This window comes from Zingiber officinale, chromosome 4A (assembly GCF_018446385.1).
Source record: "Zingiber officinale cultivar Zhangliang chromosome 4A, Zo_v1.1, whole genome shotgun sequence".
NCBI lineage: Eukaryota > Viridiplantae > Streptophyta > Magnoliopsida > Zingiberales > Zingiberaceae > Zingiber > Zingiber officinale.
In genome coordinates, this window is record NC_055992.1 from 140,382,558 (window position 1) to 140,454,646 (window position 72,089).

At 35.4% G+C, this 72,089-nt stretch overlaps 2 protein-coding genes across 3 annotated transcripts in view; both read right to left on the reverse strand.

Moving 5' to 3' along the window:
- Window positions 1-2,173: 2,173 nt before the first annotated feature.
- Window positions 2,174-23,177, reverse strand: LOC121971493 (probable protein S-acyltransferase 17). 2 transcript variants are annotated; one of them, XM_042522791.1, is made up of 11 exons: window positions 22,883-23,177; window positions 21,436-21,529; window positions 5,573-5,679; window positions 5,325-5,492; window positions 5,162-5,234; window positions 4,977-5,029; window positions 3,157-3,248; window positions 3,022-3,074; window positions 2,813-2,938; window positions 2,534-2,729; window positions 2,174-2,435 (listed from the first exon to the last, which is right to left on the reverse strand). In XM_042522791.1, exons 1-11 carry the CDS (start codon window positions 23,029-23,031, stop codon window positions 2,341-2,343), a joined length of 1,206 nt encoding a protein of 401 aa, XP_042378725.1. In that variant the 5' UTR covers window positions 23,032-23,177; the 3' UTR covers window positions 2,174-2,340. The 2 variants fall into 2 exon arrangements, with proteins under 2 accessions (XP_042378725.1, XP_042378726.1); XM_042522792.1 differs by having other exon boundaries at window positions 5,573-5,667; window positions 22,883-23,176.
- A 43,670-nt stretch (window positions 23,178-66,847) lies between these two features.
- The window catches only part of LOC121971494 (calmodulin-3), an 8,257-nt gene continuing 3,015 nt past the window's right edge, over window positions 66,848-72,089 (reverse strand). Inside the window, exon 2 of the mRNA XM_042522793.1 lies at window positions 66,848-67,468. Coding sequence (XP_042378727.1) covers window positions 67,095-67,468 — 374 coding nt within the window. The 3' untranslated portion in view covers window positions 66,848-67,094. The remainder of the gene's footprint in view (window positions 67,469-72,089) is intronic.

Sequence of the window (72,089 nt, forward strand, 5' to 3'; positions counted from 1 at the left end):
GAGTTAGGCGCATGGTAGAGTAAACTCTAGGTCGTCAGTTCCTGAGAATCAACCCCTAGTTATTATACCAGAGATATCATGCACCCACCGTCTGCACTACGTCCTAGAGACTCGTAATGAATTATTATGATTCATATAAAAAGTTGATTTGGATTGGTCGTTCCGACTGACCAATAAGATATGAACTTAAAATTGAACAAACATGATAAAGAATTACAGTAAAATAACAAAGATGGTAAAATGGAATCTTAAGAATGAAAGCTCTTAGTCTAGCCATTTATCAGAGTACTTGACTGTACACATAGATTGTGGTTGTGCGTTGTAGCTCTTGGTTAGTCTTGATTTGCGCAGCGATGGTTTATTGTCGCAGTTCACCAGTGTGGGATTTTAGCCCATATGTTAGATAACGTATGACATTATTATACTGTGAGAATACTAGTTCTAGTAATTTACTTTTTAGTTGATTTATCAGAGTTGAATTATCATATTATAATATATATATGTTGATACTCACATGATATCTCCTCGATACGGATAGTTGGCTAGTAGTGGTGTTGCCACTATAAAATCTGAGGGTTAATTTTAGCCTAGTAGTCGGGTGTCTGCTCTTCTCCATGATTAAATTATTTTTTACTATCGTGTTATACTTAAATGATTTGTGATACAGGTGTTTGCTCTACCCCATGATTTGTGATATGACTACCGATTCTAAATTTTAATATAAAAATGAATTTTATATATATACATGTATAAATGAAAAACTCTAAGTAAAACTTAAAAGTTGTAATTCGATATTATAATTTATTCATATCTTTTTTTATTACCCAATTAGTCATTTTGACTTACTGGCTCCCTTTGATCTCTAGTTTTGTAGGCACAGGCCCAATGTTGATATTATAGTTAATTTCAGTTTGTATAGAGTTCCTGATCTCAACATACTGATTTATAGTTTATTTGATTTTATTTTATTGTATTTATATTTTATTTCATGTCTTTTTATCGGTATAGTTTTGTTGTCTATGAATTCCTGGTTATTCTGTCCAGGTGGTTCGTAAGGTTTTTGTTATTAAACTATCACTAAGTGGGATATCGGGAATTATAACCCGGGGCATACAATCTTTTCCAAACTTGGCATATATTTGAAGCTTCTTGGTTAGCCATGTTGCACGGAGCTACCTCCCGAGGGCACACTGTCTCAGCTCAGGTACCTCTGTATTGAAAGTGCAAGCGCCATAACAGTCATTGGGTCTCAATTTCTCGGATCGAGAAGCTCTGTATTTCCCAAACTTGAAGCACTCCGATTTGAAGACATACCCAAATGGGAGGGGTGGACATCCACTGGAACACCTCTTGCAGTGAAGTTGTTTCCAAGTCTCAGGGATTGTATTATTATCAACTGTCCAAAGCTAAGAGCTCTTGCTGACGGCCTCCACCGAGCCCCCAACCTCAACCGACTGGGCTTGAGCCAAACATATGAGGTAGGTGAAATCGACAACCTCACCTTGGCTTACAGGCTTGAGGTCAGAAATGGCAGAGGGTTGAAGAAGATGTCCAACATCCTGTCATTAAGAATTCTTGGGGTGGTTGACTGTCCCAACTTGGAGTGCATGGGGAATGTCGGCAAGCTGCAGCATTTGGACTTGATATGTTCAGAGGAAACGGAGCAGCTCCCGCAGTGGGTGCCTGGCTTGATCGAGCAGCATAACAACAACCATGAAGCTATTTTACCATTTACCACTTCTAAATGGTCGAATAGAAGCCTCATTTATCGATATTTTGTTCTTTTTAAATAGTTCCTTCACTGTATAATTCCTGAGAAACAAGTAATTCAGACTTCATTTATGTTTTTTTTTTCTTTTTAGTAACTAATTGTATAGTTGGATCTGATCATAAGGAGGCCAGATGAAAATTTGAGCAACATGCTGCTGAAGTTCTGCAATTTGGGTTATTGTGCATAACAAAAGTGATTCTAGTTAATGAGGGGTTTGCAGTGATTTAAGATTTGATCTAATTGTTTAGTTTTTAAGAGATGATTGTCATTTTAATGAGAAAAAAATTTAATTTTTGCCTTAACTAATCAAGCTTCCCTCGATCTTTCGACTCTTTCGATGGTGAAAAAGTTAATCACTACTTACTATGTCAACTAGTAGCTTTTTTCTTTTACAAAATAGGCTTCAGAACTGCTTCTAGAAAATAACACCCGATACATGAAGCTTCCAAATTACAAAACATTTGAAGGGGTATTCACTTTCAACATGGACGAACATTTTGCTTCGAGATGAATTATAAACACCTCGGACCATCTGTCGTTGCTGCCAACACGCTAAAGAATTACTCTTTCTAGATTGTGGCTCTCAGAATGAGCAGAAAGACAAGATCATAATTGAATCTCTCCATCCCTTCCTTGTCTCTTTCGGCTTTAGAACTTTTTCGAACTTCACACAATACTAATGTTAGTTCTATTCTGATTTCAAAAGAAATGACTTCCTCTCGGACAAAGGGAATATTATCTCACAGATATTACCAATTTTACCTTGATCATACAAGTTATTCTTAACAACCAATTCCTCCTGCTGCAATGGGGACTTACGTAAAAAAGCCCTCCATTTGCTTTCGCGAGGTTTTGCATCTCCGCTGACTGCCTGTATACTGTCCTTCAGCGCCGCAACACTAGCTTTAGCTTCATTTAGTTTCCTCTTCCAGCTTATGTAGTCTTCCCACTTGAAAGTCTGCTAGTTCAACCTCAATAAGTATCCATTAGCAATCAAAGTGACCATAATTCAGGCGGAGTTGAAGTAGAGAAGAGTCGCACCTCGTTTGTTGTGGTGTTAGTCAGGCAGAGATGTGCGTGGTAGCCAAAGAATCCAGCCAGCAGCAATGAAAGTATTATCAGGAATACAATCAGAAGTATTTGGGTATTATACGAACCGAGCAACCACTAGAAGATTCCGTTTATCAGATTGCAGAAATGTGAGAAATCAATTTGAAACATACGAAAAATGGAAAAGTAGTTCATCCTACCTGCACTAGATGTGGAGATAAGCTAGAAATGGAATGTTCAACGCCATAATAAACTGATAGAATAAGAGGAGAAATCACTTGACAAACAAAAAAATAGTTGCTCCAACGGAAAATGGATTAAACAATGATATTTACCAGTTAATATGTATATTATCTCGTGTTCTTTCAGTTGACCAGCAAGAATTAACACGAGGACAAATGCACCATATATACAAATAATGAAGTGCCTGCCAAGAAGATTACGGAATTCAGGAGTACAAAACCCACATATGGCATTAGATTAAATAAAATTAGCAACTTGTAATTTTAGTGCTGCATAGACTTGGCTAGTGCCACAATGGTTAAAACATTTCTATAATAATATGCTCATAATAAGAGACAACATGCAAACAAAGATTATCGTTCTGTGTTTATTCCCACTATTTCCTTCATTGAGATATATGCCACACTACATCACTAGTTATATTTAAATTAATTAAATTGTTTTTTATTATACTGATCGGTGGTTTCTTTGGTCTTGCACTACTACTTTCACTTTTCACCTTTCATTCTAATAGATTTAACTTCTTCACAAAAGAATTTATTGATCTTCATTGAATATGCTCATACCATCGCAACCTATCTTCTCTAATTGCAACTTCAACTGTAGTGGCAAATGCTCTCGAATATCAGTATTTTCTAAGTTGCTTGTTTTATCAAGAAATTGGCACCCAATAGGGCTTATAGCCAAGAATGGTCAAAATTGGTCTAGAACCTGGTCTTCATTAGCAATGATCCTTGTCTTACTCATAAAAGAAGCCTCTCGCTATCAAATAGAGCAGGCTATTCATGGAATTCTCCCCATAGAAAATCTGTCCTATACTCTGAACCTTCAACTAAGCTTTCTTCCTAATAACTCCATACATCTATCTTGATACTCTCATTTCTAATTACAGTAACTTTGTGCACATGTTGCTTTCTAACAGATCAACGCTTCAATCAACCGAATGATGGTTATCCCACAATCCTATAAATTTCCCCTTTTTATCCTATTAAAGACATCATCTTCAATTTCCTCTGAATTTCATGCATCCATTCTTTATCCTATTAATGATATTATCATCAATTTCACCCTTGCTGTCGGATACTAAGTAAATACTTCTAATGTAGAAAGGGAACTTAGAGCTTCAAACAAAAAATGAAAACCAAATTTGAAGTCATTCTAAAGTGATAAACCAGTAAAATATTAATATTATGATTCTAACACCAGGCAAAGGTTTGGAAATAAGTAAATTTAAGCTAAGGCATAAAAAGTTCAAAGTTGTTTTAAAACAAATGGAAGAATAAAGTTAACATTTTCACAAGTAAATAGCTCAGACATAAATTCAGAAAGAAGCTGGGGTACAACTAATCTTAATTATCTTTGCAGATTCACATTAAACTGATTGGGAACTCCAGTAAAAACTTTCAAGTGATGAACCAACATTGATAGAAAAACGAATCAAAGATGAATACTGCCCAGATGCCCATCTCAATCTGTCCTGTGTTAAAAAGAATAGTTTCAGATTTGACAGCTTCTACCAGTCACTTATTACCTAAAAGATGGAAGAGAGACAAGTTTCTATGAAGCATTGTCTCAGGCTCATCCATTGAACCCAGTTGGACAAGGAAAATAAAACCAAAAATTTAATTTTTCAGTTTTTCACACACACTGCCATCCAACAAATGGAATATAGACTAGAAAAAAAATAGCCTACAAAATGCAGAATTTGCCAACATCGCTACATTATGCAACATATTTCACTTGCCACAAGAACTATAATTTGCCAAGAAAAAATATCATTGGATAATGCAATAAGACAATAGAAGAAATTTAAGATGATTATCTGCAAATTTAATTTGCATAAAAGATTAGTTTGTAAAGGAAAGCATACAAAAAATCTGAAATATTTCCAATTTATCAGGTTAATACTGACCAGAGAAGGAAGGCCATGAAGTAGCGGGTGTTTTTCTCCCCAATGCAATTATTCTATATTCCAAATAAACTATGTTAGAAGATATTATTACTGCAATAAAAAATTATAGTTCAAATGATATCAAATTAGTGTATCAAGTATTAGAATACAAAGACTACAACTAGAAGATACAAAAAAAACCTAACCATCCAACCGCAATGGTGATCAAATCGGGCAACACACCTATTGCATACACTACAATGCTTAGATCTAGCAGGTCTGCATTTGGGCACAACTCAAATCAGATAAGAAAATAAAGGGTGCAAAGAAATTGCAATCACGTAATAGGAAAAAAAAACATAATCACACTTTTGGATCCTGCAAGTCCCACATTGTTTCTCCTCGTATATTATATTATCATATGGATATACAGAGACATATTTGGAAACATTATCAGCTGTCACAGTTCCTGGATCTGAAAAGCTAGTCAAGATAAAAAGAATAACTCCGACACCTACAGCAACAATGCCCATGTACCTGCAAATTATAATTTCTTCATATGAAAATATCAAATTACTCTAAGATTCAAACTAATTGCAAAATAACACAGATCTTACCAGTGCAGTTCACTGACATAGTAACCAGGAATATATCTGAAGGATGATCTTCCAAACATGAAGTATGTCACACAAACAATAGAAAGATAGAATATCTGCAGATAGCACTATGATATTCACTATAACAGAAAATTAGAAAGCAAAAGCAATAACAAAAAGAGCTAAGAAAACCCAAAATAAAACCATACAAAGATGTAAAGCTCCTTTTTTTATCAATATGACAACATATCGATAGATGCCCAGGTCGGGTTGTTCACAACAAATAACTTATATGTGCAAAATATTTTCCTAGGGAGACTTTTAATAAAATCAATTATTTTATAATGGGAAGACATTTTACCTTTCTTCCCTTCCCGTGGGGACTGTCAACTGTGACAATTCACAGTCCTCGGTCAGCCAACCAGGACAACAGACTAACCGTCATCAGCCAGAAAGGGACTCTTGGTGGCCAATTGACAAGAACTATCATCAGCCTGTTGACCATGACTATCTTTAGCAAGCCAACGGGGACAATCAGCAGTCAGTGGCCAACTAGTCAGTGAAGATGCTTGTAGTCGTTTGTCTATAGACAGGGACAATAGGCAATCACCAGTTGCTTGGCAGGGACAATCAACAATCTACAGATGGCCAATGGGTTCATTTGGGATTCAAGAAAGGGTAGAGGCAGTGGAGAGTGGATTACTTTGGTGGAGAAAATAACTTCTGCTCATTTCAAAGGAGTCATTTTCCCTTAAAATACTTTATATTTTTTGTTGACCAACAAAATGTTTTGTGTTGTTTGAATTAATAAATGCAATATGAAAACTTATTATATCACTAGACATTATATAATAATCATTACTTAGTACAATTTCCATCCCAGTATTATACAAAGTAGAGTTGGTTTGGTAGATAGAAGAAAATAAGACATTTAATTTAGTTAGTTGACAAACATCATCATAAATATAACTAAATATAGAAGGAATCATGATAAGTGATTTTTAAATTTTTAAGTTGACATCTTACATTAGTAAATCATGACGCTTGTTTTGTTTAGTTTCCTTCTTTGGTTTCTTTTGATGATATGAATGAGTTAAAATTAGAGGACTCTAAGTCATGTTCAGTATCAAGTCAATTAGCCTCTAAAGAGGTCAAGTCAACAAAAGGTTTATTTAAGATTAGGCTGTTAAGAGACTCATCTAAGGTATCTTTGAAAGACTCTTCTAGATTGTCATTAGAAAGTTGTTTTACTAAGGTGGAGTTATGAGAAGGTTTATTTAACCACAACTCTTTCATTTTAGTTAAAAGTTCATAGATTGTAAGAGAATTAATATCTTCTGGTGATGTCTGCGAGTTCAATTCACTTAAGGAAACTTGTTTTATTTTTATATTTGTTAACAATCATTAATTAATGTTTAGTGAGACATCTTTTTATTAATTACCCTTTTATTTCATGTCAATGTGTGATGGGTTCTTCTTCGTCTTGATCTCTAATGTTTTGGACACATCGCCAATAATTTTTAACAGCTCCACTAAGTGTGAATTTCATAAATCATACTCGTTTAGCTGAGGTAATGTTAAATAAAATAATTTTCAATGTCATCTAACCAATCAAGAAATACATTGGGTTTGTACTTTCTTCAAATATAGGAGCATTTGTCCTAACATGTGATTTACAAAAATAATGAGATTCTTCTGTAGATATGGGACGATGCGATTGTAATTTTGTATACATGTCATTCCTAAATTTAATAGTGTATGAAAAATTTTAGTTCACCGACGTTCCTAAAGTTTAATCTTGCATATATTGGTATGGTGATTTCTCTCACCAAGTTAATTCAAATATTGAAAAGTAATGATAACTAATAAAATAATGTGATAAATTAAATAAGATGTAAAAGAATATGACAAATTGCTAACATTCAAATGAAATATTAAACTAATGATGATATTTTTTTTACGGTTGATGACAAAACTAAATAAGAAATATATTTTTTGATGGATGATAATTAACTAAATAGGAAATATTTTTTGATGGATGATGATTAAATTAAATAAGAAATATTCTTTTATGTATAATAGCCAAACTAAAGAGGAAAAAATGATGATATTTTTTTTATGAATAAGGTAATGATATGTATGAAATTACGAGAAAAATTAAATAAATGCGAGTAATTTAAAATTATCAACTAAATAAATACAAATTAATTTTTAGGAAGAGGAATTGTGTTTGTACCAAGATGGTGCAAGATTCATTGATGTTGAAGTTGCCCGAGTTTTGAGTTGGACCAATGGAGGAAGATAGCCAATTTTCTCTTTGTTGGATCCAGAAGATAATATATTTTCTCGTAGATAAGAATGTAAAAGCTCAATTAAATCTTTTTAGAGATCTTGTTGGCTTTTGTTTGTGGATATGCACACTGTGCGAAGCATATCAAACTCATTTTCTTTTTTTTTAATTATCTTTTTAAGATTTTGAATTTAAAAAAATAAATATTTCCTTATATAAATCTCTAATACAAAAATATATCCCCTAAACATATTACAATACTCCGTAAATACTTAAATTTATTTTATTTTTAATTTTTTTTTTACTAAATACTATAACCCAATTGGGAAATCTGAACCCTAGAGGTAAAATCTTTAAAAAAAAAAATAGCTTGAAAATTATAATCCAATTGGGAAGCATGAACCTTAGAAATAAAATCATAAAAAAATATTTTAATTAATTTTTTAATTCAAAATTTTTTAAAAAATAAAAAAAATAAATAATTAATTATTTTTTTCAAATTTTGAATTAAAAAAAATCAATATTTCCTTATATAAATCCCTAATACATTAATATATCCCCTAAATACATTACAATTCTCCGTAAATACTTAAATTTATTTTATTTTTAATTTTTTTTTACTAAACACCATAATCCAATTGGAAAGCCGGAACTCTAGAGATAAAATCTTTAAAAAAAATAGCTTGAAAATTATAACCTAATTAGGAAGTATGAACCCTAGAAATAAAATTTTAAAAGAATATTTTAATTATTTTTTTAATTCAATTTTTTTTTAAAAAAAAAAAACTGATATGCTGCGCGCGCACAGTCGCGTATTGTAGCATCGCGCAGCATATCATATTCGTGTATATATATATATATATATATATATATATATAGGATTTTGTTATGTTGCACACTTTATGATATCCACCCCGTGAGAACCTAATGTAATTTTTTTTTAGAGGTTAGGGTATAGTATTTAAGCTAAAGAAACAGTGTTCGCCTAGGCGGTTGTGCGGCAGCAGGCCGCGCAGAAACCTGCGAGGCGGAAGACCTAGGCGATCCTCGGCGAGCTTCAGCGGCCATCATGGGCTTCGGCGGGCCTAGGCATATTAAGCATATTAAAAGCGTTTTTTAGGTATTTGCCGAGGCGCTTCGTTTCTTTGATTGTCGACTCTTTGTCTTCTCTGTTCGCGGCGTGCTTCCAGTAAGTTTTTATTTTTTTGTTTCTGTTAATTATGTTTTTTGTTTCTCGATTCGTCGTCGCGGCAACTCTTCGGCAACGTCTGACGCATCGCAAGGCGTCAGACGTCGCTTGAAGCGTCGCCGGACGCGCCGTACGCGTCCGGCGAAGTCCAGCGTTGCTTCGAGCAACGTTGGTAGCGTCGCGATGCTTCTAGCTGGAAGCAACGCCGGACTTCGCCAGACGCACCGGACTCGTTCGACGAAGCTTCCGGCAGCGTCAGAGGCCTCCCGCGAGGCACCGGTGGCGTCCGCGTCGTCGCGTGACAAAGACGGCGTTTTTTTTTATTTTTTTAGATTTAATAAATTAAAACAATTCCTAATGCGGATAATTTCAATAATAGGGTTGGGTTCATAAAGCCTAATAAAATTACGATTCCAATTAAATATATTTATAATTTACTTTTTTTATAATAAATATTATTAATTTACATAAAACAAATTTAAATATATAAAATTCAAATAAACATTATTAATTTATATAATCAGATTTAAATATATAAATAATATATTTAATTTTTTAAAATAAATAATATTAAATATTAATTTATATAACAGATTTAAAAAATTATAATAAATATTATCATTTATCAGATTTAAAAATATAAAAAATATTTAAAATTTTAAAAAATATAATACATATTATTAATTTATATAAATCATATTTATAAATTTTATATATTATTAATTTATATTAATCAGATTTATAAATATTAAAATTATATTAAAATTTTAAAATTTTTAATAAATATTATTAATTTATATAAATCAGTTTTAAAAATATGAAAATTAAATTAAAAATTTAAAAATTCCAATAAATAGTATTAATTTATAAATATTAAAACAGATTTAAAAATATAAAAAATATATTTAAAATTTAATTTATTTAAACAAATATCTAATAAATTTTATTAATTAGATTAAGATATAAAAAAAATATTCTTAGACTTGTTAATGACTTAATGTTATATTTCATTATTTTGTATAGTATGGTATAATTAAATTTTATTATCATGTTATATCTTGTTATATATAATTTTTCGAGTTACCAATGGCAAGCAATCCATCTTCGACAGCATCTGTCACTCAACCCAAATCCGGGATTCTTAGAAGAAAGTCAAATGACATCGAATGGGAGTTTGGGATATTGATTGATCCTAAGAACCTCGACAAAATTAAATGTAAGTTATGTGGAAAAACAATGTCAGGGGGAGTGTATAGGATAAAGGAGCACATTAGAAATATACCTGGAAATGTATCTGGTTGTCGAAAAGCATCTCAAGAAGACAAAAATAAGTGCAAACAGGCTATTTTAGAAGGGAGGAACAGAAAGAACAAAATAATGGAAGAACAAAGTTGTAGAACAGAGGTGTCTATTTCTCTAGACGAAGAAGATCTTGAAATTGAAGGGATTGATAGAATTAAAAAACCTCTTCCACTTGGCCCCATGGATAGATATGCATTTGCAATTACTCCAGAAAATGCAGGCTCCAGTGGAAGTAAAGTGCTTCGCAAAAAAAATATAAATGAGGCTCTTTTCAAAGAGAGAACTCAACAAGTTCAACAATATGTTGGGAGATGGGTTTACGAAAATATTTTCATTCAATGTTGTTGATAATGATAGCTTCAAGCAACTAATGGAGGTAATGGGTCAATTTGAACCAGGATTCAAGCCTCCAACTCAATATCAACTTAGAGAGCCACTATTGAAAGCCGAAGTTGAAAGAGCAAAACAATTGTTGAAGAAACATGAAGAAGAATGGGCAAAGAATGGATGCTCTATCATGACAGATGCATGGAGTGATAGAAAAAGAAGAAACATCTTAAATTTGTGTGTTAATTGCGAGGGTACTATATTTTTAGAGTCTAAGGAGTCTTCAGATGAGGTGCATACAGCTGAACTTATTTTTGAGTATGTTGACAAGTGTGTTGAATAAGTAGAAGCTCAGAATATTGTTCAGATTATAACAGACAATTCCACCAACAATATGGCTGCAGCTAAATTGATGAGAGAAAAGTGACCTAGGATTTTTTGGAGTTTATGTGCAACTCACATGGTTAATCTCATGCTTAAAAGTATTGACAAACTTCCACGATATAAAAAAGTTACCATTTTCATTTATGCTCACCATAAGACTTTGTCATTGATGAGAAGTTTCACGAAGAAGAGAGACATAGTTCGACGAGGAGTTACCAGATTTGCATCAAATTTCCTCACATTGCAAAGTTTGATTGAAAAAAAAGCTAGTTTAGGGGCCATGTTTACAAATGATATGCGGGAGAAATGTAAATGGTCAAAAATAAACAAAGGAAAATTGGCTTACTCTACAGTGATACATGAGTTTTTGAAATGGTGTGACACTTTGTTTGAAAATATTTGCTCCTTTGGTAAGAGTTCTTCGATTGGTAAATGGAGATAGAAAGCCATCGATAGGGTTTCTATATGGGGAGCTTCTTCAAGCTAAAGAAGATATCAAGGTGGCTCTGAACAACGTGGAATCAAATTATCAGCCTATCATAGCCATTATTGAGTCAAAAATGAAGGATAGACTTGATACATCATTGCATACCACTATTTTTTTTTGTTGAATCCTTATTTTTACTATAAAGATAGTTCCATTGCTCTTTATGAGGAGGTCGCGACGGGGATTTTTGAATGCATGGAAACTTTGCATGTCAATGAGTTAGATCTACAAGATACAATTATTAACAAAGAATTTCCAAAATATAGAGATAAGACGAGTTATTTGGAAAAACATTGACAGCAAAAGCATGTGAAAAAATTGATGATATATTTGATCCATGTGCATGGTGGAGTACATACGGTGTTCACACACCTAACTTGCTAAGGGTGGCATTGAGGATACTTTCATAAACTACAAGTTCATCTGGGTGTGAAAGAAATTGGAGTACATTTGAAGGAGTAAGTTTTAAACTTTCAGTCTTTAATTAAATTAGCTATAATTTTTAACGTCTATACTCTATATTCAGGTACTAACTATAATATTTACTTCTCTGTTTTTTTTAGATTCATACAAAGAAAATAAATAGGTTGGATGTCAACAGGTTGATCAATCTAGTATTTGTTCAATTTAATGCTAGATTGTTGAACAAACAAAAAAGAGAAAAAGAATGGAATGTAAATGTCCTTCTTAAAAAATATGCTTCAAATGCACAAGGTTGGATTGTGGATGGTGGGGAAGATGAAGAAGTTGAACTGGAGCATTTATTGGTCGTCTAAGTATATGTTCGTACCATCTTAAACGTGTTTCTCGGAATTTTTCCTCAATAGATGCAACTCCCACTTTCTCTCTAATGCTCTCATTTCTTATTTTGTCCATCTTCGTATGTCCACACATCCACCTTAACATCCTCATCTCTGCAACTCTCATCTTCTGCTCATGTGCTCGAGTCATAGCCCAACATTCAGCTCTATATAACATAGCAAGTCTAACTGCGGTTTTATAGAACTTACCTTTAAATTTAAGAGGTACTTTACGGTCACATAAAACACTCGACGCTCCCCTCCATTTCACTCATCCTGCTTGTATTCTATGTAAGACATCTCTCTCAATCCCTTCATCATTTTATAAAAATGATCCTAAATATTTAAATCTCTCGATTCCGGGCAATTCGTCCTCTCCTATCTTAACAATTGTTTCATTACTTCTAATATTGCTAAACTTAAATTCCATATATTCTGTCTTTAATCTACTAAACTTAAAACCTTTCCCTTCTAGTGTTTCCCTCCAAGATTCTAGCTTAGCATTTACTCCTTCATGTGTCTCATCTACCAAAATAATATCATCTGCAAACAACATGCACCACGGTACTGTGTCTTGAATGTGCGCAGTGAGTTCGTCCAAAAATGTTAATTATCATATTATAAAAAAATCTAATTTATTGTAGTTGTGCCAACCTTGAATATTTTCCATTCTTGAAAATTTTTCAATTTATTATATTTTTGTCCTGGATAAGCCAATCTAAAATTTATCTTCAATTTATTTTCTTTAAAATTATTTTCTATTCTCCTATCTTTGTTTCCTTATCTGCATCAGATATATCTAAATTAGTTAGCATCTTTTATATATGATGATATTTCAAAAAACATACAGATATATCTAAATTAGTTAGGAAAAGAAGGTTAGTGTATTTAAGAACCTGAGACTGTTGCTTCTTGTTAGAACTTGAAGCCTTCAGAGATCAGTTATGTGGTTGTATAATTCATATTAGTGGTTCAAGTATTAGAAAGATCAAAAATTGATGTTCTTGTCGCTAGTTGCAAACTGAACCTGAAAGGATTACTTTCTCAGCCTCATGGTACTCATGGCACTTTTGCTAATGGTTATTTAAGATCATTTCGTATGTGTCCGTATATCATTCAAACTATAATATACAAGATATCCTTTTATCCAATACCGATGAATCAATGAAATAGGAAGTGGCTAATCTAAGACACATTTGGGAAAGGGCTAAGCAAGGATTGTAATCTCAAGCCAAGTCGGATTTCTCAGTCCCTGGCCAGTTCAAAATAGTACCATCAGTGACGTATCAATGTTGGAGGTGTGCCAAAGAGAAGGGAAAAGGAGAGGAGGAAGAATTCTAATGTTGATGTTTGAGGAAGAGGAAGAAGAGGACAAGAAGACAAGAACTTACCTATAATAGCTAAGATTTTGGTGCAAGGAGTTGACATAGGAGGAGGTGATGCAAGAGGAAGAAAAGTAGGAGGCTAGAACTTGGACTAGCTAGTCTTAGTATGATTTCAGCACAGAGGAGCTGATATGGAAGGAGGAGGATTCAGTGCCCTGCCAGATCATAATGCGACAGTGATGATGCTTGCAAGACGACAAAGGTTCTAAGGTTCTTGTTAGACAAATGAGGTTGATGAAATGCCAAGGTGAGTGTTGGTCTGTTCGGCTATACTTAAAATAGTATAGCTAAGTGATCTTATTGCTATTACCCATAAACAATCAAATTTGTAATACAGCAAAGCGATCTCACTGCTATAACCAACAGAGGGCTTAATGACAGACAAATTTCCTAGGACTTGGTGTATTTGCATGAGAATAACTCCACGAGGTTTATTTAAAAAATGTATTAATCATAATTGTGTTGTTTATAGTTTCTTTAAGTGTTTATTTCAACAAAGAAAAATCATACCAAGGGAGGAGCTAAAGAAAATTTTGGCAGAAATTAGCTTAAGAGCTAGAGGTTAGCAATAAAAAGGTTCCATGTTGGTTTATAATTGAGGCTTAATAAAAAAGTAATAATACAATGCATGACACTGAAGCTAAATTGGTATTTGAAAATGAAAATGAATTTGTAGGTATGCTTTGTTGATGACTTTTTTATGTCAATACTTTCAAATGTTTACCCAACATGATGTTCATACTCAAGGGCGAGAGATATAGGACTGTCTGCTTAGACAGAGCACAAGCTATTTAAACAAATAATATAATAAACGCTATAAAATCTATGAGTTTTGATGAATACTGGAACCTTGGCACATATCTCAACACATATCTCGATTGGATAGCTAACACTTAAAAATTATTTTGATTTATAAAATAACCTCTAGTGAGATTTGTCGATCACAAATTTATTGGAACCGCAAGAAATTTTAGCAAAGTGTTCAAGATCACTATTATATATAGCACAAAAAAAACATCACATTATGACATGAGATAAAATGAGAACCGACTCAAAAATATGTTCCACCATATTTTAAAAATTAACACATTATAAATTTTTAAAAGAGAAACACTCATCCTTAAGTGAATCAAATTCAAAGACAATATCTAAAGCCTTTACTTAACCTACAATCATTGAGTTTTTAATTAAACCTAAAGAGTTTAAAAATCCTCTAATAACTTAACCATACAAACTCCTTTAATGAGCCCATCTATGAGCCCCTTGATGATACAATCTTAAACAAACCTGTAACATTGTTGTGGTTGACGATAGGACCGTATAGAGAGTGAATAGACAATGACATAAAAACAAAACTATTACAAAATAAAAAAATTAGAACTCGAAGAACATTCATGTGTGGATGTTGTCTCACTTGAGTATTTAATCGCATGAATTTCACATGGGTATTTGTGCACCCATACCATGCAAGCAGACTCAAAAGCTTTTATAGAAAAGGCTCCAGCAGCAAGTTTTCTAGCACCTCCAATGAATTGAAACAACCTTTAGTCAACAAATCAGGCAGTTCTAATCGTTGCGTAGCCAACAATCTTCTTTTGGCTAGTTGACTAGAGAATCATTCCAATTGACCCATCAACGCAGTCCAATTGACTGGAATGCACTCCAATCAGTTGGAACTCAAATAAAAATATTATGTTCTCCAAACAGAATTTCCAATTGACTCCTGAGTCGATTAAGCACTCTAGTTGTTTAAGACTTACCACGAGTCTACTAAATGAGATGCTAACTTCACTCGGCTTGACCCCTCCTGAGCCTAGACAAAGCACGGAATTGAGATTAACCACCAACTACAACCTGGAATCTATTGTTCCTTAGTTGAAGGCTCCCTACAAGCAACCAAGTAGTCACTATTCAATTTACCCACATCATCTCATGATAATGTTGCTTAAAAGCATAGACTGCAATATTATTTCACTTGTAGTCTCTCATAGCTCGCATGCCATGTCTTCAACGTTAATGATATTTTTTTCACTTGAGTTCACCTAATGTTCAATCCTCAGTACCTCATGTACACCAATCATTTAAGTGTGCTCCAATGTGAAATCCTTTGTTGCTCACCTACAGAGTTTAGCTTTGTCACACTACCCTACATTATGCCTTGATCAAAATTTTCAATCCCTTAAATGTTCCACACTATCCTTTGTGATCACTTACAAGCTCACCTTTTTATAGGTCATCAAAACTATTGAATCAATCGCATTTTTAAGAGGTAGAGAAAATCTCATAAAAGTATATCTTATCAAGATACAAATGTCAATTAAAGCAAAGGAGAGAAGAATACCAAGAGCTTATAGAGAAAACTTACATAACCCTTTAAATGTTGTTTTCCTTGAGCACTTGAACACAAAAATGTTACCAGAGAAATTGTGCACCGATACCAAGCCAACCACCAATTGATCATTTCTAGTCCTTTCATAGATCTTTTAGCCGCTCAAATGGAGAAATCTTCCAATCTAATGCTCGTCAGTGTTGTTCGCTGGTAGAATTTATAGTTGACTCCTGAGTCCATTGACCACTCCAATTGACTAAGGTTCACCTCCAGTTGAGAGAATTTATACAAAGATCCCGACTTTACTTGGATTATACGCTTGTAAGCCTACACAAAACTTAGAGAGCTTGATCACCAACTACAATCTAAAACTATTATTCCTTGGTTGAAGCCTCTCTAGAAGCCACCAAGTAGTCCCTTCCTAATTTATACGTCATCTCTCGACGACGATACCAAAAACCAAAAAGCATAAAGCCCGAGATTATATTTACTCATAATTTGTGACAATCCATATTACTCTCAGGTCTTCAACCTTTTAGATGATTTATGTTGACCTTGAGTTCACATTGTATTGAACGCAACAAACCTTGTAAGCTTGCTCCAACTTGTCAATTAAGTTGCTTTGGAGTATGCCTCGTAGAAATTTATCAAACAAGCAGTCCATGCATTTTGTCCTATAGTCCACCCTGCCAAGAACTTTCAATCTCTTGAATGTTTTATATCAACCTTCATTGATCACCTCAGTCAACCTCATTACGGACTTTGAAGCCATCGAACATCAATTCAACTGACTTAACTACATCAACTCACAAGCTCTACAAGATCCATGTGCACTCTACCAAATCCCTAAAAATTCGATACACACATCAACACCATAGACAAAACTAACTTAAACCCTTTGTCAAATACACCAAAACAACTCAATAAAACCTAACCAATTGGAAACATCATTAAACCAACAAAACCAATTAACTTAACCCCTTAAATTATACCGTGTTCATGTTATCCAAAGAAACTAAAAGAAAAAAACAAACAAAACAAGCACAATGACACAAAACAGAATGCAAGACAATCATTTGATAATCAATAATACAATTAAAACTTTCATTGGTATGTGTCATTTTATAGTTGTTCATGACTCAAAAACTTATCACGCACACTAATGAGTTAGTGTCCTTAGCTACTACTTATCATCACACTGAAATTTCTTCTGTGTTAATACAAGAGGCACATGGCGAGACTAGGAGCAAAATTGTACTAAAAAAAATTATTATAAACTATTTAATGAGATGATAGATTATCATTCTTGCATTCGCAAATTCAAATTGATCCTGATCATTTACTTTACGAGCATTCACATCGAAGCTCTTTAGTTATATTGTGAGAAAAAATTATGTTATTTTCCCAACTTATTTAACACTAATTTAATTTTCAACTATGGGGATAAGTTGACTTATTAGGAGAATTTTGAGCCTCCATCCTAGATGCTGACTTTATCATAGGTTATACTTGCATAGGATCATATTTAGCATTATCACTTTTATACCCGGTGACTACTATGCACGTGTGGTCATCCTAAATAGACTGAGGCATTTTCTAATTTGATAGAAAGGCAATCAAACCTGATGGAAATAAAGGGAAAGGCCCAAGGAGAAATAAAATGCATTAATTTCTTACTCATTAAAAGGATCATCTAAGATGATAAATATTTTAACGTACTTAAAGCACAAGAGTCGTGTAATACTATTGTTGCTCCTTAGACATTTAAAAGGACAACCTAATTGAAGACACTCATAACTAGTCTAGAGTTAAGTTTTCTTGGGTTAAGGAGAATGATAAAACAAGGAAATTTAAATTTAAATTTTATTTTGAATTAATTGGGAATTGAATAATTTTAAGTATCGTGTAGTTTCATATCTTTTACTTTAGTAAAAGTTTAATGGATATTTTTTAATTTATTAGAAGTTTAATTGAGTTATTGTACTCCCAAATTATGGACATTTATTTCCTAGCGTGTTTAGAGTCAAGTCTATACAAGTAGTGTTGTTTCAATATATTTTTCACCTTCAAAGTAATACTTTTTGTCTCAATTCTGTGTCAATTTAGGGTTTCATCTTGGTGCTACATCAAAAATGAGTTTCAATCATGATAACATGTTTATGTTGGTGCAATCATGCTCCAAGTGGTCGTATTCAACCAACATGTTTTGATGTGTTTCGCAGAGTTTTAAGTTAGGTTTTTGCCAATGTTATTGATGTGTGCATGGAGTTTGCAGGAACTTGATAATATGCACATTAAGCTTGTGGAACTTTTGGCTCAAAGTGGTCAATGCGATGTTGACTTGGCGTGACTAAGTTGGTTTAGCTCAAGGTTCAAGAGGTCTACTGGAGTTCAGAGTGGATCATATGAGACATTCAAGGGACCGTAGGACGAGGAGATTAAAGTTAGTCCGATAGTTTTAACAGAAGTTGCAAGAGGCGGACTTTATTGGTGAAAGTGAAGGATGACAAGTGGAGCAGTTTTTAGGCTTTGTGCATCAGAGACTAAATGAAGACAAGGTTATTCGTCAATGACTTTTATCTTTATTCGACTCTATAAGAATCCAGTCGACTCATTATGTTCATACCCATGCAATCAACTCAATTTGCCTATATAGCAGACATATTTTATCCAACAGTCCCAATCAATCAAAGACCAAGTCTAAAGCTCAAGCATTGTATTCTAGTTGTCTAAGCAATCAACTCAGCATCCCAGCCGATTGAGACAACCATGACTCATTATCATTTTTTCCTAAACTTATTCCTTGTAAACCCTCATAGTCCTCTAAGATCGAGCTCATACTTAGACTATGACCACGAACTCATGTTCCCTTGTTGAAGGCTCTCAGTGAAGCCAATATAACTGAAATCATGAACCCAAAGATTACAAGTCACAATCTCTCACAACCCACTATCTTCCAGTTGTCATCGCTTTACATTTCCATGAGTTCACCTTCGGTTAGGTCCTTTAGTCTCTCTGATACACTAAGCACAAAAACTGCTTCACTTTCACCAATAAAGTCCACCTCTTACAATTTTTGCCAAAACTATAGAACTAGCTTCAATCTCCTCGTCCTACAAGGCTACAATTCCTTGACTGTCTTGTATCATCCTCTCTGAACTCTAGCATACCTCTTAAACCTTAATGAGTCGACTGAATTGATTGGGATGCTGAGTTGATTGCTTAAACAACTAGAATATTGTGCTCAAGCTTAGACTTGGTCTTTGATTGATTGGAGTCAACTGTTGGACAAAATAACTATATAGGTTAATTGAGACGACTACATGGGTATCAACATAATGAGTCGACTACATGGGTATCAGCATAAAGAGTCGACCGGATCCTGATAGAGTCAAATAAAGATAAAAGTCATTGGCGATTAACCTTATCTTCTTATCCAAACCAATCGACTAGAAGAGTTATCAATCAACTAGATGCAAGACTTGGTCGACTGAATATTAGTGTTAGGTGATAAGGTTATCTTATTTGACAAACAGAAAACTATTGAACAGTTGAGTCGACTAATTCAAACTAGAAGCTATCCAAATGAAATATCATCCTTTGTTTGAATGCACCCTTGTTTACTATAAATAGGGGTGCAAAGGAAACCTGAATGCACAACTCAGACAGCAGCTATTCCTTCTCTCTACTCATTCTTAGGCTTCTAGTGCTACATTTGTAATATCTTCTCTGTGCTTTCATTTCATATTTGTAAGAAGATATTCTATACAAGGTTTCTCCATCTCTCTCATGGAGTCTCTTTTATAGTGAGAATTTCGAACTTGATCCACGTAATGGATTGCTAGGTGGTTCCAAATTCGTCTACCGATCCACTTTTCTTTAATCCTTCGTCCACTCAAAATCAGGCAGAAATTTATTTCCTTCCATCTCGCACTCCATATGCACTCTCACATCTAGGTGCTCATGTTGATCAGCAGTCACACAGAGACCAGCAACCTTGCAGCGAGGCCGTGATCTGGCGACAAGGTGACAGCGGCCTCACTGTGAGAGGCCTCGTGAGATCAAGCTTCATGGTGAGGAGTGCTGGCCTCATGGCGAGCAGACAGCCTCGCAGCAAGATTGAGACCTCATGGCGAGGCATTGACAGCCTCGCCGCAAGAGGGTTCGCAAGGCCAAGCCTTGCAGCCTTGCCACGAAAGGGCACGTGAGGCCAAGCCTCACATCCTCACCACGAGATGCCTTGCCACAATCATGGTGGCAAGAGACAAATTCAAGACTTATGCTTCTTCCCTTTTCCTTTCCCTTGTTACTTTCCAGCAAAGCTGATCCTTTGATTATATTTTTCATTTCTGTCAAGGATATATTTCCACCGTTGATTCCTTTTCCTCCTCGATTCATCCGTAGGATAAACAAAGCAGTAATCTTTGTACTTTGGCTTTGCAAGAGAAAGCAATTGTATTTTTCAGATCAAACTATTCATCCAACGTTCTGACATAAGACAATCAAACCATCCAAAAGTTTAGACCTTAATTTTCCTCCCACCATCTACTATGAAAGTTGATCAAGCATTAAAGTAAGCTTCATTAGTTACAATACATCAACACCTACTAATGGAAATAGAGATAGTCACAGGAAGATCATGTCATATGTATAAGTTCCCCTCCCTCCTTTGACACCTTCCACCAGTTTTTTTTTGCTTTGCTTCTTTTTTTAATTCTGCTTTCTTTTTTTAGCCCCCTACTTTGTTGGATCTAATAACAATGATAATTGGGGATCACATTATTGTATAAAAACTAACATGCTGCATGCAATGAAAACAAAACAATTTCAGCTAATTTGCCAATAAAGAGTTTGTTGAATTAAAAACAAATTCAGTTAGCTTTGGGTGAGACCAACTGATGGGAACTTATAGTTCAAATTACTTAAGCTCTATAAAAACAAAATCAATATTGCAAGGTCCCATAGTTTATCTTAATTTGGGAAAATTAGAAAAAAGAAAGATTGGAACAATAGCTCAAACAAATAATCAAAATTATGTTAAATATGCACAAAATACAAACAAAATAAAGTGCAAACTGAGAAAGTCAAATGAATATGATGAATCATATGCCATTTTTTATGGATGAAATAGAGAATCACTGCATTAATCACTTTAAGGTCTAGTTCTCCACACCAAATCAATAGGAATATTTAACACTTTGTGGCAAAGGAATATTCTTGAATGAATCAGCAAACAATGTAGTAGTCCACTGATTAGAGAACCACAACCAGATGGTATGTGAAAATGGAGCACTTATGCATATGTATTTAACAGAACATAAAGGAGAAGGTAAGAGCTAAATTTCAAAATTTATTTCATGAGGTAAAAAACAGAAGAAAAGAGATCATTACTTGTAAAACAGGATTTGGCCGATCGCAACAATAATGCTCAACTGCAAGAACACAATTTTTGCCCTTAGAGCCAAATACAGCTACCACAAACCGCCTGGGTAAAACAAGTGGGAGATAATTAACTCAAAGGATGAATATAGGAAAAGTAGAGGAAAAAAAGTCAAGGATCTTCTTTAACATAGTAACACAAGTTAATGAACATACAGAATTATTTGCAAATTTCCTATGTATAAACAGTTTACTTAATTAGTAACTATTGACCCAAATTTAACACAATGGAAACACATCTACAAATTAGAAAAAATATAAAAAGATGTCTATCTTCAGAAACTTATAATATGACAGAGTGACTGCAAATTAATGAAAAAAACAGTTAGTGATCTAAAAAATTTTTAAGAAAAAAAAAACATGATTGAGAAAAGATACAACCGTACATACCATGAGTCTCCAAATTTTGAATTAACTACAGAGCTGAGCGTTTGAAATGAATGGTAATAGTTTTGTCAATAAAGCTCCATATAATTATGCAGAAAAAATTGGTTAGGCAAAACTATAAGGGTTTCTTAAATGGTTTTCAATCAATTACAAGCATTTTTTTTGTTATTAAAGGACATACCTTTATTTTTTTTCCAAAATTATTATTAATTGGGAAGATCAGTCTTTTCAATGGTAAACTTTTGGGGAAATGATAAACAAATTAGATTGGATGGAGTTTTGAAGAGGTGAAATAGATCACTTGCTAATTTAAGTCTTAAGGTACAGTAAATTACCCATGTATAACTTGATTGGTCCTACATGCAAAAAATGTTCAAAAGCCAACCAAGAAAGATTGTAGCCCACATAACATATCAACTACAAATCATCAACCTTTCATATTCACACTTATTAGTTATGATTCATTGGTTCTTTTGAGCGCCTGTCCAACCCTACATATTTGCTCTCAATTAAAGGTCATTCCCTGCATCGAAGAAAGTGAAAACGAAAACATAATATAGTATCTGTACTTTGACTTTCAAACTCACAGTAAATTCTATCTAACGAACAATTCCTGGAACAATTTCCATAAATAATCTTTCCAGGTAGGTTCCAAAATGGCTCAAATTTATATGAAGTTACAGCAAGAAGATCCAATTCCCAAGTCGTCATATACAAGAACATTGTTAAAAAACTTGACACCTGCTGATCAACAAGCGTCTGCGTGATGTCACACGATTAACAGATCACGATAGACTTAAAGTACCAACTCTTGCGCTCCCAGAAATTAAACTTATTCCAAACCCCCAACAAGTGAAGCAAGAATCAGCGCTACCACACCCCAGATGACAAAGTCATTAGACTCGTACTCACCTCTTCAACTTCAAGCCACATCTGACTGTTAAAAAATTGGAGCAGAAGAACCTACAGAAGCAATCAGCTAAAGGAAGGTTGTTAAGGGGAGGAGGCTCACAGGAAGTAGTCATAAGCGCCGAAAGTTAGGAAGTAGTTAATTTTCTCGACGAAGGTGCCGCGGAAGATGGGCCAGTGTCCGCAGAGGAACGAGACCACCACCAGCGTCGTCACCACTCCGTGAACCACCAGCGCCCATTGCACCTCCATGCTCCCCGTCCTTGGCCGCCTCCTCTCGATTCGCCTTTTCGGCGATCACTCCAGATCGAGCGAGCGGCGACGCCGGCTGACGAACGAAATTAATTAGGGAAGGAGCGAGGAGGCGTCCAAGGTCCACCATATTCTTTTCTTTGCTTCGCTACTAACATGCGCAGAAGCCGAAAAATAATAATTAAAAAATAAAAATCTTTAGAAATTTTATATCAGCTTCTGATAAATAAAAATATAAAGAAACTACTTTTAGAATAATTTTTAAAACAAAATATTATTGTGCATAATGTAAAATATTTGGAGAAAAGACGGGGAGAAAAGATGGGATAAAAGTCAAAACGATATCGTAAATTATATAAATTGACACCCTAAAAAAAATAATAAAAAAACTCTCCATCAAGAGTTTTAAAATATAAATTATTTTTTATGTATAGCTCAGTTGGTTAGAGCACCCGTTTAGTAAGCGGGAGGTCTTGAGTTCAACTCTCAATGAAAGCATAATTTATTTATTTGTCTTTTTGCAAGCAAATCATCTTTTTAAAATTATCCTTTATACAATATTATTATAATAGTTACCGATAGCTACTACAATGCATAACAATTACTCAGTAATTTTTTTATTTGCCTTTTTACGAGCGAATCATCTTTTTTAAAATTATCCTTTATACAATATTATTGTAATAGTTACTGATAGCTACTACAACATATAACAGTTACTCAATAGCTCTTACAATGTGTAATAATTATTGAGTAGATGTTATAATATTATTCCTTATTTCAGAGTTATGGTAGCTGTTACGACTAGCTAATTATAACATGTAGAAGTTACTTAATAATTGTTACAATCTGTAAGTTAATAAGTAACTGTTACAGTAGTTTTAAAATAATTTTGATGAACATTAAATAATTTTTGATCAAGTTGGTAAAAAGTATTTTGATATAATAGTATGCATATAGAATTTAATATTTTAAAATTTAAGGTTTAACCACAATGTATAAAAAGCTATTTGGTAGTTGTTATAGTATGTAGAAGCTACTCGGTAGCTGCTATAGTGTATAAATTATTTGGTAGCTACTATAAGTGAAAATCAACTATTTCAAAGTTTAGAATTTAGAGTTCAAGATGTTAAGATTTGTGATTTAGCCACAATGTGTAGAAGTTGTAGGATCGGTGCACACGTGAGGGGAGGAGGGGGGAGGGTAAATCATGTGATTTTAAAAATATTTTTTTCGGTTTTATAAAAGCAAAGGGTGCAGCGAAATAAAACAAACTAAGTAAGAAAACAACATACATTCGATTTTACTTAGTTTGGAGCCTTCGACCACTCCTACTCCAAGACTCATGTCCTTCAAACCTTTCTGATGGGTAATTCACTAATCAATCATTTTTTACAAAATATGAATTGGTAACAATGTTGCTTGTAATATACATGAAACACAAGATTAAAACATGTAACAACTCACAGTGATCTCCCGAGACGAACTTAGTCACTACTTGATGTTGGAAGAGCGATCACGAATGAAACCGGAAAGCCCTTCGAGTTTCACGAACCAAATCCCTTTTGTCTGAATGTTTTCCTTTGCCCATCGTCACCTCCACTGTGCACACACTGATCACCCTTTCCTTTTTTTCGATTGCTCTTGGATGCATCATTATATAAACTGAGTGAGGAAGACGAAGGGGAAGGGGTGCCCCTTCGTCTCCTTGACGTTTGCAGCAATGAGGGAGACGAAAGGGAAGCGGCGCCCCTTCGTCTCCTCAACGTCCAATATCTCCCACTTGTCCAAGTCAATCAATAAATGTTATATGGTCACAAAGATCATGTAAGCTATATAAACTACAAGATGATCATGTCATAAGGCTAAAGTAAAATATTAATTAGTCACAAAGACCAAATAAATCACATAGACTTTATGATGATCAGGTCACAAAGACCAGAGCGCCAATTAATTAGTCACAAAGATCATATAAGAACATTCATTCCATATATTAGGGAAAATGGTTCGTGCGACAACAAGCACATTGAGCATTCATTACTAAGAAGATTATTATATGTTACATAGTTGCTCTATAGAACGAATCAGATACATCAAAAACTTATCTTTACCCAAAATTAAATTATTTACATCAATATAAACATCTCTAACCCTCATAATGACTATTATGTCAAGAGCATGTTCAACATCTCCAATCAATACAATTATTCACAATTATATTTTATATACTGAACTAAAACTGTAACTAGTACTAGTGAATAAATGTCACAGATGTAAATCAATCTTAATCTTCTTTTTTAGCTAGAATATATTCATTCTAATCAGTCGCTTTCCTAGTTATGCTCCATAGATGGAATCACCCATAGTCAATAGAAAACACACTAAGGTAGTAGACACTGATCAGAACTTCAAATAGACAGCTAAATAGTCACTTATGATAAGATTTGAGATTAACTTATAATCTCAAGAGTCTCACATAGTAGAGACGAAGGGATCCATTCTTCTACTACCATTCTTGTCACCATAGCACACGTGGTATAAATAACATGCTACGATATTATTCTCTTTACTAAAAAAAGTGCATGTTTTTTCTAAAATTTAACATCATACAAATTTCGATCTAGATATACCTAATGTCTAATCTTGAATTCAACATATGAATTCCAATATGACCTTAAACAGATTTAGTAAATTGTGAGTTCATTTACTCTGATCATTACATAAATGATCTCATCTTGACACAATTATCAAGACGACATTAACTTATGAGTATGTCTCTATTCACAGCTACATAAACTGTCTCATAAGTAACGGTCTTACCTATATTTATACTTAATAAATAGAGATGATTGTCCATGTGAGTGGACCAATCTTAATATGCTAACATGCTTATCGAGCCTTTTATTCGAATGTAACAAAGACATATACACTGAATATATTATGATATTTTCATTTATCAAAATGTATTTATAATAAGTTACATTATTCGAAGTACCAAATACTTCATATATCCTTGAAATGACTCTTTAGTCAATGACTTAGTAACATGATCGACAAGTATATTTTGTGTAGGGATGTACTCAAGAATTATCTTTTTCTTGTCAACAATATCTCTTACAAAATTATACTTAATTTCTATATACTTGTCTTTGCTGTGATATTTGAGTTCCTTGGAAAAAGCTATAACAGCTTAACTATCACAGTACACTGTAACATGACTCTCACTGTTCTCAGCAATCTTCAGATGCTTTAAGAACTTTCTTAGCCAGACAGCCTCTACACAGTCACTGCATAAGTCACATACTTAGCTTCCATTGTCGACAAGGCTACACAAGCCTGCTTCTTGCTGTTTCATGAGATGACGTCACGATTCAGCAAGAAGGTATAGCCATATGTGAATTTTTTTTTCATCAAGGTCTCCTGCCCAATCTGCATCTGTGTAGCCACTTAGGCTTATATATGATCCTTGGAAATAGAGACACTTCCTCTGAAATATCTAAATATCCTCTTCACCACTTTTCAGTATCTCGATCTTTCGTTTGACTGGAAATGATTAACTAAGCCAACAACATAGGTTATATCAGGACGAGTACACAACATAGTGTACATTAAACTACCTATAGCGCTGACATATGATTTTTTTCTTCATTTTGGCTATTTCCTTAGGAGTATTGAGATACATACTTTTGTTCAAAATAGTATCCCTCACTATAAGTGTCTGCTTAATGTTGCAATCTAACATATTGAAGTGTTGTAGCATCTTAGTGACATAAGCTTCTTGAGACAAACCCAAAAGCCTTTTTGATCAATCTTTAATGATCTTCACTCCTAAGATGTACTCTGCTTCTTCCATATCTATTATATCAAATTGTGATGAAAGTCAGGATTTAACTTCTATCACACACTTTATGTCACTTCCAACTATTAGCATATTATCAACATATAATGATAAAATGATAAACTTTCCTTGTTTCTTTCTTAGGTAAACACAATGATCCTCATTGATCATTTCAAAACTATAAGATAAAATGACTTTATTAAATCTTATGTTCGATTGTCTTGACGCTTGGTTCAACTCATATATAGACTTCTTAAGTCTACATAATCTATTTTCTTAGTCTTCAGCAATATAGCCTTCTGACTGTGCCATATAGATTTCTTCATCAATATTACCATTAAGGAAAGTTATTTTTTACATCCATATGATGTAATTCCATGTCAAATTATGTTACTATAGCTAGGATGACACATATTGACACAAACTTCAATGCCTCTTCAAAATCAATACCCTCCAGTTAGGTATATCCTTTTGCAACTAAATGAGTCTTGTATCAATTAATCTAACCATCTGTTTTCCTCTTTATCTTGAGAATCCACTTATTTCCAATAGCCCTTCGGCACTGAGGAAGATTGACTAAATCCCAAACTTGATTCTTTCTCATTGACTTCATCTCCTCATCCATTTTAATTTTTATTTTTATTTCTTACTGAGCTTCTCAAAGCTTCCTTAACTATCTGAGGTTCTACATCGTCAACTGAGAGAATCATCAATGCCTCATTCTCAATGTTGAACCTTCTCCGAGGAATAATCTGACGACTACTTCTTCGTAGGTTAGACTATTGAGAAACTAACTCATTCAATGGTAAATTACTCCCACTATATTGACTAGATTCAGACATCTCCTGATTTGTTGATAAAGGAACATTATTCTCCTCCTCTATCTCATATAGAGGAATGGTCTTATCGACTTTACCTTATGTTGGGAATTCAGTTTCAAGAAAAGTAGCATCTCTTGACTCTATTTGAGAGATGATTCCATCTTGTCGCTCACCAATGAAAATATATTCCTTAGAAGTCTCAGAATACCTTATAAAGATACACTTCTTACCTCTTGGTAATAATTTTTTATATTCGTGAGTCTTATCATGAACGTAGGCAGCTGACCCCCAAGGTCTTAAATTACTCAAATTTGGCTTTCTGCCTGTCCAACATTCATATGGGGTAGATAAATTGACTTTGAAGACACTTTGTTAAGTATATAGACTGCAACTAATAATGCATCTCCCCAATAGGAGATTGGCAAATTAGTCTGCATCATCATAAACCTAACTATTTCAAGAAGGGTCCTATTTCTTCTTTCAACAACTCCATTTCACTATGGGGTTCTAGGAATATTTAACCGTCTAATAATCCCATTCATATTACACATTGTCTTAAACTGATCAGACAAATATTCATCTCCATGGTTAGTGCGCAAGGTTTTAATCTTGTGTTCCAATTGATTCTCAACTTCGTTCAAGTAATGAATGAAGCAATCTAATGTTTCAGATTTATGAGAAATCAAATACACATGACCAAAACATATGAAGTAATCAATAAATGCAATGAAATAAGAACTTCCATTTCTAGCATTCATATTCATTGGACTACAAATATCCGAATGAATTAATTGCAATGGTGATTCAGCCCTAATAGCCTTACCAAATGGTTTCCTAGTCATCTTTCCATCAAGCCAATACTCACATATAGACAAGTTAATCTTAGCTTGAGTGCCTAAAAGGCTCTCCTTAGCTAATCTATTCATTCATTCTTGTCCTATATGTCCTAGTCTAGTATGCCAAATTTCATCATTAACATCAACATTACTAGTAAGAGAAATATTTGAAAAATAACCATCATTATTATTTGGTTCTACATCAAGAACCATAAAACTATTTGTTATATAACCATGCCCAATTAACAGAAAGTTAATTCGAAGTTCCACCCAACAACTATAAAAATTTACACAATAACCTAAATCAAGAAGACAAGTGATGAAAACTAGATTCCGTCGAATCTTAGGAGCATAAAGGACATTATGTAGAAACAAGGTTCATCCACCACGTAGGTTGAGCTTACAAGTGCCAATTCCTTTGACTTCAATTCTTGCACTGTTCCCACATATATCCATTTATTGCTAGCTGATACTTAACGGTACTCCACATATGTAGCTTGATCATGAGCTACATGGTTCGTTACTCCTGAATCTATAATCCACAAAGGATAAGAATAAGCTAACAACACTATACTTGCAACATGATGCTCATGGAAAGAAGATAGAGATGGATCTACCTTTTTAAGCTCGGTATAATCCCGAGCAAAATGACCCTTTTTACCACAATTGTAGCAAGTTAACTTGCTCTTAGGTCTTTGTCCGTATCTCTTTCCTTTTTTCTTGATTTGGTTTTTCGCAACAACATAAATAGTCTCATTTTCTTTTTCCTTTCCTTTCTTAAACCATTTTTCTTATTCTTGGAACCAGAACCTTCAGCTACAAAAGCTTGACCAGAAATCTTTACAAATTCAATCCTCTCCGCCTCAAGTTCAACATGACATGAGATATCAGTGAAAGTCTTGATACTTTCATTATGAGTCAAATTTTGTTTCATCGTTTCTCAAGAATCAAGAAGGGAACAGATAACTGCCTGAATATGTTGTTCATTGGTTAACTCATGACTGACAACTTTTAAGTCTCAAGTTATGTTACCCATCTCCCTGAGATATTGGGTCATGGTAACATTCGAGCATTTTTTACAGCTATCAAACGTGATTGTTAGTTGACGGAGCTTACTCAGACTTACTCCATTGTACTTCTCTTTAAGGGCTACCCAGACAGCATGAACCGATGGTAATGGCTCATACTCAAATACTAGATCATCCATCATTGAACTAATCAATATTCCCTTAGCAGTGGAGTCCTTCCTTTTCCATGCCTCATAGACATCAAGGTCACATCTGTGTTGTGTTGTGGAACCATCAGCCGGTTCGTCCATGAATTGATTTACAACCTCTAGAACTTCTTGTTCCTCAAGAACGTATTGTATCTTGAGGTGCCATATTTTGTAGTTATTCTCATATAATTTTTCTCCTTTATTGAGTTCAACTATGATATTTTTAGTTGCTATAATCTATATAAATAAACACATTATTTATTATTTCAGTATAATTTATATGCATGTAATTAATTATTGACTCACTGTAAATTAGAATTAATTTATAAAATCCTATGTTTCCACTCATCATTTGTATGTGTCAATCCAATCAACATTGATCAATTATATTACACATATCCCATCAAATAAACTAATCATTTTCATATGAACTAATCATATATTAAAATGAACTAATCATTTTCACATGAACTAATTATTAAATATGAACAAATCATATATTAAAATGAACTAATTATTTTTATATGAACTAATTATATATTAAAATGAACTAATCATTTTCACATGAACTAATCATTTTCACATGAACTAATCATTGAATTGAACATGAACGAATCATGAAATGAACGAATCATTTTCAAGTTTGTTAACACATAACATAAATTTTCATAACATAACTCTATTCATACATAACGACAGAAATTATTACATGACTCAATAACTAAATGGGCTAATACTGTTCATACATAACGACAGTAAACAGAACACTAATAAACTAGATAGGCTAATACCACTCCCACTAGGACAAATATTAGTGCAACGACCAATATTATCCCTATCAACTTGGACTCATTTGGGATAATCTCAGATAGAGCAGCTTCAGGATTCTCCATCAGATCCATTTCTGGATCTTCCTCGAACATTTCCTGGTCCTCTTCAGACACTTAAGGATTTTCTTCACTCATATGGTGAAGTAGTTCTTCACACAGTTCTGAATATATGACGCGTCCTTCATGATGCCCCCATACATAGTTTGTTATGACCCTAGGATACTCTAGTGATGAAAGCATCAAAACCCAGATCCTATAACTGTCCAGGACTGGGAACTTTTCTTTCTCAAGTTTCTAAAATACTCTATCAAGCCGTCCAACATGCTCGTCGACTCCATAAGCAGAGTTATACTCTATCTCCTAAATCTCCTCCTGGAGCTGGTTTCACCACACTTTGCGATAAGTCAATGTGGTAATTTTCTGTGCCATCTGAAAAATTAAAATTAAATCCGTTAGTAAAAAACTGACTAACCAGTATAAAATCAGTTTAATTCAATTCATACAGGCATAGAACCATCATTATAAATCAAGAAAAATAAATCTTCTCGATTTTCAGGAGTTTAAGTTGACTGACCCATTGGACCGGTCGATTAGGAATCCGGATCCTAAGTTTAGTCCATTGTCCTTGTTAGAACTAATCTAATTTGGACAGGGATTTCTAACCTATATTCTATTATTGTTTAAATCCATTTAAGTTAATCTTAGACTTATTGATCAAACTTAGGTCCATTTGATCAATCCAAGGCCCATTGAATTAAGTCCGACCGATTAGAACAAATCTAATCTTTTTTTTTTATCAAATCTAACATAATAGAACTAATATGATCATATTTGATCAACCCAACTTGTGTAATCAAATTACCCCAATTAATTCAATAATAAATTAATTTGGTTAAACCAACCAATGATTTGAATCAGATCTAGGTATTATTGAATCAAACTGGTCTGATTAAAGTAACCAATAGTTTGAACCAGACCTGAGTTTAATTGGACAAGTTGGTCTAGTTCAATTTTCAATTAATTGAACCATAAATTAATTAAATATGTATTTATTAATTAATAATATATTTCTATATACATTTAATTAATTAATAAATATATTTAATTAAATTTTAAACATGAAAGACACTATTCAATCATGGTTTGTTCAAGTTTTTTTTTTTTTACTTTTAATCGATTGAAGCAATCGATTAAAATGCCTTGAATCAAATCGATTGATTTAATCGATTAAGAATTCAATCAATTAAATTTTAAAATAGTGTTTTTGATGATGAACAGTAATTAATACTGTTTATCATCATTTAATGGATTACTTAGATCGATTAAAAATCTATTTAATCGATTATAGCTATGCTTGAATCGATTACACCAATCGACTACACAAATTTGCTGTGCTTCGTTAATTTAATCGATTATTGATTAAGATCTATTTTAATCAATTAATCTTCTTCTTCTCTTCTCTGTCATGACCGCGACACTCTCTTCTTTTGCCACGACGAACGCGATTGTCGCGATTGTCGATTGTTGGCCTCCTAACGTGGTCGTCGGTATTCTCCGGCCATGGAAGCCGATATCCAACAACCTCCCAGGGCTCGACAACTATAGCAGATCGCGACCTAGTCGCGATCTTGCTTGGCGATGATGGTAGGGAGATTTTTATTTCGACGAAGAGACAAATTTCATGCTTAGGCATCGCTCTGATACCATTATTGCCTCTAATATGCATGAAATGCAAGATTAAAACATGTAACAACTCATAGTGATCTCCCGAAATGAACTTGATCACTACTTAACGTCGGAAGAGCGATCACGAATGAAACCGAAAAACCCTTCAAGTTTCACGAGCCAAATCCCTTTCGTCCGGATGCTCTTCTTTGCCCACCGTGACCTCCACTATACACACACTGATTATCCTCTCCTTTTTTTTTAATTTCTCTTGGACGCATCATTATATCAGCTGAGTGGAGAAGATGAAGGGGAAGGGATGCCCCTACGTCTCCTTGACGTTTGTAGCAATGAGGGAGACGAAAGGGAAGTGACGCCCCTTCGTCTCCTCAATGTCCGACAAGCAAAACTACCAGCTTTAGAATAAGAAGTGCAGTAAAGAAAACAAGAGTAATAGTAAGTAACAACTACACATTACCAAAGTCTAGGTTCATTTGAGCACGTAGCGGCGTCATGTTGTTCTTGCATCGTTGAGGCTTGAAATGCAATAATATAGCAAAGTTAGAGTAGCAGAATAGTCGTAGGAGTGCGTATCAGGGATGTCTCTTTGTTGCTAGTCGAGTAGGCCTTTTAAGCAGTGTTGAGGGCACCTCCAGCTGCAAGAGTTATCCCCTCAGTTTTAGACTCGATAAACCTCACAAATTGTGATTTCTATCCACTAGAGGGTGCCTTCCAGGGACTCCAAAGTGCCTCCGTACCAAGCTCCAGGGTGCCTCTAGCCACATGGGAGAAGTCTCCGCACCTTTCCATGTGGGGTCTTCAGCCAAGGCATCCGAGGAGCCTTAAACAGCGCAGGAGGTGCCTCGACCAATGTTCACCCTAATTATTCTTTGTGCATTTCAACTCCTACAAAATACTTTAGTCTAAATACCAAAAATACCATACAAAATAACGTTAGCACATTTATAAAAATTTTATTAGTTAGATCTTGTGTTCCTAAGATTAAGATCTAGTCATGGTTTCAGTTTAGGCTTCCAAAATAAACCTAAACTAGACCAGCACCTACAACCCCACTTGGACTCGTCCTCGCTGGATCACTCTCCTTCAGTGACTTACCTCACTTATCACTTGCAGCCAATTGACTTGCCTCTTGACCCACCAAGTCTTCCCACCAATCGTCAGGTCCACATACCCAACTAGATTTCGGCTAGCTGTCAGATGTCTGAATCTAGTCAACCGAGTGGGAGTAATTTGCCACTGAATGAGTCAGTTTCTCAACAGTCTAACCTTCGAAGAAGTAGTCATCAGATTATTCCTCGGAGAAGGTTTGATATTGAGAATGAGACATTAATGGTTCTCCCAGTTGATGATGAGGAACCTCGAACAGTTGAGGAAGCTTTGAGATGCTTAGTTAGAAAAGAATGGAAAATTGCAATGGATGAATAAATGGAGTCAATGAGAAAAAATCATATTTGGGATTTAGTCGATCTTCCTCTGGGCCGAAGGGCTATTGGGAATAAGTGGATTCTCAAAGTAAAGAGGAAAGCAGATGGATCGATTAATTGATACAAAGCTCGATTAATTGCAAAAGGATATACCCAAATGGAGGGTATTGACTTTGAAGAGACATTCTTCCCAGTTGTGAAATTTGTGTCAATACGTGTCATCCTAGCTATAGTAGCACAATATGACATGGAATTACATCAGATGGATGTAAAAACAGCTTTCCTTAATTGTAATCTTGATGAAGAAATCTATATGGTACAACCAGAAGGTTATGTTGTTGAAGGCCAAGAGAAAAGAGTATATAGACTTAGGAAGTCTATATATAGGCTAAAGCAAGCGTCAAGACAATGGAACATAAGATTCAATGAAGTCATTTTGTCTTATGGTTTCGAAATAATCAATGAGGATCATTGTGTTTACATAAGAAAGGAAAAAAGGAAAGTTTGTCATTTTATCATTATATGTTGATGATATGCTAATAGTTGGAAGCGACATAAAGTGTGTGATAGAAGTCAAAAGTTGACTTTCATCACAATTTGACATAATAGATATGGGAGAAACAGAGTACATCTTAGGAGTGAAGATCGTTAGAGACCGATCAAAAAAGTTTTTGGGTTTGTCTCAAGTAGCTTATATCACTAAGATGCTACAGTATTTCAATATGTCAGATTGCAACTTTGAACAGACGCCTATAGCGAAAGGTACTATCTTGGGCAAAAGTATGTATCCTAAGACTCTTGAGGAAATAGCCAAAATGAAGAAGAAACCATATGCCAGTGCTATTGGTAGTTTAATGTACACTATGTTGTGTACTCGTCCTGATATAAGCTATAGTGTTGGTTTAGTTAGTCGTTTCCAGTTAAACCTAGGATCGAGACACTGAAAAGTGATAAAGAGGATATTTAAATACCTCAAAAGGACAATAGATTATGTATCTGTTTATTTTAAGGATCTAAGATGAGCTTGAGTGGCTACACAAATGCAGATTGGGCAGAAGACCTTGATGATAGAAAATCCACATCAGGCTATACATTTTTGCTAAATGGTGGCACCATCTCATGGAATAACAAGAAGTAGGCTTATGTAACATTGTCGACATTGGAAGCTATGTGGCTTGCACATCAGTTGTGCAATAATCTGTCTAGTTGAAAAAGGTTCATAAAGCATTTGAAAATTGTTGAGGATAGTGGGAGTCCTGTTACAGTGTACTGTAACGGATAAGCTGAGGATCCCAAATATCACAACAAAGGCAAGCATATAGAATTAAGTATAATTTTGTAAGGGATATTGTGGACAACAAAATGATAATTCTTGAGTATATCCCTACACGTACTATGCTTGCAGATCATTTTACTAAGTCATTGACTAAAGAGTCATTTCTGTTAGGACCTTCGGACGCGGCTAGAGAGGAGGGGTGTGAATAGCCGACCCCAAATTCATGTTTCTTCTTACAATTTTAGTTAGTGCAGCAGAAATAAAAGATAGAAACGAAACAGGAGAATATCAAACCTCAAACGCGACGATATGACGAGGTTCGGAGATGATACTCCTACTCCTCGGCGTGTCCGTAAGGTGGAGGAATCCTATCAATCCGTCGGTGGATGAGACCCCGGAAAATCGGCTAATAAAAACTCCTTCTGGGTGGAGAAACCTCGCCACAATCTCTCTTGCAACAACAAGATCGGAGTACAAAGATAAAGCAAGAAGCCAAGAACAATATGAATGTAAAAACACTAGTTTGCTTACCTTCTCGTCGACTGGTGACGAAGCAACCACTTCACGGATGCCAACAACAGCAGCAACTGATCAGTTGGAGTCCAGCCGAGGGAAGCTCACACGAAGCTTCAGCAGTGGAGAGCTCAACAAAGCTCAGATCGCAGGAGCAAGAAGAAGTCAACCTTCCTGTAGAGGCCCTCCACCTCTTGTCTTATATGAACCTGCGAAGAAGAAGACACAGACACAAAAATCTAGTCGTTGTGACTCAACGGCTAGACCTGGACCGATCAGGCTCCACCCTGATCGATCCAGGACGGATCTGATCGGTCAGGGGACCGATCAGGCCCTAGGCTGATCGGTCCCCAGACCGATCCCAACTCTCACAGAGAGTTGGTTGCAGAGCCCTGATCAGTCAATGGACCGTGGATCGGTCCACATACCGATCCCTCCTATTCCTTCTCCCAATCTGTTTGGTTACTGATCGGTCACCAGACCGATCAGATGACCCACAGTGAGAATCAGTGTATCACTGGATAGGTCAGCAGACCGATCCAGATACCCATAGTATCACTGGATCGGTCAGCAGACCGATCCAATTTCCCAGCCTTAAACCCTAAAGCCTTCCTGATCTAGAGAACGAGCTACCGAGCCCTCTCTAACCTAGTCCGGAGAACGAGCTACCGAGCCCTCTCCGACTTCCATGTCCGGTCCAGAGAATGAGCTACTGAGCCCTCTCTGACCTAGTCCAGAGAACGAGCTACCGAGCCCTCTCCAACTTCGTCCGGTCCAGAGAACGAGCTTCCGAGCCCTCTCTGACCTAGTCCGAAGAACGAGCTACCGAGCCCTCTCCGACTCCATCCAGTCCAGAGAACGAGCTACCGAGCCCTCTCTGATCTAGTCCGGAGAACGAGCTACCGAGCCCTCTTCGACTCCATCTAGTCCAGAGAACGAGCTACCGAGCCCTCTCTGACCTAATCCGGAGAACTTGCTACCGAGCCCTCTCTGACCTAGTCCAGAGAACGAGCTACCGAACCCTCTCCGACTCCATCCAGTCCAGAGAACGAGCTACCGAGCCCTCTCCGACCTCCCATGCCAAGCTTCCATACTTGGACTTTTCTCCGTGCCCAGCTCCCTGCTTGGACTTTTCCCGTGCCAAGCTCCTTGCTTGGACTTTTTCGTGCCAAGTCTCCATACTTGGACTTTTCTCGTGCCAAGCTCCCTACTTGGACTTTTCCGTGCCAAGTCTCCATACTTGGACTTTTCTCGAATCAGGTCAACTCAAGTCGGGTCAACCAGGTCAACCTTGACCAAAGGTTGCACCCACAATCCCCCAAGTTCCTATTCTTGTCAAACATCAAAATATAACTTCTCTATTCTTGTCAAACATCAAAATATACCTCGAGTCGGGTCAACTCGAGTCGGGTCACCCAGGTCAACCTTGACCTAAGGTTGCACCAACAATCTCCCCCTTTTTGATGTTTGACAAAAACCATAATCAAGTTAGGTTAACCCGATAACCTAACTTAGGTTTTCCAATAATTCTCCAATGTTCTTCCTTGAACATTCTCCCCAAACTCCAATGTTCTTCCTTAAACATTCTCTGGACATTCTCCCCCTTTTTGACACACATCAAAAGGAGTGAATCAAGGTCAAGAGTTTCTTCATAATAAAAGTCTCATACCTTTCATTGAAACCCTTAATTTCCCCCTTGATACTAAAATCAACAATCAACTTAGTGATAATCACTTATAAAAAAAACTTGACGAGCAAAAATTCCCCCTAAAAGTCAACTCCCCCTTGACCATTAGGAAAACTCCCCCTAAAGGTCAACTCCTCCTTGATCATTGCACCAACAATGTCTTGGAGAGTTTCAACCCTTTAGAAATCTAAAGCACCAACTTCCATAGCTGAAATTTCAGACAACAGTCGAAAACCAGCATTTTGGCACGCTCTGATCGGTCACCAGACCGATCAGAATCTTCTCTGATCGGTCCACAATTCTCTGATAAAAATTTCTGATTTTTCTCCCGAAATTCAGAAACCCCTAAAAAATTACAGAAAATTCCAAAAATTATAAAATTTTGAGAATACATTCCTCATAACATATATTATCATGGAAAAATAGTTTTCTATGAAAATAACTCCCATTTTTTAATCTTGATGCAAAGTTCGAAAGACTTTGAAATATCTCAAGGTTAATCCATCTTTGTATCAACTTGCTCAATGATGAATGCTATCACTAGAAAAGCTTCATCAAGGTTTTTCAAATCAATTTTGAAATGATCTTAAACCATTCAATTTAGGACCACAATCTTAGGGCTAAATGTACATGACTTGTACACAAGTTTTTCCTATGATCCTCAAATTCGAATTAGGCTCATCTAGGTACAAGAACTATGCACCTTGATCCTAACTCATAATCCTAATATCTCACATACATCTAAGGTGTATCAAACACATCCAAGTCAATTTTGATGTGAGATATGGGTTTAGGTCATCTTAAGCTAAGTTCTCATGCATTTTCTAAACAACAATTTGATCTCCATATCAAATTGTGTTTCTATCCTTAAATCAAATTAATTGATCATAAATGCAAGAGATGATGACATGGCATAAAATAATATCATGAGTGGAAACATGTGCCAATGTCATGATGTCATGTCATCAAGTATGAAACTTAAATAAGGCATGACATATAACTAACCTAAGCATTATCATGACATTTCAAATGATAATAAAATAAATATGATGTCATGACATGACATATGACAAACAATGTATGGCAAATAACATATAAAGGTATAGAAAATACCTAATTCTAGCCTTAGTTGCCATTTTTGATAATTTTGATCATTTTACCATAAATTCTATATTCCTAAGTGTAATAGACCTAAAATCATATACTAAAGATTTTTAGATCACTATGTGTCAATTAGATTGACCCTAGAAAACTCCTCAAATGTGGTTGGCACATCCTAATCACCTTAGGAATAATTTTTAATTTCATTTTCAAGGCTTGATTACACCTTGAAAATTCCTAAAATGCCACCTTTTACCATGAGTAGGTTAACTACCTATCCAATTAAGGTTGGCACACCCTAAACCATCTAGCGTGAAGGAATCACGCTCCTAGGAACCCAATACCTATTTGAGCTCATTGGGTTCACTAAATATTCACTAGGGATGACTTCCCTAGCAACCCTCCTAATGACCCTCCTAGGCTTTAACGCCTTGGTCATTTGGGACTCATCAAGATCAACTCTAGGGATGACTCCCCTTGTGACCTTGGTGATGGTCTTCCTAGCCCTAGGTCTTGTTTCATAATCGAATTGAACATTATAATAAGTGGGCTTGACCACTTGAGACTTAGGTTTGTGACCCAAACCTCTCATGTCCTTGGGCTTTGGTTTTTGACCCTTAGACCCTAGAGTTGACTTCTCTAATTTTTTAAGAGCCTTTTCTAAAGTGTCAAGTCTTGACCTCAAGACTTGATTTTCCTTCTTTAATACCTCAAGCTTTAATTTGTCATTTTTCTTTGAGGTATTCCTAGGCATATGTCTAGTTGTTTTGGGATTCCTATCTAGGTTTTCCTTAACCTGAGATGAGTTAATTCTAGGGTTGGCATTTCTAGTATTGTCCTTATCTAGGCTAACATGTTTGGCACCTAAGCACATGTATCAGTTTCTATGGTTATCATGCTTATCATTATTGACAATTGCAATAAAGCTACTAGCATGTGTCTTATTAGAATTGCAAGAGTGTGCCTTAAAGGGTACCTTAAGGTTTGCCTTAGCTCCCCCCATAGATGTGTTTGGTCTCTTGTCCTTGTGAGGTTGCCTCCCCCTCGGACATTGGCTCCTATAATGTCCCCTTTGCTTGCATTGGAAGCACACCACGTGCTCCTTGTCCTTGCGTATCGGGACTCCGGCTTCCTTGACCTTTGGCGCCGGTGGAGTCTTCCTAATCCTCTTTGGACATTTACTCTTGTAATGCCCATAATCCCTACACTCAAAGCACATTATATGTAATTTACTTAAGATTAAGTTGCTTCAGTTACTTAGGGTTGAGGATGGATATAAACTCTCTCCTTCATCCCTTCCGGAGGTAGAGACTTCTTCTTCTTGTTCCAATCTTGAAGAAGAACTCTCCTCCTCTTCTTCCTTAGATGTTGAGTAGCCCTCAACTTTTAATTCCATATCTCCATGATGTGAGCTACTTGGCTCACTTGACTCCTTTTCATGACTTGAATTTGAGCTCTCCTCATGGAACTTAGCCAAGTTGTTCCACAACTCCTTGGCATTGTTGTATCCACCTATCTTACACAAGATATCATTAGGTAATGAAAATTCAAAGATTTTCGTTACCTCGTCGTTGATTATGGATCGGTGGATTTGTTCCTTCGTCCACTTCTTCTTCTCGAGAGGTTCTCCTTCTTTATCCACCAGAGGAATAAAACCTTCTCGTACACAATTCCAATTTACTAGGTTAGTCATAAGAAAATACTTCATTCTTACCTTCCAATACGCGAAGTCGTCGCGATCATAGAAGGGTGGAATCGTGACGTCTTCTCCAAGTCGATCCATTCTTTAGCTTGTGCTCCCCCGGGTGTTAATCCGACGAAGAGCAACCTCGCTCTGATACCACTTGTTAGGACCTTCGGACGCGGCTAGAGAGGGGGGGTGTGAATAGACGACCCCAAATTCACGTTTCTTCCTACAATTTTAGTTAGCGCAGTGGAAATAAAAGATAGAAACGAAACAGGAGAATATCAAACCTCAAATGCGACGATATAACGAGGTTCGGAGATGATACTCCTACTCCTCGGCGTGTCCGTTGTTGGTTGCTACTCGGAAAACCTAGAGGTTTCACTGTACAAAAATTTTGTACAAAGGTCTGAACCTTTTCCTAGCTACCATGTGTTCTTTTAAATTAAATTTTGGATCGCCTGCGGAACTTAACACGTTTGATCCAAAACTTAATCTATTTGTTCTTTTAGGTTTTGACTTGGATCTCCTGCGGAACTTTACACGTTTGATCCAAATCACCTAAGTTATTAATTCCATTAAATATTAATTTTCAAAATTGGTTCCCAGTACTGACATGGCGAGGCACATGGCCTTCTTGGATATGGGAGCAACCACCACCGACTAGACAAAACCTTTTAAGGAAAGCTAATATTTAATTTCCTAAAATAACTTTAGGTCAACCAAAAAGAACAATCAAATCACAAGGAAAAGAAAAACAAAAGAACACTATATCGAAAATAAATTCGAAACACTAGAATCGTATGCCTCTTGTATTTAGTATTATTTCTAAAAATTACTAGTTATACCTTTTAGAAAAACCTCTTGATCTTCTACCGTATTCCTCTTCTAACCTCGGACGTTGTGTGGGCAACGATCTTCCGAGATGAGAACCACCTTTCCACCTTCCTTCTTTCTTCTAGATTTCGGCCACAATAAACTCCTCCAAGGATGAAGAATTTCGGCCACCACCAATGCTCCAAGGGATGCTAGAGACGAGGCTTGCTTTCTCTCCTTCTTCTCCTTCCTTAATCCGGCCACAAACAAAAGCTCCACCAAGAGATAAGTTTCGGCCAACAAGAGGAGAGGAGAGAAATAGGGCCGGCCACCAAAACCAAAGAGGAGAGGAAAGAAAAAGAATAGAAGTTCACCTCTTGAAGGCTCCTCTACCTCCTCTTTTATAATCCTTGGTTTTGGCAAATAAGGAAATTTTAATAAAAACTTCCTTAATTCTTTTACCATGAAAAGGAAAATTTTATTTAATTAAAAATAATTTTTCTTCTCACAATTATAATGGCCGACCACACCTATTCTCCAAGCAAATAAAAATTTTAAACACAAATTAAAACTTCCTTATTTGCTTCCGGAAATTTTATAAAAAATTTCTCCAATAATTTTAATCCCTTCATGATTGGTAAAAAGGAAATTTTATAAATTAAATCTTTCTTTAAACATGTGGATAATTTTCGGAAAGTTATCTCTATAAATTAAAATCTCTTTTCAATCTACAAATAAGGAAAGATATCAAATCATTTCTTAATCTTTTGTAGAAACTAATAAAAGAGAATTATTAATTTTTAAACTTTCTTTTAAATCATGAACATGGTTAAAAGGGAAAATTTTTACCAAAATTAAAATCAACCTTTTAATCTACAAATAAGGAAAGAGATTTAGCTCTTCTCTTAATCTTTTGTAGAATCTTATAAAAGGAAAGATTTAAATTTTTAAACTCTCTTTTAAATCATGTTATCCACATAAGAAAATTTTAAAAAATAAAAACCTTTTATTTTAATTTGGGCCGGCCACCTTGAAGCACCCATGAACCAAACTTTGGCCGGCCCTAGCTTGGTCTCCAAGCTAGCTTGGCCGGCCCCTATGGGATGGGTAAGAAGGTGGGTATAGGTGGGTATAGTACTCTATAATTAAGAGGCTACGATAGGGACCGAGAGGAGGAATTGGTTTTGGTCTCCCGATGAAATCAAGTATCCCGTGTTCGCCCCGAACACACAACTTAATTTCATCAATAATAATTCATTCCACTAAAGAACTATTATTGAACTACCGCACCAATCCCAAATTACATTTTGGGCTCCTTCTTATTATGAGTGTGTCAGTCTCCCTGTGTTTAAGATAACAAATGTCCACTAATTAAGTAAGTTACTGACAACTCACTTAATTAATATCTAGCTCCAAGAGTAGTACCACTCAACTTCATCATCATGTCGGACTAAGTCCACCTGCAGGGTTTAACATGACAATCCTTATGAGCTCCTCTTGGGGACATTCTCAACCTAGATTACTAGGACACAGTTTCCTTCTATAATCAACAACACACACTATAAGTGATATCATTTCCCAACTTATCGGGCTTATTGATTCATCGAACTAAATCTCACCCATTGATAAATTAAAGAAATAAATATCAAATATATGTGCTTGTTATTATATTAGAATTAAGAGCACACACTTCCATAATAACTGAGGTATTTGTTCCTTTATAAAGTCAGTATAAAAGAAACGACCTCTAATGGTCCTACTCAATACACTCTTAGTGTACTAGTGTAATTATATAGTTAAGATAAACTAACACCTAATTACACTACGACCTTCCAATGGTTTGTTCCTTTCCATCATGGTCGTGAGCTACTGTTTATAATTTATAAGGTACTGATAACATGATCCTTTGTGTGTGACACCACACACCATATTATTTACAATATAAATTAATTGAACAACTACATTTATCATAAATGTAGTCATTTGACCAATGTGATTCTTATTTCTAGATAAATGTTTATACCAAAAGCTAGGCTTTTAGTATACATCTTAACAATCTCCCACTTATACTAAAAGACTAAGCTGCTATATCTGCTGCCATACATCTGATTCCCAACCCTTCAACATGCCCCTCAAAAGCTCTTGCGTTAAGGACCTTAGTGAAAGGATCTATAGGTCATCACTTGATGTAATCTAGGCGGCAACAACTTTTCCTCGTTTATACGATTTCTCGTATTGGGTGGTACTTGAGCTCTATTGTGTTTACTTGCCTTATAGACTTATGGTTTCTTCGAGTTTGCTACTGCACCAATATTATTACAATAAATTGTAATAATCTTTGGACAAACCAGAAATCATATCTAAGTCTATCTTGAGGTTATTGAGTCATTCAACTTTTATGGCCACCTCAAAGGCTTGCCATATACTAAGCTTCTATGGTGGAGTTTAGAAAAACACCTATGCTTATCACTCTTCCATAGTTGTGACTTTACCTCCTAAAGTAAACACAAAACCCCGAGGTTGACTTATTATTGTCCCTATCCAATTGGAAGTCAAAATCCATGCAACCCACAAGAACCAAATTAACTGCCTTATGAGCTAGCATATAATCTCTAGTGCCTCTAAGGTACTTCAATATATGCTTTACTGCAGTCCACTGTCCTTGTCCAGGGTTACTTTGATATCTGCTAACTATGCCCTTGGCAAAACAGATTTCTAACATAGCATACATTAGGCTTCCGACAGCCGAAGCATAAAGAACTGTCTTTATTTCCTTTATCTCCTTTGATGTCTACAGAGACATATCTTTAGATAAAGTTACTCCATCCTGAAAAGGTAAGAAACCTTTCTTGGAGTTTTGCATGCTTAAAACGAGCAAGGATTTTTCCGATATATGAAGCTTGGGATAAGTAAAATATTCTTTTCTTGCGATCCCTTATTACTTTGATCTCAAGAATATATACATTCTACCAAGTCCTTTATATCGAATTATTTGGACAACCATACCCCTACTTCTGACAACATTTTGATATTGTTTCCAACTACCAAAAATACTATCTATGTATAGTACAAGAAATATCACCACGTTTCCATCACACCTTTTGTATACACAAGACTTATCCGTTTACTCAATAAATCCATAGATCTGGATTACTTTGATAAACCGGATATTCCAAGACCTTGAAGCTTTGCCTTAGTCCATAGACTGACTGAGCTTGCACACAAGATGCTCTTAGCCCTTTGCAATGAACCCTTCTGGTTGCTTTATATGGATGCTTTCTTCAAGACTTCCATTAAGGAATGCTGTCTTGACATCCACTTGCCAAATAGATAAAAGAATCCGGATAGACTTAAGCATGGCTACCAGTGAAAAAGTTTCCTTTTTCATCTAGCCTTGCTTTTGAAAGTTTCTACCTTCCTGTCTATCCCTCTTTTCATATTATAGACCTTTTTACACCCAAAGGCTTTTACACCATTTGGTGTTTCTACAAGCTTCCAGATTTTATTAGAATACATATATTCTAATTCTGTTATTCATTACTCTTTGCTAAGATGTTGCATCTTTATCTTGGAGTGTTTCGTCATATGTCCGGAGATCAGGTTCATGTCCTCCAGGGATCGAGTCCAAAAACTCTCCGAAAACATGATGCCTAACAACCCTCCCACTACGACAAGGCACTTTCTGCAATTGTGTATCATTTGTGATACGTGTTGCAGTTTCCTTGTGGTATCTCATCTTGTACAGTTGGTACTAGATTAGACATGTCTTTTATTATTTCCTTAAGAACAAATTTATTATGGGCACATGGTTTATTACATAGTCCTTTTCTAAAAATCGGTCATTGATGCTAACAATGACCTTCTGATTTTTAAGACTATAAACCTACTTTCATTTCTCTAGGATAACCCACAAACAAGTGAATTCCTGTCCAACTTATCATTGTCTCTCTTCTGCATATGTGCTGGACTACCCGAATCCGAATATGCTTCGAAATAGGCTTACGCCTATTCAGCAATTCTATATGAGTAGAGAGTTCTGTCTTTGGAAGGTACTATATTCATTTCCGTTTCTAGAGTATATCCTTAAAATGATTTTGGTAATATTCTAAATAACTCATCAATTTACTTATTTCCATAAGAGTCTTATACCTTCCTTTTTCTACACCATTCTGTTGGGGTATACCAGGTGCAGTTAGTTGGGATTGAATCCCTACTTCTGATAAGTGACTCCTAAATTCTCCCAAGAGGTACTTGCCACTACGATCTTACCATAGTGACTTTTACTTTAACATTTCTCCGCATTAGCCTTGTACTCTTTGAACTAATCAAAGTACTTAGTCTTGCGGTACATTAAGTAAATTTATTTGTATCTTGAATAGTTGTCTATAAAATAGACAAAATATTCAATACTACCTCTTGTCTGGATAGTCATAGGATCACCAATTTCAACATATCTTTGACTCCACACCCCTTAGACTTAAAAGCTTCTTGGTTATTTTTCCTTCCAAGTAAGACTCGTAGGTTGGAAAGATTTCCACTACTAATGAACCCAAAAGTTCATCAGCTACCAATGAATCCTACTCAAGTTAATATAACCTAGCCTTAGATGCCAAAGATATAATTTGTTCATTTCCGAAGGTTACTTTCTCTTAAAGTTAGAAGATGTGTTACTAATTTCCATTTGTTGCATCATGAGAGTTATTGGATTTATAAATTGCCAACCAACGTACCAGAACAGATAACTTCCCTCTTTTTCTTAATAACAACTTTGTTATTAAAAGAGACAGAATATCAAGTTCTTTGAATAGTTTAGAAACTGAAAACTAGTTCTTTCTAAACTTGGTGCGTAAAGACAATTACTCAAAATTCCATGTTTTATTCTTATCAAAAGATAAACATCTCCCACTGCAACAACTACCATTTTTATAGTAGTGCTCATGTGGACGGTGTTTTAATTTCCATTTAGTTGTCGGGTTTCCTGGAACCCTGCAATGAATTGCGGACATGATTAATGGCATCTGTATCTACACTCCAGGTTCTGGTAGATAACACCACTAAACATGTTTCAACTAATGAATTAAATACACCTATATTGTTCTTAATTCTAAGAAGACAGTCTACCTTAATGTCCAAGTCCTATTTCCAATCATTACAATTGGGACTACTAAGTCTTTCTTATAGTATGACTACTAGGGGATTGACAAACATTTTAAATCCTAAGAATCACAAAAATACTTGGTCAAGATCAACTCCTTAAAAATCCCCATGAATTTTGTATGCCACGATAGTGTGGACGTATACAAAATCGAAGAGAAGATTTTATTCATTAATTTTATTATCTCGTCAACTTTACTTTATGACGAATAAAATTAATAGTTAATCTGTCTTTGATCAAATATTTGGTCAAAAACTTTTGAATTTAAAAAATATTGATTCCTCAAACAATATTATTTAAATTCACCAACACCTCAAACACCGTGAATTTTGTATGCCACGTTAGTGTGGACGTATACAAATTCAACATTTGTAAAAGGAGGGTTTTAACCCATTAATTTTATTATCTTGTCAACCTAACTTTTTTACAAATAAAATTAATAGTTGGTATCATTTGGTCACACAAACAATAGCAGTGACTCCGATGGGGAGGATACTATTAGATGTGTCTAAGTGTATACCATTACTTGACACTAAGTCCATTAATAAGATTATGCCCCTTCCGTTGGGGAAGATCACACGCTCTTAATTAACTTCCTATAGTCATCCAAAAATGGAAGTCTGTTCTAGTGATCCACAAACAAGCTCATCCGTTATGGAGGAAGGCACTCAGAGCCAATGCGCAAGCTTGTTTGCATCACTTACAAACCAGTAATGGAGACCATGGGATTTACTTAAAAATCCCTCTTCCACTTAGTTATTTATAAATGAGGAATTTTAACTATGCTAGCCTACTAAATATGTAAACTAACATGCACACACAGCACAATATAAAAGCAATAAATAGAAAATCTAATTTTCAACTATTATGGCTTTTATCTCTAGTTGTCCTCCGTGTGTTGTCATCCCAAGCTGCTGCCATATTTGGCCACTGCCACCGGGTCTAGCTGTCGCATCCATCTTGCTCCTAGTTCTGCTGCGCCTCTGGTCCTTAGAAGGTTCCACGCTTTGCAAGATTCGATCCGCGACATAAATAGAATTTTACATTTTGATCCTATATTCCTCGAAGGAATGTACATGTAAACTAGATCGAACATAAAATAAAATTTACATCCATTGATCCTATATTCCATAAAAGGAATGTACATGTAACTAGATCAAAAAATAAAATCCTAATAAAACTAAATACAGCTCCTGCTGTATTTTATAATACAATCATGCACACACAATAAAATGCCCTTGACATGTCCAAGGGTCCAATCACACACATAATAACTATAAGCCATAATAGTTGGATCCTGCATCCACAAAGTTAGCACATCCTACTATTAACCTGCCTAAATTATGTATGACATGTGCATAATTAAACTAATACCAAATACAGAGGCAAAACCCTAGCTCGATACCTTGTTGGTTGCTACTCGGAAAACCTAGAGGTTCCACTGTACAAAAATTTTGTACAAAGGTCTGAACCTTTTCCTAGCTACCATGTGTTCTTTTAAATTAAATTTTGGATCGCCTGCGGAACTTAACACGTTTGATCCAAAACTTAATCTATTTATTCTTTTAGGTTTTGACTTGGATATCCTGCGGAACTTTACACGTTTGATCCAAATCACCTAAGTTATTAATTCCATTAAATATTAATTTCCAAAATTGGTTCCCAGTACTGACGTGGCGAGGCACATGGCCTTCTTGGATATGGGAGCAACCACCACCGACTAGACAAAACCTTTTAAGGAAAGCTAATATTTAATTTCCTAAAATAACTTTAGGTCAACCAAAAAGAACAATCAAATCACAAGGAAAAGAAAAATAAAAGAACACTATATCGAAAACAAATTCGAAACACTAGAATCGTATGCCTCTTGTATTTAGTATTATTTCCAAAAATAACTAGTATGATGCGGAAAGAAAAATTACTAGTTATACCTTTTAGAAAAACCTCTTGATCTTCTACCGTATTCCTCTTCTAACCTCGGACGTTGTGTGGGCAACGATCTTCCGAGATGAGAACCACCTTTCCACCTTCCTTCTTTCTTCTAGATTTCGGCCACAATAAACTCCTCCAAGGATGAAGAATTTCGGCCACCGCCAATGCTCCAAGGGATGCTAGAGACGAGGCTTGCTTTCTCTCCTTCTTCTCCTTCCTTGATCCGGCCATAAACAAAAGCTCCACCAAGAGATAAGTTTCGGCCAACAAGAGGAGAGGAGAGAAATAGGGTCGGCCACCAAAACCAAAGAGGAGAGGAAAGAAAAAGAATAGAAGTTCACCTCTTGAAGGCTCCTCTACCTCCTCTTTTATAATCCTTGGTTTTGACAAATAAGGAAATTTTAATAAAAACTTCCTTAATTCTTTTGCCATGAAAAGGAAAAATTTATTTAATTAAAAATAATTTTTCTTCTCACAATTATAATGGCCGGCCACACCTATTCTCCAAGCAAATAAAAATTTTAAACACAAATTAAAACTTCCTTATTTGCTTCCGGAAATTTTATAAAAAATTTCTCCAATAATTTTAATCCCTTCATGATTGGTAAAAAGGAAATTTTATAAATTAAATCTTTCTTTAAACATGTGGATAATTTCCGGAAAGTTATCTCTATAAATTAAAATCTCTTTTCAATCTACAAATAAGGAAAGATATCAAATCTTTTCTTAATCTTTTGTAGAAACTAATAAAAGAGAATTATTAATTTTTAAACTTTCTTTTAAATCATGAACATGGTTAAAAGGGAAAGTTTTTACCAAAATTAAAATCAACCTTTTAATCTACAAATAAGGAAAGAGATTTAGCTCTTCTCTTAATCTTTTGTAGAATCTTATAAAAGGAAAGATTTAAATTTTTAAACTCTCTTTTAAATCATGTTATCCACATAAGAAAATTTTAAAAAATAAAAAACCTTTTATTTTAATTTGGGCCGGCCACACCAAGCTTGAACCCAAGCTAGAGCCGGCCACCTTGAAGCACCCATGAACCAAACTTTGGCGACCAAGCTAGCTTGGCCGGCCCCTATGGGATGGGTAAGAAGGTGGGTATAGGTGGGTATAGTACTCTATAATTAAGAGGCTACGATAGGGACCGAGAGGAGGAATTGGTTTTGGTCTCCCGATGAAATCAAGTATCCCGTGTTCGCCCCGAACACACAACTTAATTTCATCAATAATAATTCATTCCACTAAAGAACTATTATTGAACTACCGCACCAATCCCAAATTACATTTTGGGCTCCTTCTTATTATGAGTGTGTCAGTCTCCCTGTGTTTAAGATAACAAATGTCCACTAATTAAGTAAGTTACTGACAACTCACTTAATTAATATCTAGCTCCAAGAGTAGTACCACTCAACTTCATCATCATGTCGGACTAAGTCCACCTGCAGGGTTTAACATGACAATCCTTATGAGCTCCTCTTGGGGACATTCTCAACCTAGATTACTAGGACACGGTTCCTTCTATAATCAACAACACACACTATAAGTGATATCATTTCCCAACTTATCGGGCTTATTGATTCATCGAACTAAATCTCACCCATTGATAAATTAAAGAAATAAATATCAAATATATGTGCTTGTTATTATATTAGAATTAAGAGCACACACTTCCATAATAACTGAGGTATTTGTTCCTTTATAAAGTCAGTATAAAAGAAACGACCTCTAATGGTCCTACTCAATACACTCTTAGTGTACTAGTGTAATTATATAGTTAAGATAAACTAACACCTAATTACACTACGACCTTCCAATGGTTTGTTCCTTTCCATCATGGTCGTGAGCTACTGTTTATAATTTATAAGGTACTGATAACATGATCCTTTGTGTGTGACACCACACACCATATTATTTACAATATAAATTAATTGAACAACTACATTTATCATAAATGTAGTCATTTGACCAATGTGATTCTTATTTCTAGATAAATGTTTATACCAAAAGCTAGGCTTTTAGTATACATCCTAACAGTCTGTAAGGTGGACGAATCCTATCAATCCGTCGGTGGATGAGACCCCGGAAAATCGGCTAATAAAAACTCCTTCTGGGTGGAGAAACCTCGCCACAATCTCTCTTGCAATAGCAAGATCGGAGTACAAAGATAAAGCAAGAAGCCAAGAACAATTTGAATGTAAAAACACTAGTTTGCTTGCCTTCTCGTCGACTGGTGATGAAGCAACCACTTCACGGATGCCAACAACAGAAGCACCTGATCAGTTGGAGTCCAGCCGAGGGAAGCTCACACGAAGCTTCAGCAGTGGAGAGCTTAACAAAGCTCAGATCGCAGGAGCAAGAAGAAGTCAACCTTCTTGTAGAGGCCCTCCACCTCTTGTTTTATATGAACCTGCGAAGAAGAAGACACAGACACAGAAATCTAGCCATTGTGACTCAACGGCTAGACCTGGACCGATCAGGCTCCACCCTGATCGATCCAGGACGGATCTAATCGGTCAGGGGACCGATCAGGCCATAGGTGGATCGGTCCACAGACCGATCCCTCCTATTCCTTCTCCCAATCTGTTTGGTTATTGATCGGTCACCAGACCGATCAGATGACCCACAGTGAGAATCAGTGTATCACTGGATCGGTCAGCAGACCGATCCAGATACCCATAGTATCACTGGATCGGTCAGCAGACCGATCCAATTTCCCAGCCTTAAACCCTAAAGCCTTCCTGATTTAGAGAACGAGCTACCGAGCCCTCTCTAACCTAGTCCGGAGAACGAGCTACCGAGCCCTCTCTGACCTAGTCCAGAGAACGAGCTACCGAGCCCTCTCCAACTTCGTCCGGTCCAGAGAACGAGCTTCCGAGCCCTCTCTGACCTAGTCCAGAGAACGAGCTACCGTGCCCTCTCCGACTCCATCCAGTCCAGAGAACGAGCTACCGAGCCCTCTCTGACCTAGTCCGGAGAACGAGCTACCGAGGCCTCTCCGACTCCATCCAGTCCAGAGAACGAGCTACCGAGCCCTCTCTGACCTAGTCCGGAGAACGAGCTACCGAGCCCTCTCCGACTCTATCCAGTCCAGAGAACGAGCTACTGAGCCCTCTCCGACCTCCCATGCCAAGCTTCCATACTTGGACTTTTCCCCGTGCCAACGAGCTACCGAGCCCTCTCTGACCTAGTCCAGAGAACGAGCTACCGAGCCCTCTCCGACTCCATCCAGTCCAGAGAACGAGCTACCGAGCCCTCTCCGATCTCCCATGCCAAGCTTCCATACTTGGACTTTTCTCCGTGCCCAGCTCCCTGCTTGGACTTTTCCCGTGCCAAGCTCCCTGCTTGGACTTTTCCGTGCCAAGTCTCCATACTTGGACTTTTCCCGTGCTAAGCTCCCTGCTTGGACTTTTCCGTGCCAAGTCTCCATACTTGGACTTTTCCCGTGCCAAGCTCCCTGCTTGGACTTTTCCATGTCAAGTCTCCATACTTGGACTTTTCCCGAATCAGGTCAACTCAAGTCGAGTCAACTAGGTCAACCTTGACCAAAGGTTGCACCCACAATCCCCCAAGTTCCTATTATTGTCAAACATCAAAATATAACTTCTCTATTCTTGTCAAAAATCAAAATATATCTCAAGTCAGGTCAACTCGAGTCGGGTCACCCAGGTCAACCTTGACCTAAGGTTACACCAACAATTTCATGGGTATGTGAAGTCTTTGGGACTTCGAAAAATGTAACTAATTGTAAAGACATTTTGATAAATGAAAAATGTCATGATCTATTCAGTGTATATGTCTTTGTTACATTCAAATAAAAGTCTCAATAAACATGTTGGCATATTGAGATTGGTCCACTCACATGGACAATCATCTCTATTTGTTAAGTACAAATAGAGGTAAGACTGTTGCTTATGGGACAGCTTATGTAGCTATGAATAGAGACATACCTATAAGTTAAGGTCGCCTTGATAATTGTGTCAAGATGAGATCATTTGTATAATGATTGGAGTAAATGCACCCATCATTTACTGAATCTGCTCAAAGGCCAGATTAGAATTCATATGTTGAATTGAGGATTAGACATTAGGTATGTCTAGATCAAAATCTGTACGATGTTAAATTTGAAAAAAAACATGCTCTCTTTTTAATAAAGAGAATAACATCGTAGCATGTGATTCATACCACATGTGTTATGGCGACAAGAAGGGTAGTAGGAGAATGGATCCCTTCTTCTCTACTATGTGAGACCCTTGAGATTATAAGTTAATCTCAATCTTTCCCTAAGTGACTATTTAGCTGTCTACTTGAAGTTTTGATCAGTGTATGCTACTTTAGCATGTTTCCTATTGGCTATGGATGATTAGGTATATGGAGCATAACTAGGAAAGCGACTTATTAGAATGAATAGATTCTAGCTAAAAAGGAAGATTAAGATTGATTTACATTTGTGACATTTATTCACTGGTACCAGTTATATTTTTAGTTCAGTACATGAAATGTAATTGTGAATAATTTGTTTGATTGTAGATGTTGAACATGCTCTTGACATATAGCAATATGAGGGATCAGAGATGTTCATAATTATGTAAATAATTTAATCTGGGGTAAAGGTAAGTCATTTATATCTCTGATTCGTTCTATGGACATTTATGTCTCTGATTCATTCTATGGAGCAGCTAAGTAAGGTGTGACAATCTTCTTAGCAGTTGAATGCTCAATGTGCTTGCTGTCGCATGAACCATTTTCCCTAATGTATGGAATGGATGTTCTTATTTGGTCTTTGTGACTAATTAATTTTGCTCTGGTCTTCGTGACTTGATCCTCATAAAGTCTACGTGACTTATTTGGTCTTTGTGACTAATTTTGCTCTGGTCTTCGTGACATGATCACCTTGTAGTCTATGTAACTGACATGGTCTATGTGAACATATAATCTTATGGATTGACTTGGACGAGTGAGAGATGTTGGGCGTTACAAGAGACAAAGAGGGTCGTCTCTTTCGTTGCTGCAAACGCCAAGGAGACGAAGGGGCGTCCTTTCCTCTTCGTCTTCCTCGACCTTCCTATAAAAGGAGCATCCAAGCAATCAGAAAAGGGTAGCAGAAGGTTTGCGGAGGTGATCAGAGAGCGCAGCGAAGTTGTGAGGTGATCAACGAGCGATAGAGAGCGTCCAGAGGCTGGGATTTGGTTCGTGAAATAGTTCAAGGAGGTTTCGTGTGGTGATCTTCTCGGCGACAGCAGCAGCGACGTCTTTGACAATAACTTCAACGAGATCATCAGGAGATCCATGTAAGTCATTTACAATTTGTTTTCCGATTGTATTTCATGCTATCCAAACCGACATGTGCGACCATGTGTTTTGATGTTTAGGCAAAGAGTTTAAGTTAGGTTCACTCTTGTATTTGATATGTGTATTTGAGTTGTGCAGGTTTACAGGATATACATATGACTCGGCTTAATGACTTCAGGTCCGGTGAAGGATGGAACATCCGAGGGATAATGGACAAGGCAACAAGGACAAGGGTCGAGGGAAGCGACTTCGATGTATATGCAAAGGATGACATTGGGAACGAGACGCGGGCTTGAATGCAGCCGAGGGACAAGAGCCAAAGGAAGTAGACTTGAAGGTAAGAGGTCAAGGCTGCAAGGAAGAGTCAAGTGAGTCATAAGGGTGAGTGTCCGAGTACTGAGAGACTGTACTTGGGGTACTAGTCGACTGATGGAAATAGTAGTCGACTGGTACAGTCGACTGAAAGCAAACAGAATACTTCTGTTCGCTAGGTCACTGTGGAGCAGTCGACTGGTACTTTTACCAGTTGAATGGTATCGAGTTGTTGAGTTGTAACGGTCGAATCTTCACAGAGGGCAGTCGATTGACACTTTCACCAATCGACTGGTAGACGGAGTTTTCCAACACGTGGCCTATATAACCAATGTTTGGAAGCTTGGTTAAAATTGACGAAATAAAGGTGGTTAACCCCTATTAGTAGTCTACCAGTGCCCTAGCTTCTCAAGAGTTCTTGTGAGAGTTGTGGTGAGATTTCTCCACCCACAAAGAGCTACATAAGCTAGCCAGAGATCTTCCGGGGAGTAATCCACCGACGGATCAGGATCGTTCACCTTACGGACAACCATGGAGTAGGAGCCTTATCTCTAAACCACGTTAAACAACGTGTAGTGGTTTGCTCATTCTTGTCTTTATTGTCTTTAACTTTTGTATTCATATTCGTATTTATTTTTGTATTATTTCGCTACGCAACTAACGAATACGTAGGAAGCAGTTGATTTGGGGTGCACGACTATTCAACCCCCCTTCTAGCCAACCATAAGATCTCCAACAATGACTTGGCCATGTCGGCCATTAGAAAACCGATTCCGTCTCATTTTCTTCTTGTCACAACTTAAAGGGAAACATATCTGTATCAGAGAATATAAATTAGTCAGGCTGCTAGATGCTCCTCCATCAGGTACCCTTTTGATTTTTTTTTTTGAAAAAGAGAGTGTCATTTTGATGATTTACTTAATTTAGGACACCTATTTAATTTTTTCTCAAAAAAATATTAGGAAACTAAATTTGAAATGTAGATGAGATTAATTCTTAGAGGGGAAAATTCAAAATGAAGTTCTTTAAAAATATTGGACGAACATCTTTTTTGGAAAAAATTATTAGAGAAGTGCCCTTACTCTCCAAAATGTCTTACAATGTCTTTACCCATCATTGAGGAACCAACTCCCATTGAGACTGTTGAGCTTAAACATTGTGCACTTTGGGGTTATGTTGCAATTGTTATTGGAGGAGTCATTGAAGATATGGTGGTAGAGGGAAAATGATGAAGGAATCATTGAGACTAGTGTGTGGGGATTTTGATGAGGGAGGATGAGAAAGAAAACACATCTCCCTGAAGGAGGAAAGGTGTGTTGGTGCAATCATATCAAAGTGGTCGAGTTTGATCAATTATTTTTCATATGTTTGTAAAAAATTTAAATTAGACTATATTTTATTTGCTAATGAAGTTTGACAAATATGCAAATGAATAATACTTATTGTAAGTGTAGTGGATGGAGAAATTCAAGTAAGTCAAAATTAATTGGATACTTAGAGTTTGTACAATCATACTCCAAGTGGTTAAGCTCAACAAGGGATGGTTGGTGAGATTATTAACACAATCATACCCAAGTGGTCAAGATCAATCAAAGTGTTCAATTGTTTGGTTAAAGGCTTATGTTTGGCCTTAAGCTTTTAAGTTAGGTTAATATGGTTTGCTAAATAGGTCAAGGTTGACTAAATACTTAACGATTGGAAAAATAAAAAACATGTGTTAGAATCAGAGAAGTCCAACCAATATTATCAAGTTGACTTAGAAATTAGAAAAATCCAAGTGAAGAACCAAATACTTGATAGATGATAGACTAAGCAAGTCAAAGTTCATCAGATACTTAGTAAGTGAAAGTCTTGACAAATCAAGATTGATTAGGTTCCTTGCAAGTGGAAGGTCTAACATGTTAAGGTTAACCGAGTATTATGTAAGTCAAAGTTTGGTAGGTCAAGATGTTTAGAAAATGGAAGTTAAAGTTGACTAGATACCAAGCTAATGACGAAGTCTCAAAGGTAAGCCCTTTTGGAAAGGAAGTCCTGAAGGCAATGCCTCTTAGCAAGATAAAGATATCTCAAAGGTAAGGTCTCTTGGCAAGATATGGATGTCTTGGAATCTCAACCTTTTTATAAGGATATCTATGTGATATAATAGTCTATATATCCAATTGAATGCATGAATTGATAAAAAACAAACTGTAAACACTTACTATGATCTGCGAAGATGAATCCCGTTCTTTATGCTCATCGTCAAAAGAGCAATTACAAAAACAAAGAGCTCTTCAATGGTCACAAACCAAATCCCAAAACTATACTTGGGTGTTCCTCTTTTGAAGATAAGTAGGATGATATCTCTCATGCACTCTAGCACTTGGACGCAACATATATAAAGAAACAAGTGAGGTATGTAGGCAGCTTTTATAACTGCTCACACCTCCCACTTCTCTCATATCCAACATCTCTCACTCATCCAAGTCAATCCACAAAGATCATATAAGGATTTAGTCACAAAGATCATATCAGAACATCCAATCCATACTAAAGCACACTGAGCAATCTAAGCTAAGAAAGTTGTTACACCTTACTTAGCTGCTCTCGTAATGACACTTAGTCACTTTCATAATGGTACATAGTCTTTCTCTTGATGATACATATCTGTTATCCAGGAAACATCCAATCTCCCGGTGGCACATAATCATTATCTTGGAGATATCCATATCTTGCTATTTATCCAGATTAAATAATCTTCATTTATATCAATATGAACATTTCTAATCCCTCATAATGACTATTATGTCAAGAGTATGTTTCATATTCAAATATTCACAATCATTTCTATACATAACAGAAATAGGTCGACCAGTGAATAACATCAAAAGATGTAAATCTATTTAATCTTCTTTTTTAACTAGAATTTATTTATTCTAATTAGTTATTTTCCTAGTTATGCTCCATAGATTGAATCATCCATCGCCATAGGAAACATGCTAAAGTAGCAGTCACTAATTAAAACTTTAAGTAAACAGTTAAATAGTCACTTAGGATAAAATTGAGATTAACTTATAATCTTAAGGTCTTATATATTACAGAAACAAGAATTCATTCTCCTACTATCCTTATTGTCACAATAGCACATGTGGTATGAATCATATGTTACTATATTATTCTATTTACTAAAAAGAGCATATGTTTTCCTCAAATTTAATATCATACAAATTTTGATCTAAACATACCTACTGTCTAATCCTGAATTCAATTCATGAATTCAAATCTAACTTCCGACAGGTTCAGTAAATAATGAATTAATTTACTTTAATCATTATTAGCACATCTTATCTTGACACAATTATCAAGGCGACCTTAACTTATGGGTATGTCTCTGTTCATAGCTACATAAGTTGTCCTATAAGTAATGGTCTTATTTATATTTATACTTAACAAATAGGGATGATTATCCATCTGAGTGGACCAATCTCAACTTACCAACATGCTTACTGAGACTTTATCCAAATATAACAAAGACATTTACATATACACTGAATAGATCATGACATTTCATATATCCAATTATCTTTACAAATTATTACATTTTACGAAGTCCTAAAGACTTCACATATCCTTGAAATGACTCTTTAGTTAATGACTTAGTAAAAGGATATATAAGCATAGCATATGTGGGGACATACTCAAAAATTATCTTTTTCTTGTCAACAATATCTCTTACAAAATTATACTTAATTTCTATTGATTTCCTTTACTGTGATATTTAGGATCCTTGGAAAAAACTATACTAACTTAACTATCACAGTTCATTGTAACAAGACTCTCATTGTCCTCAACAATCTTCAGATATTTTAAGAACCTTCTCAACTAGACAGCTTTTTACACAGTCGCTACACAAGTCACATACTCAGCTTCCATTATCAATAGCACTACACAAGTCTGTTTCTTGTTATTCCATAAGATGACGCCACCATTCAGCAAGAAGGTATAGCATGATGTAGATTTATATCATCCAGGTCCCCAGCCTAATCTGCATCTAAATCACCTTTCAGACTCATATATGATCCTTGAAAATAAAGATAATAATCTATTATCGCCTTCAGATATCTAAATATCATTTTTACTACCTTTTAGTGTCTTAGTCCTGGGTTTAACTGGAAGTGACTAACTAAGCCAATAACATAGTTGATATCGAGATGTGTACACAACATAGTGTACATCAAACTATCAATATCACTGACATATGATTTTTATTCATCTTGGCTATTTTCTAAGGAGTTTTGGGACTTATACTCTTGCTCAAAATAGTACATTTTATAATTGGTGTATGTTTTATGCTGCAATTAGACATACTAAAATGATGTAACATCTTATTTGTATAAAACTTTTATGACAGATCTAAAAGTCTTTTAGAACGATCTCTAATGATCTTTACCCCTAAGATGCACTCAGCTTCTCCCATATCCATCAGATCATATTGTGATGATAGCCACTTCTTGACTTTATTCATATACCCTATATCATTTCTAGCTATCAGTATATCATCAACATATAATGATAAAATAACATATTTTTTCCCTTTTAAGGAAAACACAATGATCCTCATTGATCATCTCGAAACCATAAGATAAAATAACTTCGTTAAATCTTATGTTCCATTATCTTGACACTTGCTTTAGCTCATATATAGACTTTTTAAGTCTATATACTTTCTCCTCTTGGCCTTCAACAATGAAATCTTCTAGCTGAACCATATAGATTTCCTTGTCAATCTCGTCATTAAGAAAAATGATTTTTTACATTTATTTGATATAATTCCAAGTCATAATATGCCATAAAGGCTAAAATAACTCGTATTGACATAAATTTCACTATGGGAGAAAATGTCTCTTCAAAATCAATACCCTCCAGTTACGTAAATCTTTTTGCAACCAAATGAGATTTGTATTTGTTAATCGATCCATCAACTTTCCTCTTTATTTGAGAATCCACTTATTCCCAATAGCCCTTCGACCAGGAGGAAGATCGACTAAGTCCCAAACATAATTTTGATTTATAGACTCTATCTCTTCAACCATTGCAGCTTTCCACTTTTCTTTAACTCTACATTCCAATGCTTCCTCAATATATTGAGGTTCATCATCGTCAACTGAGAGTGTCATCAATGTCATTCTCAATTTTAAACCTCTTCTTAGGTTTGATTTTACAAATACTTCTTCGTAAGTTGGGCTATTAAGAAGTCAATTCATAACTTGGTAAATCACTCTCACTCGGTTGACTAGACTCAAGCATCCCTTTTAATACCTCTCTTATCGATAATATCTCATCCTCCTCAAAAAGAGGAACACTTTTATCAACATCACCTCTGGTTGGGAAATTTATTTTAAGAAAAGTTGTATCTCTTGAATATATTTTGGAGATGGTTTTATTTAGTTGTTCACCTATGAAAATATAACCTTTGAATGTCTCATAATATCTAATAAAGATACATTTCTTACCCCTATGTCTCAGTTTTTTATACTTGTGAGAACTATCATGAACATAAGCAGTTGACCCACAAGGCCTCATATTATTCAAATTTTCTACCTGTCTAACGTTCATATAGAGTAGATGGAACTAACTTTGAAGGCATTTGTTAAGTATATATGCCACAGTTAATAATGCATCTCCCTAATAAGAGATCGACAAATTAGCCTGTCATCATAGACCTAACTATTTCAAGAAGAGTCCTATTTATTCTTTTAGCTACCTCATTTTATTGTGGAGTTCCAAGGATTGTCAACCATCTAATAATCCCTCTATCATTACACATTGTCTTGAACATATCAGACAAATATTTCTCCCATGGTAAGTGCGTAAAGTCTTAACCTTAGGTTTCGTTTGATTCCCAACATCATTCATATAACGAATGAAGCAATCTAATGCTTCAGATTTATGAGAAATCAAATACACATGACTGAAACAAGAGAAATCATCAATGAATGTAATAAAATATGAAACTCCACGTCTAACCTTCACATTCAGTAGAACACAAATATCCGAATGAATTAATTACAATACTGATATAACCCTAATAGCCTTACCAAAAGGTTTCTTAGTTGCTTTTCCAACAAGACAATACTCACATATAGATAAATGAATCTTAGTATGAGTGCCCAATAGACCTTCTCTTACCAATCGATTCATATGTTCTTGTCCTATGTGTCCTAATCTAGAATGTCAAATCTCATCAGTTATACCTGCATCACTAGTTAGAGCAATGTTTGAAAAATAACCCTCAATAATACAATTAACAACTAGTTCTATATTAAGAACCATAAAACTATTTGTTAAAAAATCATATCCGATTGACACTGAATTAATTTTAAGTTCAACACATCAACTGTAAAAATTAATACAATACCCTAAATCAAGAAGACATATAATAGAAATAAGATTCCGTCAAATTTCAGAAGCATACAGGATATCATGTAAAAATAAAACACTACCACCACAAAGGTTGAATTTGCAAGTGTCGACTCCTTTGACTTCAACTTTTGCATTATTTCCTACATAGATCCATTTGTTACCAGATGGTACCGGATGGTACTCTACAAATGTAACTCACTCCCGAGCTACATGAATGGTTGCTCCCGAATTTATAATCTATAAAGGATAATAATTAGCTAACAACACTGAACTAGTTGAAAATGCTCACGAAAAAAAGACATATTTGGATTTAACTTTTCAACTCAGTGCACTCTTGAGCGAAGTGACCCTTCTTGACACAATTATAGCAAGTCATTTTGCTTTTAGGTTTCTCACAAGTCTTCTTTCCTTTCTTCTTGATTAAGCCCTGTCCCACAGTAGCAGCTTCTTTCTTCTTTCCCTTCCCCTTCTTGAACCATTTCTTTTTCTTAGATCTAGATGATCCAATAGAACTGACAATCACATAGGGTAGTCTAGAAATTCTTGCGAATTCAACTATCACTGTCTCCAATTCTACATGGCGTGAGACGTCAGTGAAAGTCTTGATACTCTCACCGTGAGTTGGGGTTTACATCATGGTCTCCTAAGAATCTGAAAGGAAATGAATAACTACTTGAACTTATTGTTTATTAGTCAACTCATGATGAATAGTTTTAAGCTCTTGAATCATGTTCAACATCTTCCTGAGGTATTGAACCATCAAAACATTTGGGCGCTTCGTATAGTTGTCAAACTTGATCGTCAGCTGTCGAAGCTTGCTTAGACTTATTCCATTGTATTTCTCCTTAAGGGCTACACAGACTGCATGAGTCATAAGATACAATTCATACTAAAAAACTAGGTCATCTATCATTGAACTAATCAATATGCTTTTTGCAGTGGAGCCATTTTTCTTCCATGTCTTGTAGGCATCAAGATCTTGTCTGTTTTATATAGTAGGATCATCTACAAGTTCTACCATAACCTGATTTACAACCTCTAAAATCTCTTGTTCCTCAAATACATACTATATCTTGAAGTATCTGATCTTATAGTTATCCACATTAAGTTTTTCTCCCTTGTTGAGTTCAACTATAATGTTCTTGGTTGTCATAATATATCATAAATGAATAAATTATTTGGTTATTCAGTGTATGTAGTATGTATGTAATAGCTTATCAACTCAATATAAATCTGATTTGATTTACAAAATTAAGTGATAACTATATTTCCATTCATCATTTATATCTATCAATTCGACTGACATTTATTGATTATATGACATACACCCCATCTAATGAACTTAATCATTAGTCAATCATGATTTTCATTTAATATAAATAAATAAACTAATCATTTATTATTATACTCATAACGAACTAATCAAAGAGTATATCACATCATATTATTATGCATCAGGTGGTGTAATCAGCATAAGTGAACATATGAATGAACATATCATTAAGATAAACATCCTACATATTGCTAACATATAACAAACTCATATAAACTAACTGGACTAATGTATTCATACACAATGACAGTAATAATAATAGAACTCTAATAAACTAGATAAGTTAACATCACTCCCACTAGGATAGACACTAGTGTAGTGGTTAATATTATCCCAACCTAGACACATTTAAGGCAATCTCAGGTAGGAGAGCTTTAGGATTCTCTATTGGATCCACAATCAAATGCTCTTCTAGATCTTCCTCAAACTTTTCAAGGTTCTCTTCAGACTCTTCAAGATCCTCTTGATTCACATGATGAATTAGTTTCATACATAACTCTGAATATGAGATGCACCCTTCATGGTGCCCCCATACATAGTCTGTTATCACTTTAGGATCCGACAATAAACACATCAAAACTCAAATCCTATAATTGTCCAGAACTAGAAACTCTTTCCGCTCGAGTTTCCAAAATAATATATCAATTTATTCAATATGTCCACTGACTCCATAAATTGAGTTATACTATATCTCCTGAATTTCCTCCCGCAGCTGGTTCCGTCGCACTTCGCAATGAGTCAAGGTGGTAATTATCTGTGCCATATGAAAAATTAAAATTAAATAAGTCAGTACATAACCAACTAACTAATACAAAACTGGTGTAATTCAATTTATACAGATATAGAACCAACATTATTAATCAATAAAAAAAATCTTCTCGATATTCAAGAATGACCCAATTTATTCAATCTGGTTTGATTGAATCAAATTGATCTGATTAACCCAACTAATAATTTAAATTAGACAGGGTCTAACTGGACCAAACTAGATCTGATTAAATATGACCCATCAAAATAAATCCGGCCCAATTATGAATTAAATCTAACCCCATCCATAATTAATTGAAAATTTAAAACACAATATTTAATTTTCAATTATTTGAACCGTGAATCAATTGGAAAACAATACTTTCAATTAATTCCAATTAATATGTCAGGGCAAAAAACTTTTTTATTCACCAATAACAACGTTTCGTTGCCACTAAACAAACTATTGCTCAGTTTTTATGGAGGAACAGAAAAGAACAAATATTGTTCTTCTTCTTTGCTACGATGCTCTACTCCACTGCGACGAACGTAGTCATCGACTACCAATTGTCGGCTAAACGAGGAAGTTATCGGAACTTTCCAGCAACAGATGTCGGTCCTTGGTGGCCTCTACAATCTCTAGCTACCACGATTAATGCAGTTGTCGGCAAAAGTTCTGTCACCGACCATCGATGTAGTCACCAGCACTCGCCGGCCATGGAGGTTGATCGCCAACCACCCGACGTGGTTATCGATGGCCGCAACAATTAATTTTTATTAATGGTACTTTTTCATTTCCTTAAGGACAAGTAGGAATTTCTTAAGATCATGTCGTGAATCAAACATGATTTTTGAAATTTTAAAGTGCACAATATTAATAAAAATGGACATGATGTATGTATGAACAAGTTTGCTATGTTAATTTTTATTTCATTCATAACCAATATTAAATGAATGCATGATTACTATTAGCACCATTTTCATATTACCATATTTAACGATGTCAATGGTAAGTTTCCCTGTTGTTGCCATAACAGTCACAGGTAATTCATAGAGCATTTTTGGTTATAGAAATGATGCAATTGCCATCAAATTTGCAGATAAAATTATCAAATAAAAAACATGCATCGATGTAACAGAATTCCTATGTGATAGTAATCGAACATATATATCAAATCTATGCTCTCACAATAACATGATTGTCCATCATGCATTCAACAGGTGCTCGGTATCAATATTCGATTGAATGCATGAATTGATAAAAATCAAACTGTAAATACCTACTGTGATCTGCGAAGATGAAACCTGTTCTTTGTGTTTGCCTTCGGAAGAGCAATTATAAAAACAAAGAACTCTTCAATAGTCACAAATCAAATTCTAAAACTGTACTTGGATGTTCCTCTTTTGAAGATAAGCAGGATCATATCTTTCATGCACTCTTGCACTTGGACGCAACGTATATAAAAAAACAAGTGAGGTATATTGGCAGTTTTTGTAATTGCCCACACCTCCCACTTCTCCCATGTCCAACGCTATAGGTGATCTTTGGGTAGACCTTAACATAGCTGATGACTCAACCTTAGAATTGATCTTAATGTATAATCCAATCAATTGAAGGTTTGATTTAGTCAACTAGATAGTCGATTCAAGCTAAACAAAATATTTCTCTTTGTGGGTTAATCGACTAAGTAGCTGAATTGGGCAAGTTCATTTGACTAGACAATCAACTATTTTTCTTACCAAAAGTTGAAAGAAAATTGTTGATCTAACAAATGTTGGTAGGTGCCTTTAAATGGTCTATGAGCTACAACAAATTAGTGGATTAGGAGTAGTAGTTTCCATTGCTCTAGGGCAGTCAACTAGAAGTAGATGGTGTTGAAATAGATGATCCATTGGCAGATTGAAAGTTGGAGCAATCACAAAAATAGTTGACTGGTTAAAGGGGCAATTACTTGACCTTAAAGCAGAATATCAATTGTTAACAAAAATTGAAGGTTACAAGGAACTAAAGGAACCTTTTCAAGTATAATGAAATGAAGTGAAAGCAAGTGAAAAAGTTTTGATAACAGCTCCATACTTGTTTTTGCTTGCCTCAAAACTTTTTGATATGTTAAAAAGAATTGACATTGGAAACCCACTAAGCTATTTTGAGAAAAACATTTATTGCCCTTCTTAATATATCTCGATTAAAGTTCTAACAACTTCTGTCATAACCCTTTTGCAAATTGATATGCTCATAGCAAGAACACTTGATATGTGTGATATTCAGTCTTATCGTTTATTGTGAACTCATCCTTTTACTTCTTAGTCCATCAATGTTCTTACAATTCCTTTCCATCCATGACTTTGGGTATCTTAAAATCATGTTTTATAAGAAGTATAATTTTAAATTTTATTTAAAAAAATACCTCCATCCTCTCTTTCTAAATTGAGAATTATTTTTTAAATATTGATGAGTGGATGCTCATTCCATCAACCTCAAAATAGATTACTCAGCCGATAGTTAATCCTTCTACCCATTATTCTCTCTGATATCACTTGTTAACTTTAGAAGACTGTAACTCTTTTATCACCTGGTTGCTGGAAAAGTGGATAAGCGTTTTCAAAACATCTCGGCTCTAATGTCACTTGTTGGTTCAAATGGTGAGAGTAAGGTAATGCAAGCGTTAGAAGAGATGGAGGTGAATATCATGTCTACAAATGAAAATAACCTTCTCTCTAGTTGCAATCCCAGCAAGGTCACAAAAACAGATTAGCAACAAAAAAAAAAAAAAAACATAAACAAATGCACAAGCATACCACACAATCAGATCGGCGATGCAACATGGTTCAACAACCCTCCAACTCCTAATTCATGGCCTATGATCTTTTAGGGGAGAAAGCTTTTACAAGACTGTCAATAGCAGTACAAGGGACATACAATTGAAAACAAGAAATTCCACAGCAGAATAGTACAATAATATAAATAATTAGGTCAGTTATTGTTGTTGCTCATAGTTTCTAGACCCCTTTAATTAGATACCTCTTGCCATGAAATGCTTCATTAACATAATCTTGCCAATGTGGCACCTATCAATCAATTGTTCGTCATCATCAAACGATTGATACGATTGGTTCTTCTTGCATGATTACTTCATCTCGGGTTCATCAATTGATCTATAATCAACCATCAATCGACTATCCTTGACATAATCCCATAGATGGTAATTAACTCTTATGATTCTTTAAATAATACCTAGATTAATTGATTGATCAGTCATTCGATTCACTCGAAACATGATATAGAATGTTTCTTAGACGAGTACACCAATAAATTGTGCTATCAGTCAACTGTTCATAGGCAATCAGTCGACTTAACAATCAGTTGTCCTCAATTAACTATCTTAGTCGATTGATAATTTGACTCCAATCCATCTAAGATCAAGTCTTCCTAAGTTGAGTTCTATCCAACCAAAGTATAATTTTACTCAACTCTTAGCTCACCAATAACTGCCTTCTGCCATGAGACCTCCCATCCAGTTTTTCATCCTTCAAATACACTAATTCCTCTATCTACCTCCTTCATGTCATCCTTCACAATCTATTTTCATAATGTATTTCCTATAAGCTTCCACGAAGTTTCTCATCCCTTGAATGTTTTGAGTCCTTCAATTCTCTTCCCATGTTATCCCTTTCACTTCTCTACCTCTGATGCTCCTTGTCCTTAGGTGTCTCATACCCTTCTTCGATCTTCCTCAAATCTTTAACTACCAAATGCTCCATGTGTATATACCTAAGTCTCTTCACATTTAAACATACGAATCAAACACAAAGAAGCAAGGTCTAACTTAAATCATTTACCCAAATATTAAAACTCCATGATTGCACCATATCACTTTGGGACTAAAATTTTCAACATAGTAGAAGTTCACTAAAATTATGGCTGAGAGATCAAATGGAAGTCAACTATGTTTTTCTTTTGAAAGCTCTCGACTATGCATGGATTCTAGTCAACTGGCACAATATTGAAAAGGCTAAAATGGATTTTCAGCCCAAGAATATGTCCATGAGACTTGGTATTTATGCATAAATCAAGTTAAGAATTTGAAAACAAGTAGAGGTCATTGTAAATATCTTGTGCATAAGATAATTATTGAAAGATAATTCATGCATAAATACATGTCACCCCGATATTTCTCCCCGACAATGGTATAGCAAATAGAATACTTTCTCAATTTTTTAGATATCTAAAGATTGAATCCAATTAATTAATGAATTTTTTTTAATGTATAATTAACTTAAGAATATTAAATTGATCAGTCGTTCACTGCGAATACTTCCCGATTTATTCTAGTGGCCGATGAAAAATTTTCATGACATTGAACTGATCATCTTAAAATTAATCGGTATAAATTAAATATCTAATTTTAATTAAAAAGATAAAGGAAAGAACTAAAAATAGAAGAACCTAATTTAAAATCAGAGGGACAAAAAAGTGAAAAGATTTTGAGAACTTTATTCATATTATATAATTATTTTTAGCTTTATCAACTTAAATTTATTATCAAACTCTAAAAATAAATTTATTATTGATTCAATCATATCTCATGTATTACCAGTATATTTAATATGTGTTTAAATGTACAGCAACTTATAGCAAACTCAAAGCCTCACAAGCTCTTCGTTGGTGCTATTGGCTTGTCGAAGAATTTTAACTTGGAGGAAGAAAACTCATAATTTAACTCGGGAGGAAAAAAAAAGTCATTCCACCTGCCTAATTTCACGAGGACAAAAAATTACCAAAATTCATCAAAGAACATTTAAATGATCCTCCCTCTTATTTTACATCAAATAACTCGGAGAATCAAATCTCAACTCTCGTACAATCACTCTAATGCAATCCATTCTTTCTTGGTTCATCTCTCAGGGTAAGGCATTAGGGAAAGCACATAAAACTACATTAGAGGTTTCAATGAATTACAAAAAGTCTAAGAACAAGATTCTTCGATGTCCAAAAACTTGAACACGTTAGAACAGGACACGAGGATTAGATAATAAACATCTCTGAAATGATACAACCAAGCAAAACATCAAACAAGAGAGCAGCAGAATAGATCCATCCTTAGTTTCTCGGAATTAAGTGACATTTAATAAGATCACCGCTTCCTACTTTGTGATAGAACTCACTTGGCCATCATGATTTTAACAAACTCATCATAGTTGATCTGACCATCGCCATCTACATCAGCCTCACGAATCATCTCGTCAACTTCCTCATCTGTGAGCTTTTCTCCGAGGTTGGTCATCACATGGCGAAGCTCAGCAGCAGATATGAAGCCATTCTGATCCTTGTCAAACACTCTGAATGCCTCCTTCAACTCTTCCTCTGAATCTGTATCCTTCATTTTCCGGGCCATCAAGTTAAGAAACTCGGGGAAGTCAATTGTCCCATTTCCATCAGCATCAACTTCGTTGATCATGTCTTGCAGCTCAGCTTCTGTAGGGTTCTGACCCAAAGAACGCATCACAGTTCCGAGCTCCTTGGTCGTGATACAACCTGGACAGATTCCATGAATGTGTGAGACCGCACTGTAACCTACAGAACATAATGGAACTCTCTTCTGCAACAGTCAGTAGCTTAAGGCAATTTCATTCCAAACTATGATACATAGTTTGCATCGGGCCAACAATTAGAAAGGATTTTCTCCGAAAACATCAAAATGGATTCCATCCAATACAACCTTCATGCCTTACAGTACATTTTTTTTGTGTTGTGCCAAAAATAACATTATCAATGATCAATCTTAAAATCCTTAAAAAGAAAAAATCCAGAAAATGCTGCCAACACTTAGATACCCATATTGGTACCATACTACCAATAGAACAAGAATCTTATTCCTCAACTCACAGAAACATGAATCACAATGAAGCCTAAATAAATTGAAGTTAACTAAACCATCACAACAGCAAATATAGTTTACCAAGTGATTTTGTGCCCATAAGCAGTTCTACCACATAATCTATTGCTGTAAAGAAAATACAAATGCACATTCACAAGATCTAATTATATAAGAAGTTAGGTCAATGAATTTCAACCCTGCATGCAAAGAAGCACCATTATCAACATAGAATCAAACATACATCATAGAAACATAATCTGTACCAGGGAACACAAGGTGAAAGTGAATATAACTTCATAAAAAAATTCCATCAAGTTTGTTGCGTTCTCACATTTATCTTCACATTTTGCATGAAGAAAAAGAGAAAAAACAATAACTTCACCCGACAAATATTCAATCTTTGAGTCGCAGGAGTTAGTGGTATGAGATAGTAACTAAAGAAAGTAAGAATGCTAATATTAAGTGTTTTCCAACTTGTTAACCTGCTTTAAAGTAATCCTGTCTGGTTTACATCACACATCTTTCATCATGCATGCTAATAATTAATTAAAAAAGTTGTATACGACTGCGATTTACAAGTGTTATCCATGATTATATTACTTTAGGATTCGGTTGTTACAATCTCCTCCCATTCTGCCATCTTTCCCTTAAGGGTGATTCTTTTAACCTATATGCAAGCAGAATTCTTTCAATTATTCTCCACTAGGCAATTATAATGCACCTAAAAAGGAACCTGGAATGCTACTCTTTCTCAAGTCATTTTTGCTACAAATTAACAATGAGTTGCAGTTATTCCATATACTTGGTATGTGCATGCCTGAAAGATCAATTGCTAAATAATTGAAAATTTGATTGAATATAAATATATCTACAACCATGTTAATTATTTGAAAAGGGCTTTGTTGTATGGTGGAGAAGAATTCCCATAATAGTAGAGGCAATATATGTCTGTGTACTTTCTCTCAGACCATGAGATAGGTCTGCAGTTGGGTTCCAACTTGTTGACATATTCATGACCTAAAAACTGGTGGGGTGTCAGTATGGTGACGAGGATCATGTTCCCTTTAGAATCTCCCTTTGGTTGCCAAGGCACTCTCTGGGTGGTATATACACCACTTCTGATAGCATCCTATCCAATTTCCTATTATTGGTCACCGACTCAATAATGGTCAGTCATCGAGTTACCTCTTGCACACCTCTTCGCATAAACTTATCCCTTTGAAAAAGAGTTAAGGTTGAAGTGAAGGCTATATATAGCATCTTTCCTAAAGACAATATTGCCATTCTCATGTGCTTATGGTTAATTGACAATGACCTCCCAAGATACAACAACACTCAAAAAAGGAGCACTCCAAAATTTCAAATCCCGAAAAACCTTCCAAACCTTGGAACTCTTTAGAGTGGAAAGGGAGAAAAGAAAACTCAAAAGGATAATTTACACTATTAAGTATATTAAGGAAGAGAAGAGGGATCTATTTATAGGTGAAGAGTATTCCAAGGGGTGAAAGTTATTAATTGAATTAATTAATCAATTTGTTTTTTTCCAGCAGCGATAACTATATTTTAATTAATTGATTAGTTCTGCCGCACAAACATTAATTCAATAATTAATTGATTAATCTTTTTAATTAATCAATTAATTGTGCTGCTGCGCTATATAAATTAATTAATTATTGATTACAGCCAGCCGACGCATCAATTAATTCACCAATTAATTGATCAATAAATTATCTACTAATTAATCATTTAATTGACTAATTAATTCTCAAAGATTAATTGAGAATAATTGATCAATCCTTTTTGCAGTGGGAAAAATCCAATTTTCACCCCTTAATAGTCCCAAGTGAATTAACACCCGAGAGTTAACACTTTCAATCCAATCATACAAGACCAACCCTTCGTTAATTTCTCATCCATTTAAGAAATTAATTTACATCAATCTGCTCATAAAACAATTGTCTTTGTTACTATTTGACTTATTGGTTACAAAAATCAAAATTTCAACAATCCCCCGTGTGAATCGAAATTATAAATAAGTTTCAAGTCTTAAAAAAGATTCACTAGAAAACTATTGGATCAAGAGAGATAGCTTATAGCTTTGAATATTACTATAATGAAATATGATCGAATTTACTTTGCTGGAACTATATTTTGAATTGTGCAGCCGTCAGTGTAAACCAAGACAATCATATCCGCACAATAGCCCTCAGGCTTTTGTCGCTTCATTATTGTGTACGTTTTGGCCATAGACAATGCTTCAGAATTCATAAGTTCTTACAGTTTTAAAGATGCTTTCACTTAGCACTCATATAGGCGATCTCCTTTCAATAGTATCGTGCAATAGCCCATTATACCCTATGTCTATGTGATACAATATAAGAATTATTAAAGGCCTGCTGCTCGCCTTTATGTTCCTAAGAATGAATTGGAGTTATTACTCCTAACTAAGTGCCTCGAATTTGCGATGTTGTCCCTTTTGAAACGTGATCTTGGGATCTCGGCCAACATGGTCACTAATAGATTCATATGTTGGTTTTTGGCCCATTCCCTTAGACGTGCAGTATATTTGATCTCTTGTTAGACCTTTTTAATTAGAAGATTTGCATATTTGATGAAAAATCTCATCATTAAAGATCTACTGCTTACATAATATTAAGTCTTCGACGAATATGACAAGACGTACCATTTCACACTTGTGTCCTCTCATAGATTCGAGGCTATTGCAGTGAATTATAACTACTAGCACGATGCATATTTATCGAATATGCAGTGAACTCTTTTAGCCCCAATTTTGGTATTCATACCTTAGTCGAACACCACCGCATTCCCACATTTATTGATTCCATGAAAAGGTTATTGACCTTTTTATGACTTGTCGAGAGTTTCATCTCTATCTCAAGGGAATTGTGGTTTGTCAAGTGAACATTTTTCTCCCATAATTTCTAGGACAATCCCAAAACTTATTAACAAAGCATTTATCATCTTCTTAGCATACGAATCTTGCATTCCACAACACCACTAACGTGAGTTGGATACATCGATGAATGTTGCTCTTCTTTGAGAAAAAAAAATCCTTAAATAGTACCATGTATTCTCTTCTTCAATCACTATAGATAATTTTACCTATTTGATTTTTTCAACCACATTTCTAACAATTCAAGGGCCTCAATCTTACTTCTCAGCAAGTCTCTCTAGCTCCTTTAATAATCAATGACAATTAAAGGCAAAGGATGTAATGCCTTTGGTAAAGTTCCCCTTGCATAATACAAGCTGCATTTCTAACACATCCTCATTTGGCCTTTTGATCGGTCCACACCAAAAGCTACAATCGTCTGATCAAAGTGTTGTTCAAGATTGCATCTTTTCTTGAGAATCGCTTAATCTAGAGAGCATATATTCCTTGGTCTTCTGATTTCACTGAGCCAAAGCTATATATACGTCTGATCGGAATGCTAACTAGGGTTGGACTTGTACTCAAGGAACGCTCAAGCTAACATGCATCCCTTGTGTTTTTTTATCAAGCCAAACTATGGCCCTTCAATCAAAGTGTTGATCAAGATGCTTTAATTCTCGAGAACCATCTTCAGTTGTGCAATTGAATAGGGTCACGTCTGATCGGCGAGTGATGTTTGTGCCAAGGAAGAATCTTTGTGCATTGACTAGGGTCATATTCGATCACCATTCACTACAAGACTAGAGAGGATTTTATCATATATTGAGCTTGTAAACCAAAGTGAGTTCATTACCCGTTGGGCACGAGAGCTAAGGTTGCACAATTGCTCGTTTGACCCTATGCCAAGGATGTGCCCTTTAATGAACCGGTGCAAGAGGAAAACCCTTTTGGCTTCGACATAAGGGGAGTGATACTAGATCTCTTGGTCCATTGCAACATATGTGATGCAATCAACTTATCCATCATTTATCTTATGTTAACTCAAGTTTAGCTTTTATCCAAGTGACCCAAGCTCCCATTTGAAACCTCTTGTTAGCCCTCTTTTTGGATACTTTAAAGTCACCATGATCTGCTTTGTGTTTTTAGTCTACCAACCCCCCACAAAACCTTCATCATCATTGTTACACTATACCCATTGTATAGTTTATCATCCAGCCCTTTGAGGGCATGTTTTTTGCATATAAAATCTCTATTTTCCATGTGATCAACTCTCCCTTTGCTTGAGGCTCATCTTTAGATGTGCTAGCTGTATCTTCCAATAGTAACCCAGCAAGGTATATTTTTCTTTAAACAATACAACATCCTTTACTACCACCGCTTTGAAG

What these genes read in the sequence shown, in the direction of transcription:
- LOC121971493 (XM_042522791.1), bottom strand. Translation starts at nt 23,031, where the DNA reads ATGGAGGTGCAATGGGCGCTGGTGGTTCACGGAGTGGTGACGACGCTG. An exon ending in TATGTCAGTGAACTGCACTG is followed by an intron (nt 5,493 to 5,572) that starts GTAAGATCTGTG and finishes TATAATTTGCAG; the next exon opens with GTACATGGGCATTGTTGCTG. An exon ending in GGGACTTGCAGGATCCAAAA is followed by an intron (nt 5,235 to 5,324) that starts GTGTGATTATGT and finishes GCCCAAATGCAG; the next exon opens with ACCTGCTAGATCTAAGCATT.